Source organism: Papaver somniferum, chromosome 1, assembly GCF_003573695.1.
Source record: "Papaver somniferum cultivar HN1 chromosome 1, ASM357369v1, whole genome shotgun sequence".
Classification (NCBI taxonomy): Eukaryota; Viridiplantae; Streptophyta; class Magnoliopsida; order Ranunculales; family Papaveraceae; genus Papaver; species Papaver somniferum.
In genome coordinates this window covers 247,263,236-247,324,183 of record NC_039358.1, presented here as the reverse complement: position 1 = coordinate 247,324,183, position 60,948 = coordinate 247,263,236, and the positions used below count along the sequence as shown (strand labels likewise).

Sequence of the window (60,948 nt, the reverse complement as noted above, 5' to 3'; positions counted from 1 at the left end):
TTTAAGTCATAATGATGGAATTGGAAGAAATCTTTCGTGCGGAAATTAAGTTAGTCCATATGTTTGAAGTATGGATTATGGATCTAAACCCGACTTTTTAATAGTATCAAGAAGAAAATAAGAAGAAAAAAAACTGAACAAATATAAACTATGAATCTTCGTTGGATCTTATTTTTGTTTGTTAATCCATAATACTGCGATTAATAAACAGGTTCAGTGATAGTTAGTGCAATGGCACAATAAGTAGGCATTGAAAGGAAGAAGAGAAGAACAAGACGGGTTAGGTGAATTTACATTGACTCTGAGGGTAAAATTTATGCGGAAAATGGGTCATTTGTCCAAATATTTTTAAAACACGGTTCTAATGGACGAGTAAAAATTTGTATGGGTGAAATGTATTAAATAAAAAATAGCAAGGATGAAAAAGAATTCATCCTGGCTTAAACTTAAAAAATAGCAAGGATGAAACTGGATGCATCCTATGTAAATTTAAAATAAGAAAAAGTATTTGAAAATGGGCAGGATGAAACTGTTCACATCCTGACTATTTTTACATTTTTGTCCATTTAAACAGTATCAAAATCTAAATGTCTTTTTCACCCAGAAATTATTGATTTTGGTCTTTTTAACCAATTTTGTGAAAATTATGTGCAATTTAGTAAGGGTAACTACGTCGGACTCGTATAAATATATAAAACTCGACCAAATTAATGAGTCGACTACGTTTTATGCTCTCCTCTAGTCTCTTTTTGCTCTCCTTCTAACAAAAAATCTTTCTATATTATCACAAGTCTTCTTATTGAGAAAATTGCTAGTTAGGTTCCTTCTTTAGTTAACAATACTGCAAGCACATCATTTTGTCTAAAAGAAAAAGAGAAAAACAGTGATTTGAATCCGTGAGTTCAGGGTTCAAAAAATGAACCTTGATTAGCATTTTGACTTCTCCATCATGGCAATGAAATTCAAAATGTTGCACACATACATTTAGTTAATAAAATAAGATACAATACTCAAATTAGAACAGTACAACCAAAGGAAGATAAACACACACACATCAAACACCAGTACTGGGTGGTTTGAAAGATAAGCGAAATCTAGAACCCGGACATATAATTTGGTTGCATGAATCCTAATCTTGATCTTGAAATATCAAACTCTAAGAAACCTATCTGAGCAGCACCGATAACAATGGAAGTCAAAGGCTTTAAACCTCCATCAACAAAGGCCACACAATGGACAGCATCATTCACTTTAAACAGATCCCACCAAGCAACATTCCATTGATTCTTAGGAAAGACAAAAGAAAGACTTGGTGGTGATATAGGAAATCCACTCTCTAGCCAAGAAGGCAGAGTGGACGACTTATAACAGGAGGTAAACGGAGAAACAGCAGCAACTACAGTAATATTCTCACTTTTAGCCCATTCAGTGTAAACCTTAATAACCGCGTTGTAGATTGATGTCTCCAGAGTAGTATATGGAGTTTGAATGTCGATTTTTGTTCCTCCAATTCCAGTTACCTTGTTGATAGACAGGAACTTTGTGTCAATCGGTACAGTTTTACCATGTATCTGCATCGACTTTAAATCGACGAAGTAATCTTCGCTAGATTTTGGGTTAATCAAAAGAGGGGTGTATTCTAAAACTCTATTTATATTACTCTCTGAAGAAAAGTCAGGATGAATGTAAGGACCACCCCCAAAGTAAACGTTATTGCTAAACCCTCCTGATAATTCAAGAGCAAATATGCGAGGCAATCGATAATTAATTGCAAACTGTGTAACTAGAGAAAGATAAGATGAACGCCCAAGACCAGCAACTCCTTCAGCACCTTCAAAAAGTCCACTTAAGAAATTACTTGTAGTTGCACACCCAAATGCATACCGGTGAGGTGAAACAACCGGCACCCCGTTGCTGTCAGGGTTAGATTTAACTGTCACTAGATCTATCGCGAGCTCACCATTTCCGACAGACTGAGTAACTGGGTTACTTGGGTAAATGCTGCACGGTTTTCTAGGAATACATGTGGTGTTGCTCACCATCCCGCATGGGCTTGCCGTGCATTTGATCCTCCGAAACGATGATGAACTGCCTTTATGACATTGAAGCCAAGGAAATTTTCCACCGAGATCGAGAACTAGTTTTATGCTGGTTAGAGGTGTTCCTTGGTTGAGTTTTATCCAGTATTGGAGGGTTGATGAGTCTCTCCCTAGATCAAAGACTATACCAGCAGCGTGAGAAGAAGTGGAAGGTAAATGAGAAACAAAGACGAGAAGAACAAGAAATTGAATAATAGACGAATAAAAATAAGAAGAAGCCATGAGATTTAGAAAAAGATTATGAATTGTGGTTCTGATAATGAACAATAACTGGGCATTGGTTTTATTTATAGAAGCGCCGGTGTGAAGTTTGTGGGTGATGCAAACAAGCTGCTACTCACAATGGCGTCACTCACTCAACTTCTATTACGTCTTGCCTCGTATTTGTTAATTAAGACGATAAGTTCTAATTAATAGCTGGAGTAATTAATAGATCTGTTCTTGATTAATACAAGCAAAACTTCTTAATTAGCAACCATCTGAACATCCTGCATACTATCAATTAAAGTCTCTTTCCACTTGAGGTAGCATTTAAAGAAGGAGAACGATGAACGTGAAGTTGGACAGAAAGAATCAAAATTTTGCTAATAGTGTACACCGACTCTACCGCATTACGTTACCAATTTGGCTAGTTATCAACTACTATATAATTTCTCAATTTCAAGAGGGCATTTTCTATGCAAGTGGGTGATTTTGGATTTCTGTGCGCTCGATCGTATATTTTTCTCAAATGGGCATTAATTGTTTTTGGATATGTATGACTTTCTGTTTTTGTTTAGTTTAAACTAAAAAATTTCATATGGGTTTAGATTATCCAGTAATACCCTTATTTAATGTTTGAGTAAAGTATGGATCCGTTCTTGGTGATGCAACGTTGCATACTAATTTAGAGCTGGTCTGGTGATCTTATCTCCTTGCTGCAACTTGACTAGAGTGAGAAGACCCAACAAGGAAGAGCAGAATTGGAAAGACTAAAAAAGAGCAGAATTATATTGTCCTAGTATATGTGATTATAGAAACAGTATAAAGATATGCATGACATGGTTGTCTTAGTGAGAGCCACTGAGAAAGTCTATCCACAAGTAATGGAAAAAGAAAAGATTCTATTCAAGAAAAGGAACGATACTACAACGTTCCAAAATGGACTGCAAAGATACACGGAGAAAAATTTTAAAAAAGAGTGAAACAAAGAAAGAAAAGGTAAGATACACTTGTTAACAAAATGGATGATCGTACGAGGCAGGTTTATTTCATATCCCTTAATCCTTAATATTTGGTGGCTCAATAGGACGCCCATCTGGCGGGCACCAGTAACATACTTCGTAATCAATAATATTTGGTTGCTCGAACCCCAATCTCGACCTTGAAATATCAAACTCTAGGAAACCAATCTGTCGTGCACCAATGACTATGGAAGTCTTCGGCTTTGAACCTCCATCAACAAATCCCACACAGTCCACACCTTTTTTAACTCTTACAAGATCATACAAAGAGATGTTCCACACACTATGGTGAAAGATGAAAGCCACACCTGGTGGCACTGAATTGAATTCTGTGACAAGTGGCATGGTGGATGAGTTATAACAGGCAGTAAATGGCGCAACCGGAGTAACCATAGTAATGTTCGGGGTTGAATCACGCACTTTGGCATTAGCACTGTTATAGCGTTCAACCCATCTAGTGTAAGCTTTGATAAAGGCCTCGTAGATTGATGTCTGCAAAGTAGTATAAGGAATTTGTATGTCGATCTTCGTTCCTCCCATTCCAGTTTTCTTGTTAATGGACAACAACTTTTTGTTTATTGGTACGGTATCTCCGTGTACTTTGATCGATTTAACATCAATGAAATATTCTTCTTTACTTTTCGGATTAATGAGCAATGGTGTATAAGTTAAAACTCTGTCTGCCCAATCTTCATAACCATACAAATAATGAATGTAAGGTCCACCTCCAAAATAAATCTTACCTCTCGTTTGGTTTAATTTGTCATCCTGAATGTTGTCGTGTAAATCCAGAGCAAAAATGCGGGAGAATCGAAATCCAACCGCAAATTGTGTAACGAATGAAAGAGCAGACGAACGCCCAAGACCAGCCACTCCATTAGCACCATTTGCAAGTCCACCTGAGATATTAACAGTAGTTGCACAACCGAAAGCACACCGACGTAACGAAGCAAACGGTGTTCCCAAGGTGACGTTGCTATCTTCGTTAGATAAAACATTCACCAGATCCGACACTAGCTCACCTCTGACGACTGAATTTGTTACTGGATTATTTGTGTAAATGCTGCAATCATTTTTAAAGATACAAGTACTATTGACTGGTTTGCTAGCTGTAGAGCATAGCTGTGAAGTGCATTTGACAGGTCGAATCGATGATGAGTTGTAGGCACCCCTATGACAAAGAATCCAGGGTAATGTTCCACCCAGATCGACAACTAATTTGACTGCAGTTAAAGGAGTTCCTTGGTTGATTCTGATCATATATTGGAGGGTTGATGAATCTCTCTCAAGTTGAAACACTATACCACGAGAAGAAGAGGAAGGTAATTGCGAAATTAAAAAGAATGGAAGAAGAAATCGAATAACAGACAAAGAAAAATAAGAAGCCATGGATGGGATTTGGAGGATCACTATGTATCTAGTTGTGATTATGATAATGAAAACTAAATACTACAGGCACTGGTTTTAAATCAGAGAGTCAACATACAAGTTTGAACGCATTCAATATTCGTGTCTCCTAGTCTTGATCATGGAAATATCAACTTGGTACTTATCTATAAATTTGGTGAATCGGAAATTCAAAGAGTGGACCATGCTCAGCATTGATGCAAACAACACATGTATGTGAGCCTTATCGAAGACCCTCTGGTCCGTCTCTGCTCAGTTTGGTACTATTTTCTACTAGTATATGTCATTGATCAACTGAACAAAGTCTAAGAACATGGGTCATTTTGTATCTCTACGTAATCAAATTCGATTTTTTCCCCAAAGCATCAGAGATACTTAGTGGTTGCATAATAATGGTTTTGTGTCATTTATAAGTTGGTAATAAAATATTTAATCAATAAATGGGATCTGTTCCTGGTCGTGATACAATCTTCAACTTGGTTGAATAATCGGATATTCGAAGAGTGGACCACAATTCATTTATATTTGCTTTTTGCATTATTACTTTTTTAACAATCATATGTTACAAATTCTATCATATGTTACAAATTCGATCCACAGTTATTTGCATCTCAAACAAATTCTCAGACTCTTTTATTTTGGATCTAGAGAGATTTTATATATTAAACGGAAGGAATGACCACATGGGGAGAGTGCTCCAAACAGCAACAGAAAAGTAAGCAAACAGAGAACAAATTGAACAAGAGAGAAACAAATAGAGTCTTTCCTTAACTAAAATTCTCTAAGATTTGGCTGCTGGAACCCCAATCTCGATCTTGAAATATCGAACTCTAGGAAGCCGATCTGACGTGCACCAATAACAATGGAAGTCTTAGGCTTTGAACCTCCATCAACAAATCCCACACAGTCGACACCATCATTAACTGTTACCATATCAAACAAAGAGATGTTCCACACACTCTTAGGAAAGATGAAAGCTACACCAGGTGGATCGTTATTTTGAAACATTCTCACTAGAGGCACGGTGGAAGAGTTAAAACATGTAGTAAAAGGCGCAACCGGAGTAACCCGAGTAATGTTGAGGAAGTCATTCAATTCAGCATTAGCATTGTTAAAGCTTTCAGCCCATTCAATATACGCCTTAGTAAATGCCTTGTAGATCGATGTTTCCATAGTAGTATAAGGAATGCCGATGTCGATCTTCGTTCCTCCGATTCCGGTTTTCTTGTTGATGGATAATAACTTTTTGTTTATTGGTACAGTTATACCGTGTACCTTGATCGATTTCACATCAATGAAATATTCTTCCTTACTTTTTGGGTTGATCAGGAGCGGTGTGTAAGTTAAATCTCTATCCTTCAAATCATCAAAGCCAAATAAATAATGAATGTAAGGTCCACCTCCAAAATAAATCTTACCTCCCGTTTCATCTGACTTTACATCGGTATTTGTATCGTGTAAATCCACAGCAAATATTCGGGAGAACCGAAATGCAACTGCAAGTTGTGGAACTAGAGAAAGAGCTGACGAACGTCCTAGACCAGCCACTCCTTCAGAAGTTTTTGCAAGCCCACTAAAGATACTACCAGTTGTTGCACAACCGAATACACACCGGCGAGGGGAAGAAACTGGTGTTTCCTGGCTGTCAGGATTAGAAGCAACAGTAACAAGATCTGAAATGAGCTCACCTTTGCGATGAGACAGAGTTACTGGGTTACTTATGTAAACGCCGCATGCACTATTAGCAGTACCGTTACACAATTCAAGTGTACTGATTGGTTTGTTAGCTAGAGCGCATTGGGATGATGAGCAACTGATCGGATGGTATGATGACGAGGTGTGCCCTTTATGACAACTTATCCAGGGTAATTTCCCACCAAGATCGACCACTAGTTTTACTACGGACTGTGGAGTTCCTTGCTTGATTTTGACCATATATTGGAGAGTTGATGGATCTCTCTCAAGATCGAAGATTATACCAGCACGTTTAGGAATAGTTGATGGAGGAAGCAGCTGAGCATCCGAGAGAGAAAAAGAGACGAACAGAAGAAGAAGAAATTGAATAGTAGAAGAACCCATTGGATTTAGAAGATGCTGATAAAACCTACTAGGCATGGGTTTTACTTATACAACGTCTGTAAGTCAACTTATGTACCTACTGGCCGCCAATTTATGTACAGCAAATGGGGTGTTATTAATTAGTTTATACAGCAAATGGGGTGTTATTAATTTCGTGTGTCAGAATTTAAAAAAAAATTCGTGTGTCAGAATTTAATGATGCGAAGAAATAAGAAAAGACTGGCACGTTCCCTGTCGATGTAAACTGACACCACTAGTACATCTTTTAAGCCTTATCTTAGTTCAACCACTACTTGTTAGCCTCACGAGCATTGCACTGAACACAACACTCCACCGAATAAATAAGCAACCAAATTGGCAATTTTTCTACAATATAATTCACAATTTCGAAACTCAATAAATTGCAAGCACATGGGTAATTTTGAATCCCTCTGTGTGTAGGGACGAAATATTCCACAAAGCTATTCCACAGTCTCGTCTAGAATAAGACAGCCATTAATACGAAGATGAAGGAAATTAGACGATGGGCAATCATGCGACAATGGAAAATATACGCGTAGGGGAGCCGGGCGACTAGTACGAGGCGACACGTATCCAGATATGTGCAAAGAATCTATCCGAGATGACAACAATATCTTCCCAGAGTCTGGCGAATGAGACAAATAGATATAAGACCAACACAGATATTTTGCATGTAATCATCAATTATCTTCTATTGATGTATCTGCCTATATAAGGATTCAAATAATGAAGGGAGAGACAAGGTTGGGAGAGAAAGAATTCAGTCAAGGAACAAGAGTTAAAACCGTCACAAGAAGAAAGCCATTAGAGTTAGCTTCAAAGTTATCATCTCCGTTGTAATATGTATGAATACTTGTGATATCAATAAGAACATCATATTTTCGATATAAACCTTGTGTGAAGATCATATCTAGTGTCAAGGCGTGATAATACCATTAACATTTAAGTTCATCTTCATGACTTAGATTTAGTGTTCTTACCATTTCATCGGGTGTAGTTGTGGGATTTTCCGCAACTACATTTTGGCGCTAGAAACATGGAGGATTATCCTAACCTGCTAGCTAGTAGCTAGAAACTATCATCTCAGAAAATAGCTGTTTATCCTCACCTACTAATGCTCAATCCGAAATCGTCATCTGTCCAACTTGATCTTCTCACCACCATCATTTTTTCTGTCCTTCATGAGAAACTTGTTGTTTCATCAACGGTAACCATCACCCCCTGAAAGATTCACGATATCAGATCCACTTCACAGATCCTATAGACAATATACAAGAGAGCTAATATATTTCACTTCATTGAACTGTTTGCTAAGCTTGTGCAAGTATTGTTGCGATTCAAACTTTTCCTTAGCTCCCGTTAAACCATTTAATGGTCCTGCAATATTCAAAAAATCCCGGATAAACTTACGCAAGTATGTGCAAGCCCCTAAGAAACTCCTGATTTCAGTTACAATACTAGGTCTAGGCCACTTAGTGATCACTTCAACCTTCCTTAGATCATTCTTCCGTTGTCCACCACCAACAATGAATCCGAGATACACTAACTTCTTTTTCCCAAACTCACACTTCTTTATTTTCAACTTCAGCTGGCCTTCATGTAACACTTTAAACACCTTTTAAACGTGAACGAGATGCTCTTCCCAAGTTCTGCTATATATAAAAATATCATCCAAATAAACAATCACAAAATCCTCTATAAAAGGTCGCAACAAATCATTCATCAAACGCATAAACGTCGCTGGAGCTTTACACAAACCAAAATACATTACCAACCATTCGAACAAGAATTATTTGGTTTTGAAAGCAGTATTCCATGTATCATCTTCTAGAATTCTCATCTGGTGGTATCCGAATTCGAAATCCAACTTTCTAAAGACTCGAGCTTTTTCCAACTGATCCATCATGTAGTCTATCCTAGGTAAAGGGTAACGATTCTTGATCGTGATCTTGTTCAATGCTCTATAATCAATTCACATACGCCAGCCTCCATCTTTCTTTTGGTACCAGCAATACCGCAGATCCACAAGGTGAAGCACTTGGCACTATCATTCCTAATTCTAGAAGTTCATGGACTTATTTCTTGATCTTATTAGATTCCTCTATGTTCGTGCAATAAAGACCTACATTACATAGAGAACTCTCCCCGGTCAACATGATTTCATGCTCCACACTCCTCTTGGTGGTAATCTTGTGACATCTGAAAATAAATTCTTATACTTCAACTTCAACTTCAACCTTCCTAGGTCAGCTTTTTGTTGTGCAGTCAAGGCTTCCAAACAAACTCTACTCAGCTGCTCCTCAAGAGTACGGATCACAAGGAGAATGAAATTTGTGCTAGCATTCACCAACCGCTGATCCTAAGTGGCTATGATCAAGCTTGCTCCCTGAAGAGGAGAGTTTCTAGACCGAATCACAAAACTTTCTCCATCTTTGGTAAAGTTATACTTTTGTTCCCTCCCGTGTAGAGTTGCATCTCTATCCCATAGGTAAGGACTACCTAGTACCACCTGAGAAACATCCAAAGAAACTACGTCGCATGTAACTTCTACAATATATGACCCATCTAAAGCAAATTTGAACGTGTAATCCCCCTTTCTTTTGAAGCCATCCTAAAGGGTATGGTTTTGGGTGTTTGAAGGTCTTTAATCCTAACTTCTGCACCAAAGAATTTGAAAGTAAATTCTTCTGACTTCTCGGGTCAATAACAACATCAACTAATGATGTTTTTACTTGCATCTTCACTGTGAAGAGTCGCTCCCTAAGATCATATTTTTAAGGTCTTTCTTTTTCCCCTATCATAAGAGAGAGCTTTGAATTGGGTTCCGTTAGTCCGTGGACTTATTTTGGAGTTTGAGCCACTAGTGCTGCCTTCTTGGATTCTTTTTTCTGCAAACCTTTGGGTTAGATGATGGTTCTTTACCCAACACTTGTCGATGACATGATCCAACTGCTTGCAATGGGTGTAGGTCAAAACTTCCTTATCATTAGACTTCCCCTCTTCTTTGCTCCTTTCACCTCCTTTCACAGTGGTACCTACAGATTTTCCCTTAGTGTTTCCCTTTGAGTTATATTTCTTAAGCCTTCCTTCAGTATCATTAGCTTTTATACTTTCTTCAGCAATACTATCAACTGAAAACATCTTCAACTCCTTCCGTATATATTCATGGAACCTGGAAATACAGTTCATGTAGATAGCATGATCTTATGAGTCTAAATCCAAAACCATAGCTTGATTATGAAATTCCGAAGTATATTCTTGCACGGTTTGGTTGTATGTCTGCTTCATGTTGTACCACTTGAACCATCTCTCCTCAAGGTAGCCAACCGTGTTAAACTGTTTCCTTACAACTTCCTTGAATCTTTTCTACGACAATACTCCTTTACCTAGGTTTTGTCTTTGATAAGCTTTCCACCAAGCTAGAGCATGCTTTTGTAGCTTCAATGCCGCGAAAGGAATCTTTTCTTTTGAACCATATTCAATGAAAGAAAAATACATCTCTAGAATCATCCAATTTTTCCACATCAAAACTCCAATCTTTAAGTGGAATATCAACACGAAAATCAATTTTCAGATTCTTACCACGAAGTTTAGTTGAAGTAAGACTTTTAAGAATCTCAATTTCCTTCTTTTCGTCCTCATCTTCTTTTTATTCTTCGTCTATTCTTCGTCCTAATCCTCTTCTTCAGAAGATTCAGGTGGAGGTATAACCTATTTCTTCGTCTCCGACTTGGGTGTATGAGAACAAATACATTTAGTCGATTCTGCATGGGTAACTTGAATTGACTTCATGTCTGTCTGCAGCGCATCCACCTTTTTTTTCCTAGTTTGTGGTTCTCTATGCTTAGGGTCATCTTCTGGTTTAGACATCCTTGATCCCGTTGTTCTCCTACCGTCTTCTAAATTTTCGAGTACCTCACCAAGTTTTATGTAGATAGATCTAGTGAAAACCATATACCACAAGGATTTATCCTAGAAACTAACCTTGCTCGTAATACCAAATTGATACGTATGATCTCTATACCTTGGTAGATATTACTATAAAGGAGGAATTAAATATAATAATAGACAAAAACTAGAAAAGAGAACACAAATAAGTAATTCGAAGAAAGATATCTTCTATAGAATATGAACCAGAAAACGATTACAATTCCCTCTTTTTTACGCACACAATCTCTCTAAACAGTGGATCAATCTTAAACTGTTTGCTAAGCTTGTGCAAGTATTGTTCCAAGATTTCTCTAGGTTTTCTGTGCCTAGTATATATCCTTAGCTATTATCCAAATGCCTCTATTTATGCCTTCATTGTACTCAGCCGACCAAGGACTTCTATTAGGAATCTATTTCCTAAGCTAAGAGTATTGCCTGAAACAAAACTCTTTCCTAACTAGGAATTCTGCCTAAACATTGATTTTTTCCTATAATAGGATTCTTCCCTCAACTTAGCTTGAGGTTAGCTAAGTTCCCTAAAGGAGTACGGATACACATGTATCCATAATGGTTAAGCTGAGGCAACCAACAAACTTTGGTGGACATTCTAAAGAAAAAATTGGATGGCCACCATAAGGGATGGTGTGAATAACTCCACAACACTCTATGGTCATACAACACAACGCGACGAAAGGCTACGGGAATGTCCCCCTTTTGTTTAACATATGGTGTAGAAGTAGTATTACCAACAAAATTTATTATACTAAATTTAAACGCGAAGCTTGGAAGAAAAACTTAAACGCATAGATAAACTTGATGACGTTGAAAAAAATAGGGAAATCGCGCTATATCACATGATCAATTATCATCGAAGGTTGTCCAGGGAATATAACAAAAAGGTTAAACGAAGAAATTTCAATGTTGGAGACCTAGTTTTGCGCCAAATCCCACCATACCAGAGGGAGTCTGGAGCAAAACTATCAAAGAATTGGGAGGGGTCTTATATCGTGAAAAGAATCGTGGGGAATGGGGCGTATGATTTCACAGATAAAGATGGAGAGTATACACTCACGCATCCGAGGAACAACACTTACTTCAAAAAATATTATCCATGAAGCAGCAAGACATGCAGTCCAGGTAGGTGAAAGAATGTACTTGGCATCTGTTTCCAATAAATATGAAACAAGTTCTTTCGACAAGCAAGCGAGATAGTCAATGACAAATAAAATATACACATCGAAGATACAAAAATTTCTCGTAAGACCTCAATAGGGGGCAACAAGATACTATTAAAACCTCTACCTAGGGAGGCTGGGAATACAGTTGTGGCGTGTCAACTTAGTTTGCACAAAACTGTGAGAATGGAGGACTGCACAGTGTGTAGGAGGCGACCCTTAATCCCTAACGCGTGTCATTGCTGGTGATCTTGGGAAAATTACTTATATTGGGGCGAAATGCCCATCCATCAGGGGCCACTGAGAACGAATAAGTTATCTGGTATGGGGTGTATAAGCATGCCAGTGGAGATAGGAGAAGGCCTGAAATTTGTGATACACCAGGTCAAAAGAAACCCCACCTAGGGTGTGATCTCGTGGCTAATAAGCCACATAGGCTAAAAGCATGAGATTGCGACAACACTGGTCGTTGCATCACTGGATGGGAGAAGCCCAACTTAAATGGTTAGGGTGACCTCCTTGAAGGGGGAGATTCAGGGGGAATATTGACCAGGAATTCTCACATATTTCCACTTGTAGAAGAATTATGAGAGAAGAGGCAAAATGTAGGGAAAAAATATCGCACAAAGCTATTCTACAACCTCGCCTCCAATAAGACAGCCATTAGTACGAAGATGAAGGAAATTAGAAGAGGGGTAATCATGCGACAATGGAAAATATACGCGAAGGGGGGCCACGCGACCAGTACGAGGCGACACCTATCCATATATGTGTGAATAATCAATGCGAGAAGACAACGACATCTTCCTAGAGTCTAGCGAATGAGACAAATAGGTGTAAGACCAACACAGATATTTTGCATGTGATCATCAGTTGTCTTCAATTGATGTATCTTCCTATATAAGGATTCAAATAATGAAGAGAGAGGCAAGGTTGGGAGAGAATGAATTCAGTCAAGGAACAAGAGTTGAAACCATCATTAGAAGAAAGCCATTAGAGTTAGCTTCAAAGTTATCATCTCCGTTGTAATATATATGAATACTTGTGATATCAATAAGAACAACATAATTTCGATATAAACCTTGTGTAAAGATCATATCTAGTGTCAAGGCGTGATAATACCATTAACTTTTAAGTTCATCTTCATGACTTAGACTTAGTATTCTTACCATTTCATCGGGTGTAGTTGTGGGATTTTCCGCAACTATATTTTGGCGATAGAAACATGGAGGATTATCCTCACCTGCTAGCTAGTAGCTAGAAACTATCATCTCAGAAAATAGCTGTGTATCCTCACCTACTAATACTCAATCCGAAATCGTCATCTGTCCAACTTGATCTTCTCACCACCATCATTTTTTCTGCCCTTCATGAGAAACTTGTTGTTTGATCAACGGTAACCATCACCCCCTGAAAGATTCACGATATCAGATCCACTTCACAGATCCTATAGACAATATACAAGAGAGCTAATACATTTCACTTCATTGAGTAAGTTCTCTTCGCTAACAGTGTTAACCAGATCTCAAAGACAGTAGAACAACATGAGTCGCATTGTGAAATAAAATTTTCATAGCAACACAAAAAAAAAGATGGTCAAAGAATGTGCAAAGGATCTGTCGTCCACATAAATACACAGTGGATCAAAAAGACAGTAAGAAGGAAGGTGGGCGAATGAAAGCTCTTAATAAACGAACAGAAGCTAGTATCACCATTAGGGAATATGAAAGCAAACTCGCGATGAAAGAAAAGAGAAAAAACGTTAATCGCATAATGGGTGGACCTTGCAGTCAAATATGGGCGATTGGTAATAGAAATCCACAATCTGAAAAGAAAGGTGCGAGAATATGAATTGGAGATAAAATATGGGGAAAGCTATAAGCGGCGCCGCAGGACAAAAGAAATTACAGAAGGAAAACAGAGAGAAGCGCGATTGGAAGAACAAATACATAATGATGCGCAAAGGCGAGTAAACACGAGAAGAACCGCGCGAACAGACCTTCGTTAGAATTGGAGAGGAACCAGCACCGAGTGTGGATAAGGAGAAATGATAACAGGCATTAACAATGTAATGCCCTATTATCAACTACAAAAGATATTAAGGCGTTCCACGATAAAGTGCTGAGGAGAGTCTTTAAACGCGATTTCAATGGAGCAAAAATATATCCAAAAGAGAAGGATGAACCCTTGAAAGAATGGTAGAGGCAACCAATAGTATCCTGTGCAGAGGACGGAGTACCACACGAAGAAAACGTGATCGTGACCTTAATAATGAAATCAGACTGTCGAGATAAAGACAGTGTGATACCACCCATGGCGGTAGACATGATTTTGGTAGACAGTGGAAGTTCTGTGGATGTGTTATTCTACCACAAGTTCAAGGCGATGGGATCTAATGACTCAAATCTCGCACCAGCGGAATATGATATCTCCGGCTTGAATGGAATAACGACAAGACCCAAAGGAATGATCACAATAACAATACCGATAAACTCGCTAGAAACAATCGTAACGTTCGGTGTTATGGAAGTAGATACCCCTTACAATGAAATTATAGGAAGACCCTAGATATATGGAGTCATAAGAATCACGTCTACCTTCCACCAGTGCATTCCTTCCCCGTACCATATGGGATTGGAGAAGCTAGAGGAGATACCATGCAGGCGAAGAAATGCAAAGATCTGAATGTGCGACACCAAGACCAAGAAATGCAAAGATCTTAATAACTATATAAAGCTAATCATATACATATAGTTTTTAAAACTAACCTAGTAAATTAAAGCTAACCTAATAAATTAAAACCAACCTGATAGTTTTTGAATCATTAATCAAAATTAAAAAGAAAAATATCGAAAATCTTTTGTTTTTGAAAAAAAAAACTCTTTTTTTCTTCTTCTCTCTTTCCTTAAAGTTTCTTGTTTAATTCGTTTTTGATCGTGAAAATCGACCAGAAATCATCAAAATATGGTTAGAAATTATTTAAAAAAAAAACTAGTTTGTATTCCTCTCCGAAGTGGAGTACTTTTTGGGTTAACCTAGTACTCTCCGAAGTGGATTACTCTCCGAAGTTATTTAAAAAAAACCTAGTACTCATCAGTACTTTTTGGGTTAACCAAAAGTGGAGTGTACTCTAAGATTCTATTTGTATTACTCTCTGAAGAAAAGTCAGGATGAATGTAAGGACCACCCCCAAAGTAAACGTTATTGCTAAACCCTCCTGATAATTCAAGAGCGAATATGCGAGGCACGAAATCCAACAGCAAACTGTGTTACTAGAGAAAGAGCAGATGAACGACCAAGACCAGCCACTCCTTTAGCACCTTTAAAAATTCCAGTTAAGAAATTACTTGTAGTTGCACAACCGAACGCAGACCGGCAAGGCGAAACAACCGGTATCCCATCGCTGTCATCGGGATTAGATTTAACAGCCACAAGATATGACATGAGCTCACCTTTGCCGACAGACTTAGTTACTGGGTTACTTGTGTAAATGGTGCAAGATTTTTTAGGAATGCATGTACTGTTGACTGGTTTGCTTGCCAGAGAGCATAGAGCTGTCGTGCATTTGACGGGTCTGATCGATGATAAATTGTAGCCTTTATGGCAACGAAGCCAAGGTAATTTTTCACCGAGAACTAGAACTAGTTTCACTGCAGTTTGAGGAGTTCATTGGTTGATTTTGATACAATATTGGAGGGTTGACGAATCTCTGCCTAGATCAAACATGATACTAGCAGGTCGAGAAAAAGAGGAAGGTAAATGAGAGACAAAGAAGAGAAGAACAAGAAACTGAACTAAAGAAGAAGAAGAAGCCATGGGATTTAGAAGAAGATAATGAATTGTGGTTATGATAATGAAAAACTAATTAGGCATTGGTTTTATTTATAGAAGTGCCGGTGCATTTTTGATGTAGAGAATAATATTGGAGATCGTAGGTGATGCAACCACCACAATTCAGGATGATGTCACTCAATCAGTTGTCAATTCTAATTTTATTATGGTGCCTCTTGCGGAACAAACTCCAATGGCTAATACCTGTAGTAAGTAATCAATCAAATAACGGATCTGGTTTTGGTTGATGCAAACAACATTACTTAATTAACAAAACAAGTGAAGACTCTGCATCACTAACACAGTCAGGTTGTGGACGTGAAGCTGACAAGGAGAATCAATTTTTGCCATTACTAGTAATTAAAGTGCCCTGAGATTTATCCTATATAAATGCTATCAGCAGTTCAGTACTCTATCTGACAACATTAAGATATCGATTTGGCATATTTCATGTAATTGATTTTCTATCACTGGATTGTGATCTATAATTTTACAACTCTAGTAGACAAGACAATTAATGGTCGAGTAAAGAATGGATCTCTGTTTTCTAATTATTCTCAGAACCACTTGGGGGACATATGCACTGACTAAGTTCCATGCAGGAGCGGAACCAATCCCCACCCTAAGATTTATAACTCTCTTACATTTGTTTACTGATTCTTAGATTTTTTTCCAAATATTTCTAGTGATTTTTCCCGCATCTAGTGATGTTTGCCCCCTCTTAGATGTTTGTGTTGTTTAATAATCATTCAAAAGAGAGGATATTTGTGAGAGGACGTATTATATTGTTGGTCAGATGAGAAAAGAAGATTTATTAGAAGAAAGGAACCATATTGCAAGCAACATGACCACATGAGTGTACCATCCACTAAACAGCAAATTTATCAACTTGCAATTTGAAATAAAAAAAATTTAAGCCTAACAAATTTGAATGTTGATAGCTAAAATTAACTTGTACTTGTATTTATTTAATAACAGGTGAACACAAATTATAAAACGGGGAAAAGATTGTACTAAGAAGAAAACGATATTACAACTAAAAGGACTACAAAGAGTGAATTGAACTGAAAGAAAAAAAAAAGATGGCAAGGATAAAAATGGATGCTTGTTCTAATGGTGGGTTCAAAACTCTAGATCTTTAATATTTGGTTGCTCGAACCCCAATCTGGATCTGGAAATATCAAACTCTAGGAAACCTATCTGACGTGCACCAATGACGATGGAAGTCTTAGGCTTTGAACCTCCATCAACAAATCCCACACAGTCGATACCATCCTTGACTCTTACCAAATCATACAAAGAGATGTTCCATACACTCTTGGGAAACATGAAAGCTACACCTGGTGGCGCAGAATCAAATGATGTTAAAAGAGGTATGGTGGATGAGTTATAACAGGCGGAAAAAGGCGCAACAGGAGTAACCATGGTAATGTTTGTGAAATCAAGCACTTCGGCATTAGCATTATTATAGCGTTCAACCCATCCAGTATAAGCTTTCATATATGCCTTGTAAATTGATGTCTGCAAAGTAGTATAAGGAATTTGAATGTCTATTTTTGTTCCACCGATCCCAGTTTTCTTGTTAATAGACAACAACTTTTTGTCTATTGGTACGGTTTCCCCATGTACCTTGATCGATTTAACATCGATGAAATATTCTTCCTTACATTTTGGATTAATCAAGAGAGGTGTGTAACTTAAAACTCTATCAGCCCAATCCTCATATCCATACAAATAATGAATGTAAGGTCCACCCCCGAAATAAATCTTACCTCTCGTTTGGTTTAATTTGTCGTCATTAATGTTGTCGTGTAAATCAAGAGCAAAAATGCGGGAAAATCGAAATCCAACAGCAAATTGTGTAACAAATGAAAGAGCAGATGAACGCCCAAGACCAGCCACTCCGTTAGCACCTTTCGCAAGCCCACTTGAGATATTAGCAGTAGTTGCACAACCAAAAGCATAACGGCGAAAAGAAGCAACCGGTGTTCCCATGGTAACGTTGCTATCTTCGTTAGATAAAACAGTCACAAGATCCGACATTAGCTCACCTCTGCCGACAGACTGAGTTATTGGGTTACTTGTATAAATGCTGCAAGTATTTTTAGTAATACATGTGCAATTGACTGGTTTGCTAGCTAGAGAGCATAGCGCTGATGTGCATTTGACTGGTCGAATGGACGATGAATTGTAGGCATCCTTATGACAAAAAAGCCAAGGTAATTTTCCACCCAGATCGACCACTTGTTTTACTGCAATTAAAGGAGTTTCTTGGTTGATTTTGATCATATATTGGAGTGTTGATGAATCTCTTTCAAGTTGAAACACTATACCACGAGAAGAAGAGGAAGGTAATTGCGAAAGAAAGAAGAAAAATGCAAGAAACTGAATAACAGACGAAGAAAAATAAGAAGAAGTCATGGGAAGATTTGGAAGATCTCTATCTAACCGTAGTTATGATAATCAAGACTAAATAATATTGGGACTATTTGTTTTAAATCATTTGCTATAAAGAATTAATGGATCAGAGAGTCGACTTAAAAGTCTGAACGCATTCAATTTTTGTGTCTTCTAGACGTGATGAGTATACCAACTTCGTTCTTATCTATAAAGTTGGTGAAGCGGATATTCAAAGATTGGACCATATTTGAGTGTGCATTGATGCAGACAACACATGTTAGCCTTAGGAAAATTGTAGTATCCTTTTTCCAGCAAGGAGATAAGGCCGGTTCTCAGTGTGTAACCGATAGTACACGCTAAATGTTCTATTAAGTACGCTCATTATCTGTTGCAAATTCGATCCGTAGTTCATCTGGATTACGAAAATATTCTCTCGGCTAGCTTTTTATTTTTATTTTCGACCAGAATAATATAAGAATTTATTAAGAGAAATTAAGGAACCATGTTACTAGCAAAATAATCACAAGAGGGAACCAAACAGAAATTGAAATTATTAACTTTTCACAAATTTGATTCCCATAACTAATAATTTTTTTCATTATTCATCACTAAGATTTGGTTCCTGGAACCCCAATCTGGATCTTGAAATATCGAACTCTAGGAAACCTATCTGACGCGCACCGATAACAATGGAAGTCTTAGGCTTTGAACCTCGGTCAACAAATCCCACGCAATCGACACCATCGTTGACGCTTACCATGTCAAGCAAAAAGATGTTCGATACACTCTTGGGAAGACGAAAGCTATACTTGGTGGGTCAGAATTATGTAACTCTGTCACAGGAGGCAATAGCATCATTATAAGCCTGATGTCTCCAAAGTAGTATAAGGAATTCGAATATCGATTTTCGTTCCTCCGACTCCAGTTTTCTTGTTGATGGACAGTAACTCTTTGTTTATTGGTACAGTTTCGCCATGTACCCTAATCTATCTTAAATCAACGAAATATTCTTCCTTACTCTTTGGGTTAATCAGGAGCGGTGTGTAAGTTAAAACTCTACTTGTAAATTCATTTAAGTCGTACAAATAATGACCGTAAGGTCCACCCCCAAAATAAAACTTACCTCCTGTTTCGTCCCATTTTGCGTCCATATTAGTACCGTGTACATCCACAGCAAATATCCGGGGTATCCAAATTCAACTGTCAATTGCGGAACTAGGGAAAGAGCAGATGAGCGTCCAAGAGCAGCCACTCCTTTAGATGTGTTCGCAAGTCCACTTAACATATTACCGTCAGTATTAGGACAACCGAATGCAAACCAGCGACGGGAAGCAAAAACTGGAGTGCACTCCCGGTCAGTCTTAGATATCGTAACGTTCACAAGATCCGTAACGAGCTCAGCTTTGTCGACAGACCGAGTTATTGGGTTACTTAGGTAAACACTACATGCAGTATTGTTATCTGCGCCTTTACACAATTCACATGTACTGACATGTTTCTTGGCTTGTAGGTACAAAATACTGCACACCTATTTTATAGGCGAAGTGATAATCCCCAAGAACGAGCGAAGGTGGATTTATATGGGGTATCTAAAAGTAGTGCAATTACATATATATTCTTAAACATTTTAAATTACTAGAGTTCACTTATCCTCAAAAACCTAAAATCAATAATCAAAATAACCTTTAAACTTAAACATTTAGGACTGCAATTCAATCAAGCAATTAATCAAGCAAAGGAAACACGAGTCGAAGTGAGCGATGTTGGAGTGCGAAATCCATATCTCAATTGCTCTCAGATGTATTTTAGAATATTTTTGTAACAAACACATCCTATTTTTGATTGATTTTATTTTGTTTGATCGATAGAATATGATTTCAAAGATGGAATTAGGGTGTTCAGAAGATCAGTTCGGCTGGTCTTGGAATATCAATTTGAGCCGAACCTAGTATATGATTTAGAGAAAAACTATGTTCGACTAATGCGACTTTGCTAGATTTTGTTCGAATCAGCCGAACCTAGCTTGATGATTCGTTTTAAATTTTCAAAAGATCAGTTCGACTGATCTTGGAATATCAATTTTGAGTCGTACCTAGTGTATGATTTAGAGAAACACTATGTTCGGCTGATGCGACTTTGCGCATTTTGTTCAAATCGGCCGAACCTAAAATTCTTCCGTTATAGAGTGAAGTTCGGCTGATAAGTTATCAGCCGAACCTTGGTTTATTTTCAAAAAACAGAGGTTCTGCTAAAAAGTTATCAGCCGAACCGTTCATCTGGTCAGTAGATCTGGATTTTAAAAATTCAAATTTTTGACAGATTCAACTTATAAAAAGGACATTAAATCTCGTATAGAAGTCTACCTATGATTTGAATCACACATTTTGGTCACTTCTAATTAATAAATCTCAAAACCCAAGTTTTTTTTTCACTTCTTCTTCTTCTTCTTCCTCTCAAAAATCCGAACTCTCTCACATAACTTTTATTTCTCTACAAATTTACCACTAATAATTTAATTTTTAATCAATCCTTAAAATTTCTAATTAATCAAATCTAATCATAATCATTAACACTAATTAATGAGGGTAGTTATGTCATTATCAAAAACCATGAATAAGTGGTGATGTATTTTTTATTTAATGACCATATTTTGGTATTACTTAGCGTGCCTTATCCTAATTGAGTATGCCTCAAAATAGGTTTCTAAAAATTACAATTAGGGGTGAGATTTAGATCGGATCAACACACTAAACCCTAGCCCAACCCGAACATTGGGAGGAATGGTCAACATATATTAAAACTTTGGGCAAGATTTGGGCATAAATTTACCTCTAACCAGAACTATGCTATAATTACAAAAAGCTATTTTTTACAATAGAAAAATGGCAAACTACTACAGATTACATGGAAGATTTGTATTTTATTATTAGTATGATCTAGTTGGAGAAAAAAAATTACAATTAGGGGTGAGATTTGGCTTGGATCAACCCACTTAGCCCAAGCCCAACCCAAAAGTTGGGCGGGATGAGCAACATATTTTAAAATTTTGGGCAAGACTTTAACCGGAAGAACTATGATATAATTATATAGAACTACTTTTATAATAAAAAAAGGCAAACTATTGTTAAAAGAAGAAAAAAAGAGTTTACAAGAAACTAGTTGGAAGCATAGCAATAAGTTGTGCTCCAATACCGTTTTGAATAGCTAAACCTAATCTATTAAAAAAGATTGCGAACCTTAATAGTAGCATCATGCCTAGCGATGTAATTTTTTAATGAGCTTATTGCCGGAACAGGACCCAAAAAAGGGTGAAATTCTCGCATTTAGTGTTCCTGATCGAAAATTCCATAAGGTACATTTTGGACTTTTAGCAACTATTTTTTAACTTTTTTGTACTATTTTGGTCAAATGAAGACCCATTGAGTCCCGTAAACGTACCCCAAATATACTATTGATCGTTGACTATTCTAGTTGATTAACCCAAGCACTCGGGTGCACTCCTATTGGACGCTCTCAAAATGTGCTATCTATTTATAATTAGTTCCTTTCTTTCCTATCTCCCAGCTATTTATTTTGTTTAACCGTTGACTAAATAGTGTCGAGTGTTGTTAGGACATGAACATAAATCCAGTTGACTGGTCAAAATTTAGAACGCACTGCTAGTGAACTCCAAAAAATACTCCCAATGCATTTATCATGCAGTTGTGTGCCAAGACAAGGGCGTCAATTTTTTTGAGTCATATCTTTTCCTTTTGGTGATTTTTGCTGTTTTTGGAATTCAGCAATACGTTGACCATATACGCGGAATTGAGCGATTTTTTAAGTCTTATTCCGGCAAAAATCTCTTTTTGATATCAACAAAAATTCAATAGTTTTAATACCAATCTCACCCAAGTTAGTAAAGGCCAAAGTACCAAAATTATAACCATTGGCTCTAATAACCAAGATATTTTATAATTGACATTATTATTTATTTAGTAATTCAATATGAAAAAAAATTATATTATTGTAAATAATATTCATTTGTTTGGAAATTTGATAAAACAATACACAAAGGATTGTGCAGTGAGAATAAAGAGCTTCATGTGAGATTGTAGTTATGATTTCATGGTTTTCAAGAATTTCGATCTAAAAAATCAACCAATAAAGCTACAGAAGATTGTAGAAGATAGATTCCATTTACCTGCAATAAATCAAGCACTCATTTTTTGTGATAGAGCTTCTAAAGGCAATCCATGTGTAGCTGGATATGTCTTTGTATGCAGAGGTGATCAGGGAGAGTTTATATATGCTGAAGCAAGAGGAATTGGCATTGCAACAAACTTCATTGTTGAAGTTATGGCTATAATTGGAGAAGCTTTGCGGAATAACAAAATCAATATATGCATCGACTCTGATTCTAAAACAGCAGTAAGTACATACATTTCTGATAGATTACCTTGGTTTGTTCAGGTAAAATGGAGTAGAATAAAGGAATTATTAAAGAATATTCAATTTGCTTATAGTTTGAGGGAAGTAAATTTTTCTACAGATACAATGACAAAAAAGGGAGCAGGTATGGAGAGAGAGGAAAAATTTAGTTAAAGTACAAGATAAGTTTTCTCTCTGCTTTGGAATCTCCGGAACAAGTTTATTACAGATTGTGAAAACTACAGACAAACCCATTTTCTCAACTTCCACCACTGTCAAACCCACGGGCAGAAAAGTTTAGGGGCGCACTCGTTTTCCCGTCAAAAATTCGTAACAGACCCATAATTTCTGAAATTCTGATTTTCAGTTTTTAAAAGGCCAAACTACCTTTTCTTCGAGAAACGAACGGAGAGAAGCGAGAAGAAAATAATGGTGAACTCCGATTCTTCATTTTTAACATTTGGATTTTTTCCTTTGTCAAATATTTCTCTAGACCACGAAAATACCTTTCTCTTTGTTAAATCTTTTCCCAAATCCTTTTCTGAATAATCTTCTCAATAAAACTAGGGTTTCTATTTCAAAATCTGCGGTATAAATCTGAGGATTTTGGGTTTCTATTGTCTTTGATAATTCGAGAAGTAAAAAAAATTAAAATTGAAGTTGAAAAGGGTAAGAAGTGTGTTGCAGTATTCCTATATCAAATGAATCACTATGTACATCAAATGAGGAGCGGAACCACATCAGTTTTGTTTAGATGCATAAGACATTCTGCATTTTTTTTTCTTTTAGGTGCATAATGTCTTATGCATTAATTATTTTGACTTCATAAGGTCTTATGCATTATTCTTTTTAGATGCATAATATCTTACGCGTTACTTTTTTCACTTTTCTGGTTATGCATCAGTTTTGTTTAGATGCATAAGACATTATGCATTATTTTGTTTTAGTTGCATAATGTCTTATGCATTACTTTTTTTTTTAACTTTTCTGGTTATGCATCAGTTTTTTTAGATGCATAAGACATTATGCGTTATTTTGTTTAGATGCATAACGTCTTATGCATTACTTTTTTCACTTTTCTGATTTATGGATTTTTATGCACGTGCATAATGTCTTATGCATCATTTTGTTTAGATGCATAAGACATTATGCATTATTTTGTTTTAGCTGCATAATGTCTTATGCATTAATTATTTTGGCTTCATAAGGTCTTTTGCATTACTTTTTTCACTTTTCTGGTTATGCATCAGTTTTGTTTAGATGCATAAGACATTATGCGTTATTTTGTTTTAGCCACATAATGTCTTATGCATTACTTTTTTTTTAACTTTACTGGTTATGCATCAGTTTTTTTAGATGCATAAGACATTATGCATTATTTTGTTTAGATGCATAATGTCTTATGCATTACTTTGTTCACTTTTTTGATTTATGGATTTTTATGCACGTGTATAATGTCTTATGCATCATTTTGTTTAGATGCATAAGACATTATCATTATTTTGTTTTAGCTGCATAATGTCTTATGCATTAATTATTTTGACTTCATAAGGTCTTATGCATTATTTTGTTTAGATGCATAATATCTTATGCATTACTTTTTTCACTTTTCTGGTTATGCATCAGTTTTGTTTAGATGCATAAGACATTATGCAATATTTTGTTTTGTTGAAATGAATTGATTTCTAGGGTTTGTAAATTGTAAGTAGTTTCTAGGATTTTTTAGAGTATGAAATTGATTTTCTAGGGTTTAATCATCTACTTAAATGATCGTTACAAAGTTTTTGGAGGAGGAGAAAAGAAACTGCTGAAGAAGAGAAGAAACGAAACTGCTTGAAACCGCTGAGGGTAATAGAGTAACTATGCAGTTTCTAAATTATTTTAAAAAACTTTGGGTGCGACAGTATTCAAAATTAATTATGGGCCTGACGGTAAGAAAATAATTTTTTTTGGGCCTGCGCGTAATTTTCCCTTACAGATTTTGTTAAAACTCACATATGGCTTATTGGGTTTCATTAGTCCTGGGCTTTAGTAGTGGTTTGGTGGGATTCTGTTTTAATTTCCTTGAGATAGGAATGTTTTTCTTTTTCTTTGTAATCTTTGAGTATTTGTAATTTTTTCCATAATGAGTAATAAAAATGGCAATTGATTGAGCAAAAAAGGAGATAAAAATGGAGCAATGAATCTTATTATTATTAAAATTTGTTATTATCACACTAATAGACTTGTGTTTTGTGAACTTAGGTTAACCCAAAAGACCCAGGAAACCTATAATTTGGGCAGACTTGATCAACATTTCCATGGATTTTAGGGGTTTGATGAACGATCTGGGCAAAGAATTTATAGTTTATGTCTGTCTCGGCCAAATCTTTTAACCCGGCCAACCAACCCAAAATTTAGCAATTCTAATTACAATTTACACTGTTACACACACATCAATATATATTTTATGGAGCAAGCTAAAGTTATAAATATCTCTAGGGTGTCTCCGGTAGCACCTTTTGGTGCTTGTTTTGATTCAACGAATATCACAGGTGCTTACATGGGAGCTGTTGTTCCAATCATCAGTCTCGTCTTGCATAAAAAATGTAGTCTGGAAGATATTCAGACCAAATTCTATTGTGAGGGTTAGTGACGAAGTATCATCTTTGGATTTGTCAATGGAGGTAATGATGCAAGCATGCAGGTTATGGGCGGGTATCAGGTGGAAGACAGTCAATTGGAGTTCAGTTTTGTTAAAATGAGGCTGGGGTTTACTACAACACTTGGTAGACATAGAATAAAAAGTTGTTTTAACATCACTTTCCAATAATAAGATGCTTTTTTTTGATCTAAGTGGTTTTTTGTCTGGTCTTATCGCTTGTTTCTAATTTTCTTGGAATTCGTTATTTCCTTCTATTAGACTTGACAAACAACTTGTTACAACATCAATGTCCAATATTATTGACGTAGTTCTTAATTTGTTATTAGAGTGAGTTGTTAGTTCATGTGCTTGGTTCAGCGTAATGATGTGAAATCCACTTCCTCCCTATTAGTACGCAAGGTTTCAGAGATGCAACTAGCACAGCTAAAAAAATTTCCCCTAAACTATTATAGAGAAATCAAAATTACAAAAGGAATAATAAGATGCCCCAACCGGTAACCGGGTCTATTCTACCACTAGACCGCTGGTGCTCAATATTGAACTTTTTCAGTATTTATTTTCCTAATTGCTGGCTGATATTTCTGAAACTTTTCCTACTTGCTCTGGCTGATATTTTTGAAAACTAAAAAACAGAGGGCCTTTGAAACGGTTATTTGATGTTGCAAATAAACCAAATAAACCGTACCTAACTGGTATTAGTGAAGCTGTTTTCATCGTCCCCTTTTCTTCCGTCACTGATGCTATTTGCTCGTCTTTTCTGTTAGTGACAGTCCTAATAAAAAAAAAATAAAAAAAAATCATACTTTGGGATCTTAATTTTTCTTATCGACCAAACGGTCTGTGTTTGTAAATGGGCTATCGAAGAGTGAACCATGATTTTGTATGTATTGATGCAAATTGCAAACAATACAAATTTTATTAGTTATAAGAGTGAACAGAAGAATATCAAGCAAAGGGAAAAAATATAAAGAAAAGAAGACTTTATTAAAAGGAAGAAATCACCACAAGAGTGAACCAAACAGCACAGAACAAATCAAACAATCGAGGGAAGAAAACATAAACATCAAAATTGGTGCTCATTCTCTAAGATTTGGCTGAACAAACCCCAATCTGGACCATGAAATATCAAACTCTAGGAAACCTATCTGACGTGCGCCAATAACTATGGAAGTCTTAGGCTTCGAACCTCCATCAACAAATCCCACACAATCGACACCATCATTAACTCTTACTAGATCAAACAAAGATATGTTCCACACACTCTTAGGAAAGATGAAAGCTACACGTGGTGGCTTATTATTTAGAAACATTGTTACAGGGGGCACGGCGGATGAGTTGAAACAAGTAGTAAATGGCGCAACAGGACTAACCATGGTAATGCTGGGGAAATCATGTACCTCAGCATTAGCATTCTTAAAGCGCTCAGCCCATCGAGTATAAGCCTTCGTAAAGGCCTTGTATATTGATGTCTCCACAGTAGTATAAGGAATAAGAATGTCGATCTTCGTTCCTCCTACTCCAGTTATCTTGTTGATAGACAACAAGTTTTTGTTAATTGGTACAGTTTCTCCGTGCACTTCGATTGATTTTACATCGACGAAGTATTCTTCCTTACTTTTCGGGTTAATCAACAGCGGGGTGTAAGTTAAAACTCTATCAGCCAAATCATCAAAGCCAAACAAGTAATGATTGTTAGGTCCACCCCAAAAATAATTTTACCTTCTTTTTCGTGTAATTTTCCGTCCGTATTAGAATCGGAAATTGGGTCAAATGTCCAAACATTCTTAAAACATGGTTTAAATGGACGAGTAAAAATAAATATGGGTGAAATGGACGCCAAATTTTTTTTGGGCAGGATGATACTGTTTATATCATGTCTATTTTTAAAATTTTGGCAGGATGATATTGTTTACGAATGCACAGTTACAGGCGTGCGGAAGAGCGGTGGACTCTCAAGTGACTTCTCGATCAGGATAGGCCTACATCAGGATCAGCACTGATCCCATATATCTTTACCCTAGTATTAGATCAGCTGACGAGAAGCATTCAGGGAGAGATCCCATGGTGTATGCTCTTTGCAGACGATGTGGCGCTCATAGGAGAATCGAAGAAAGTGGTCGAGGAGAAACTAGAACTATGGAGAAAAACTCTCAAATCCAAGGGACTCAAACTTAGTAGGACGAAAACGGAGTACTTGCGATGCGAATTGAACGAGCCCGAGGAAAACACGGGAGAGTTGCTGCTTGATGGACAACCAATACAAAGGACAGATTCCTTTCGCTACTTGGGATCGATAATACAAAGTAACGGAGAACTCGATGGAGACATCATACACCGGATCCAGACGGGCTGGGGGAAATGGCGCATGGCATCTGGCGTCCTTTGTGACCGTAAAGTTCCACTAAAGCTGAAAGGTAAGTTCTACAGGGTAGCAATTAGACCTGCGATGTTATATGGAGCGGAATGCTGGGCAACAAATAGTCGGGACGTTTTGAAGTTACATAGAGCAAAAATGAGAATGTTGAGATGGGCATGCGGGCATACGAGGCATGAGAAGATTAGGAATGAATATGTGCGCAAGAAACTTGTCGTAGCCCCTATTGAGGAGATGCTCACTTAACATAGACTGCGCTGGTTTGGACACCTCCAACGGAGACCGGCTGATGCAACGGTCCATTCAGAGTGCATCAGACGACCTGAAGGTAGGATGAAGCGGAGGGGATGGCCAAAAGTGACATGGAACGAGTCGGTCAAGCATGATCTGAACAAACGAAACCTATCACCAGAGCAGACATTGGACAGAAAGACATGGAAAACGGTGATCCACGTGGAGGAGGTATGCTTTAGGTACGTAGACTAACCACCCCCTTTACTTTCGGTATGTTCTAAACTTATTTTGGCACCTAAACGAGAGAACACATAAAGACGACCCTGTAGTCGGGGAAAGGGAATTTACCCTGTATCCCTACAGTAGGCAGGAGTGAAGGGGAATCTCCCCGTAGCCCTGCAAACCGGGTCGGATGTGAGTTTTGGTCCGCGTTTAGGGTCGAGAATTCGTAATTCCTTAAACACGGTAATCAACTCTACATCGGGCCAAAAAACAAGAAAAACGGCGCGGTAAGCGTCAAGGATTTTGTCCACCATAGCGTGGGTTGTGCAAGGCTTGGGCAAGCCGGAGTAAAAACTATGTCCTATTTTGGGAGTTAACATTGTCTCCTACCCGACCTAGTACTTGTTACTGGAAAACGGTTTCGGTTCTCGATACTGTTTACATCCTGTCTATTTTTAAAATTTTGTCCATTTAAACAATATCAAATCTTACATGTTTTTTTCACCCAGGAATTATTGGTTTTGGTCTTTTTAACCAATTTTGTGTATTAGAATCGTATGAACCCAGAGCAAATATGCGATAGAATCGAAATGCAACTGCAAATTGTGGGACTAGGGAGAGTGCAGATGAACGTCCAAGACCGGCCACTCCTTTGGCACCTTTAGCAAGTCCACTTAAGATATTACCTGTAGTTGCACAACCAAATGCCAACCGACGAGTTGAAGCATCCACTGTCACCTGGCTGTCTGGATTAGATGTAACAGTTACAAGATCTGAGATGAGCTCACCTTTGCGAATAAACCGAGTTACTGGGTTTCTTATGTAAATAATTCATGAATTATTATGAGTCTTTGCAGCGCCAGTGCACAATACGCATCTACTACCAGGTCCGTTCACTTGAGAGCATTGTGGTGATGTGCAACTGACTGGTCGGTGCAATGAAGAGTTGTATCCTTTATGACAGCTAAGCCAGGGTAAATGTCCACCAAGATCAACTACTATGTTTTTTTGAACTAGAGGAGTTCCCTGGTTGATTATGATCATATATTGGAGGGTTGATGGATCTCTCTCAAGATCGAAGATTATACGCATCAGCTGAGCGTTGGACAAAGAAAAATAGACTAATAGAAGAAGAACAAAATCAATATGAGAAGAAAAAGAAGAAGCCATGAGATTTGGAAGCTGATGATAAAAACTAACTACGCATGTTTATAGCTGTTAGCTTGTTGTAAAAGGCGCCCCTTGGACGTCTCGCGCGCCTAAGAGAAAAAGCGTCCAAAACGCCAAATTATGCTTACTTCTGTTTTTTTTTTCCTAATTTTCGGGGGTTCGCTTTGGGCGCTCTAGGCGTTGGGCGTTGGGCTTGGCGCCTCGCCCAGCTCCTAGTACAGCATAGGCTGTTAGTCAACTTATAATCCTGTACAAGCAATAGCTTTATAATAACAAACGCCACTAGGCCATATGAACGCTGTATTATTCAGAATACAAAGAAAACAAAGCATAGTGGATAACGGAATCCTGTAAACTTTTTCTTAAATGGGATCTGTGTTGGTCGAGGAGCAATCAACTTGGTTTATATTTATAAAATGGTAAGTGGGAAATTCAAAGAGCGGACTATCGGAGCACTTGCACGTACATTGCGCTACTCGTATGCAATACACTACTGCGTACCAACTTGCGCTATTTTTCAACAATATGATTCCCAATTTCAAGGGAATAAATTGCAAGCACATGGGTAGTTTTGCATCTCTCGATGTGTAATCTTTCGGAGAAATGATTTAGATGTAGCGCATCTATGGGACATGATTACCGGTTACAATACTGCAAACGAGATGATAGAAGATGGCGAGCTGTTTTTCCAGAAAGCACCAGTCCATGGTATGCTTATATACTGTTAAGCATACAACGGCAAGCCATCCAAAAAACTACCTAACTGCGCAAGACTAGCAAGTCATATAACCGCAAATCAGTCCTCTACAAGACTAGTAGACTGCACAATTATGCAGACATGTAACTCGTTATTTTATTTAGCTATTATCTGGTTTTGAATAGCTTATCTTTGTAACAACTTTGAGTATAAATAATATCTCTATCTCCACTACCAAACTGTGGAAGATATTCTACCAAATATTGTGTTCAAACTTGGTATCAGCCAACAATCCAAACACACTTCCGCTTCAAAACCAAAACCCAAATAAACAACAACACCAGAAACAATATCAATGAAAACAAATACAAACAGTCTCAGAAACATTCAGATTCATCAACTTGTTACCTTAAGCTCAACGAAACAAATCACTCACTATGGAAAACACAGTTTAAACCTATTCTCAAAGGATATGGGCTAACTGGATTCATTGATGGATCTCAGGTAAAACATCCTAGAACTCTTCCAGATTCAGAAGATATAAACCCTCTTTTCACAGACTATGAAGCACAAAACTCTTTACTTGTGGGATGGCTCAATTCCACATTGACACCAGAAGTGCTTTGTCATGTCAGAGGCTTGGATACAGCAAAGCAAGTTTGGGATAAACTTGAAAGTCACTTTGCACCAAAGACAAGATCTCACCTGATGAGCCTAATGAAACAACTACAAAACTTGAACAAAGGTAACAAGACTTTAAAAGTTTTTTTGAGTGAAGCTAAAACTTTTTTTGATCAGCTTGCAACATCTGAGTATACTGTATCAATTGACGAAATGAAGCAATCCATCTGCAATGGATTAAATCAAACATATGATCCAATTGTAACTGCCTTGAGCACCATTGAAGACATGGACATGGATACATTCTACTCTCATCTCCTCACACTCATTACTAATGTTGTTGTCTCACACACAGCATCTTCAATCGGAAATGGTCCAAGAAATTTTCCTCATCAAAACCCTGGACCTAATTAGATGAACATCAATCATTTTCAGCGTCGTAATCAGCCTGCTCAGAAAATTTATGAACAGCCTTGTCAGATCTTCAAGAAAAAGAATCATCAAGCAAAAGAGTGTTAGTTTAGGTATGACAAACAAACTAATAACCATCAAAAGCCACATGCAGCTTACTTAGCTCTCCCTGGAGGTGAACAAGAAAATCAGTGGGCGACTGATACAGGAGCTAATCATTACCTCTCAACAGATATGAGGAATCTAATTATTCCACATGAATGCGATAGCACTGAGAGAGTGCATGTTGGTAATGGAAATGCACCCGCCAATGTTGGTAATGCAACTTTCACTTATAACTCAAGATTATTTAACTTGAACCATATTCTTCATGTACCACAGATAGAAACCAACTTGTTATCTGTCACCCAATTCTGCAAAGACAATCAGGTTTTCGTTGAGTTTCACACATCTCATTCTTTTGTGAAGGAAAAGCGCACGGGAGAAACACGGTTTCAAGCGATGAATAGGAATGGTCTTTACATTTTTGAGGGAATTTACAAGCTAGACAAACCATTAAATCCTCAGACATATGTTGCATCTTTCACCCCCCTTTGGAATCGTCGTATGGGTCATCCAATGATGGTCTCTAGAATTTGTCATAATTTTTCTCTACCAATTTCCAATAATCAAGTAGATTTTTGTCATGCATGTCATATCAGCAAAAGAAAGAAATTACCTTTCTATCTTAGCAGTACGATATATGATACACCTTTGAGTTTAATTGTCTTTGATATTTGGGTATCTCCAAATTTTTCTAGAACTGGTTTCCGTTACTATATGTTAATCATGATTGTTTATTCTCATTACACATGGGTTTTTCCTTTTGTCCAAAGATCAGACGCTTTACAAACTTTTAAGCAAATAGAGAATCTCACAGATTACAAGAAAAAAATCTTTCAGTCTGACAATGCTTTAGAATACAAAAAGTTCACTTTATATCTCAACGATTCTGGTATACAACACAGATTTTCCTGTCCCCATACATCTCCACAAAATGGTCTTGCAGAAAGACGGATTCGACATCTCACAGAATCTGGCTTGGCACTATTGTTTCATACACATATGCCCACCTCTTTTTGTATGGATACATTTACAACAGCATGTTATTTAATTAACAGGCTACCAAAGTCTACTTCAGAACAGAAAACACCACTACAGCTTCTTTTCAACAAAGATCCAGATTACTCCTTTCTAAAAGTGTTTGGGTGTCTAGCATATCCTTTCCTAAGATCTTACAATTCCAACAAACTTTAACCCAGATCATTACCATGTGTTTTTATATGGTATAGTAGTGCTCATAAAGGCTACCTGTGTTTACATAGAGAAACAAATAGGGTTTACATTTCGCGTCATGTAAGATTTGAGAAAAAGACATTCCTATTTAAGACAACCGAACGAGAATCTACGGTTCGAAGGAACTGGTGTCTCCTGGCTGTCAGGGTTAGATTTAACAGTCACAATATCTGAAATGAGCTCACCTTTGCCGATGGACTGAGTTACAGGGTTTCTTATATAAATGCTACATGCTTTTTTATAAAGCTTAGGACATGTATTGACTGGTTTTTCTGCTTTAGAGCATTGAGGCGACCCGCAATTGACTGGTCGGTCTGTTGATGAGTTGTATCCCTTACGACAACTGAACCATGGTAATTTTCCGCCTAGATCGACAACTAGTTTTACTTCACGTCTAGGAGTTCCTTGGTTGATTTTGACCATATATATTGGAGCGTTGATGGATCTCTCTCAAGATCAAAAATTATACCGGCACTTTTAGGTGTTGTCTGAGCATTCGAGAAAGAGATAAAGACGAACAGAAGAAGAAAATGAACAACAGAAGAAGATAAAGAAGTAGCCATGGGATTTGAAAAGAAGATGAGATGATGATAAAAACTAATTAGACATGGGTTTTATTTATAAGGTCTGTAAATTTGTCATAACTTAAATTTCTGTACTTTCATTTTCTTGTTAAATGCACACAGATACATTACAACAAGCAATCTATTTATTTTTATATGCATGGTGGACAAATCTATTAATGGTCACGCATGACGTGGCAAGCCTCTGACCCTCGGATATAGCGCTCTCGACAAGTTTCCCGGCATATTTATCGGAGATTTAAGTTATCCGAATGCACGTAGTAACGCAAGTGGCATCCACCGTAGCACGACACTTTAGTTTTATTTAGCTTATATTGACTTGTACTTGACGCTTGCATTTGGTTGAGTAATTAATCCAACAGTGTTAACATGATAATCTATTTACGAAAATTGGGTTAAATGTCCAGATATTCTTAAAATATGGTTCAAATAGACGAGTAAAAATTAATATGGGTAAAATGGACACCATTGTTTTTTGGCCTTTATATCCTGTCTATTTTTAAAATTTTGTCCATTTAAATAATATCAAATCTTACATATCTTTTTCACCCAGAAATTATCGGTTTTTGTCTTTTTAACCAATTTTATGATCTATTTATTGGCTTATACTTACGATTTATGCTTCCATGATCTCGAATTGACAACAAAATTAAGGACAGCATCTTAATGTTTCTTCTATATGAAAGTCCATACTGGACGAACAATATAATATATATCGATTGTAATAATTATGAGTTGATCAATCCACATCCACAATTTGCAAACTGTCATCGAAGAAAATCACTCCTTCGCCTTCGAGGTTTCCCGTATCAAATCCTTTAACTAGCAAGCAAAAGGAATTGGAGTTTGAATACAGGCTAGAAGCGTCACCTCTTATGTCAACGTTTCAAAAGGGATATTAAAATGAACGGAACTGAGATATGAATGCATTTGGATGAACAAGATGGGAAGTGTTGGTCAATGAGATGTTCAAAGAGTGGATAGTTGATTTAGACGCACGGACATTGCGCTACACACAACGTACGTACACTCTACCCCATAAGGGATGTGAATGAATGTATTATAGAATGAAGTTGATGCATTTCTTAGTAAGTAATTGGGTAAATGACGCAGGTAATGAGGTATTAACTGAGGCGCGTAAATTGGTGGTTGAAAACTATTTCCAAACCTTTCGTCATTTGCATTTCTTAGTAAGTGGTTGCAGTCGTTGTTTGCATAGTTTGAATGATTGTTTGCCTAGTTTGAAAGATGTTTGGTGAATCTAGGTAAATGCAGAAAATTAGTTTACAGGGGAACTGAATTTTGACTAGGTCAGCAAAGACCGGCCTACTGATGCTTTTTTTTTCTTGTTGCAAAGAATTCGCAACGGCATTCGTTTGTGCAAAACTTAGTACCAGAACAAGGATATCTGGTTTAGAACAAATCTGTGTTGAACAAAAAACTCGCAATTGCCAAAACTGTTGCGAATATAAATTTTTATAACAGCAAAATTTCGTTGCATAAAAACCGTTGCGACTAAAATAATGCCATTGCGAAAAACTGCAACAGGGTTTTCGCAATGGCTGGCTTCTGTTGCAATACTGTTTTGCAACGAAAAAACCTTTCCAGAAACAAAAGTTTGGTGTAGTGTCCTTTGACCGTCCAGAACTTTTGGAAGAGCTTCCACTAATCAAGGGTAAAGCCCTACATTTCTGATAACTATGGCCCAAAAATATTGTGTTGGTAAATGAAGTATCAAAGGCTGAACCATGATTTTTTTGATGCAAACAATACTAATCAATACAGATTTTATTACATGTGAGTAAACGGAGCACCAAATACGGGAAGAAATGGTAGAGACTAACTATTCACAGACTCTTTAAGATTTGGCACAAAGTTAGTTAAAAAGACCAAAATCAACAATTCCTGAGTGAAATGGACAGTTAGATTTTGATACTGTTTAAATGGACAAAAATGTAAAAATAGGCAGAATGTAACCAGTTTCATCGTGCCCATTTTCAAATATTTTTTCTTTTTTTTAATTTACACAGGATGTATCCAGTTTCATCCTTGCTATTTTTTAAATTTAAGCTAGGTTTCATCTTACTATTTTTTTTTGGCCATATCACCCAAACTATTTTTTACTCGTCCATTTGAACCGTGATTTAAAAATATTTGGACAAATGACCCATTTTCCGTAAGATTTGGTTCCTCGAACCCCAGTCTCGATCTTGAAATATCAAACTCTAGGAATCCTATCTGACGGGCGCCTATAACAATAGAAGTCATAGGATTTAAACCACCATCAACAAAGCCCACGCAGGCGACACCCTCCTTGGCTATGACTAGATCGAAAAACGAGATGTTCCATACACTCGTGGGAAAGACGAAAGATACACTTGGTGCCACATTATTGACAACTGATGGCCCGCGGAGAATAATGGTGGATGAGTCATAGCAGGTGGTAAACGGAGCAACTGCGGCAACCATAGTAATGTTGGGGAAATCCATAAGTTCGGCATTAGCAATGTTCAAGCGATCGACCCATTCAGTATGAGCCTTAATGAAGGCGTTGTAGATTGATGTCTCCAAAGTAGTGTATGGAATTCGAATGTCGATCTTAGTTCCTCCAATTCCGGTTGTCTTGTTGATGGACAATAATTTGTTGTTTATTGGTAAAGTTTCACCGTGCACCTTGATCGATTTAACATCGACGAAATATTCTTCCTCGCTTTTTGGGTTAATCAAGAGTGGGGTGTACGTTAAAACTCTATCGGCCAAATCCGAAATGCCCCAGAAATAATGAATGTAAGGTCCGCCTCCAAAATAAATCTTACCAGTTGTTTCAAGTACTTTTTCATCCCTAACACTATCGTGTAAATCCACAGCAAATATGTTTGGGTATTGAAAACCAACAGCAAACTGTGAAGCTAGAGAAAGAGCCGATGAACGCCCAAGACCAGCCACTCCTTTAGAAGCTTTATCAAGTCCACTTAAGATATTACTTGTAGCTGCACAACCGAAAGCGACGTTGCGACTCGAAGGAACTGGTGTTTGTTGGTTGTCAGGGTCAGATTTGACGGTCACAATATCTGAAATGAGTTCACCTTTGCCAACGGACCGAGTTACTGGGTTTCTTAAAGAAATGCTACATATTTTAGGATCAGCACATGTACTGACTGGTTTCTCTGCTTGAGAGCATTGGGATGACGTGCAACTGACTTTCCGTAGCGATGATGAATAGTATCCCCCATGACAAGCAAACCAGGGTAACTTTCCGCCAAAATCAACAACTAGCTTTACTTCCCGTTGAGGGGTTCCTTGGTTGATTTTAACCAAATATTGGAGGGTTGATGAATCTCTCTCGAGATCGAAGACTATTCCAGGATGTGTAGGTAACTGAGCATTGGAGAAAGAAACAGAAACGATCAGAACAAGAAGAAAACGAATAATAGACGAAGCCATCAGTTTTTAACGAAGATGATGATACAAACTTATTAGACATCGGTTTCATTTATAGAGGGCCTGCCCCCTAAGTTGGTCAACTTAAACTTATATACTTTAAATCTATTCTAGGATATGCATGGATGACATATTGGACGCGCTGTAGAAAATATTGACTTCAATAAATATGAATTGTACCACCACGTCCACAATTTGCGACTGTCATCTAAGACAACTACTTTAGCAACCAAAAAAGAATTGGACAACCAACACAAAATAGATAGGATAGAAGCGTCATCTCCTATGTCAAAGTGTATAATTCATTTTAAATTATAATTCTCCATTTTAAGGGAGAAAAGTGTCACCTCATGCTGGTTATTACTTATTCGATTTTTTCCCAACAGAGACCATACCGTCAGTGATATAATTCACATACAGCACTGGGATCAGTGGATGCGTGAATGTTGCAAAGAGATCAAAATGAAATTCTAAATCTAAAAAAAATAATTTAAATCTAAAAACTAGTGCTTATGTGAATTATATCACTGACGGTATGCGTGAATGTTGCAAAGAGATCAAAATGAAATTCTAAATCTAAAAAAAATAAACACTGCACCAGCTGGAAATCGAACCCGGGTCTGTACCGTGGCAGGGTATTATTCTACCACTAGCCATTGGTGCTCAACGAGCCAACATCGCAATATTTATTTTGATCTTTGAAAAGACAAAACCCAAGTAGTAATTTCCAAAATGATTAGTCCCACATCATAAGAGGAAATACAACAGTAGCGTAATAGTACTGGCTTGGGGAAGTTGATCAAGCAGTCCACGTGCACCAGGTCTTTTCTTTCACTATTGCCGGCTGGAACTTCTGCCTGATCGTTTTCATTGTTCATTTATTGAAGTCGTCTTCGTGGTATTTGTTGAACCGTTTTTTTATTTTTTTGGGCATTACCCCAAAATGGAGGGGACTATTATTTATTTTCTTTTTTGGTGGATATTTGGAAATAAAATAAAACACTTTTTATTCATATATTTATTTTAGTACCAAAATTACATTTTCTAATTAAATCAATGAAATGATTAGTGAGTTAATTAATGATTAGAAAGATTAAATTAATAAACTGGTTTTATTCAAAAGAAGAATTATTGAGAGGGAGAAGAAGAAGATGAAGATGATAATGAAAATGAGGGTTTCGGAAGAAAAAAAGTTAGATCTTTTTCTTTAAGCAACAAAAGTATGATGTTTCGGGTACTCACGGATACTTCAAATTTAGTTAATGGTGCTTGAATTGGCCAAAACATTCCTAAAAATGAACAATTTACAAATTGATTTCTGTTTGGTTAAAAAAATTCGGCTACGACATCTGAAAAACAGGTAGCCGAACTCATCTGCAAGTGTAGTTCGACTAATGTTTCTGAAAACACAGGTAGCCGAAATCAGCCTTAATGGAGTTTTTTCTTTTAGAGAAAAGTTCGTCTAGGAAAAAAAATTGCGACGTAACCGAACTCAATATACAGGTTTGCCTGAGGAAAGTTCGATTAAAAAAATTTGCGACGTAGCCGAAATCAATATACAAGTTTTCAGAATTCAGAAGCCAAAAAATTTCGCATCCATTCTTTTCCTCCTAATAACATGACTTTAAAAATTATTCAAAATTATCGTGCCTAGTCTTCTGGGATTTTGCTTAAACAAGTAACCATTAATTATGGGTTTAGATATATAAAGTAATGGCAACTGAGAACATATGTGTTGACATAGTGTTGGCTGTGAAAGCGGTTTACAGCAAGAAAAAAAAGGATCGTAATTGTGCAAAACCGTGTTGTTTTCGTTCTCGAAGAAAGATATGAATGTCTTTGGAAAACGGAATGAGTTTTTACACTACATCTAGAACAGAATTCACCAACACACGTCCTGCCAAGTGCTTCACGGTTTTATCTTAGTGGGCATCGAGTCCTCACTTCGAACCCTAATTAGCAATTCGGGATACGATAAACGTTCGGAACGGGATACATACGAGTATTATACAAATTTATAAAATTCAAATTCGATCAAAAATCATTCGTGATACAGCGGTAATACGGAACAACATACATACGTGTAAAGATATGAATTCGGCGTACAAAATTCGGAATATATTATCATGTTAAAAAGTCATTTTTAGTATAATCCCTCCTTAGATACAATAATTTAATAGTTGACATGGATTATATATATGGTATATGAATTACAATAAACAAATAACATGCATGTTGGTGGTAATGGAATTAGATAATGTATGTAAAATTTTAAAAGTCAAAAATATAATAAAAAATAATAATTGAGTGATGATGTGGCAAAGTATTATACGGGCCGTATAATTTGGTAATTCGTAAATACGTGTATAATTCGTTCTGATCTGAAAATTCGTGAATCTAAATTGGGGTTCCAGTTATAGGATAATACGTACGGATTCTGTCGATACAGATTCTGTATAATTCACGAATTTAGTAACTAGGTTTCGAACCTCTATAACTTTTATTCCCCAAGGACAAATGGATTTTTGTGTTCTTCTCCCAAGTTTTAATGGCAAGACTCGTACACTAGATACAGTTTTCATCGTATAATACTCGTACACTTATGTTCGTCGTATAATACTCTTTCTATATAAAAATCAAAAAAGAGACAGGCAAAGATGGTGACCCTTGGGCACAATGAAGGGTTGATGTCCTATGGAAGGCTTATCATAAAAGAGTTATATATTGCGTTTAGTCCTTTTCCCTATGAACCCACAAATGAGTTATATATTCAATAATCATTGTACAATATTTCCTTCAAAGAACAGAAGATTGCATACATCTTCTTCCGGGATTTTGATTAAATATATAACTGTTATGAAATAAATATATAGTGGATTTACACCACACTTACATCACCATCTTTACATCTCCTTTACCACCATTAGTCTTCTTGTAACCTCCATCTTTAGTACATGTTAATGGCTAATAATGGTTGCATGCCATTATCTCTAATACTTAATGCCATTAACCACCCACTTTATTGTATGAGCTATAAATAGAGGTCCTTACACAATTGTATGATACACATCTAATGAGAATTCTTCTTCTTCTTTTTTCTCTACTTTTTATCTCTCTTTTAGTTTATAACACGTTATCAGCATGCTCTACACCGAGCTTCGGAATTTCTAAGAAGAAAATCAGCAAAGGAAAATTGGTGTTATAAGAAATTTTCTCTCCAACAATTTATATTAGTAATTGTTTTATAAATTTTTAAATACGCTTGCACGGTTATGCTAATTATTTGTTTGCTTTCTTTTTGTATGTACTCTACTTGGATGTACTTATACTATTTCTTTTTGGATAAGTTCATCTTGGTTTGAGGTAAGTATATTGTAAAATTGTATTTTTTTATATCATACGTATTGTATTGTATTGTATTATTTATTTATTTTCGTTCACTTTGTAATCTTACAATTGATATAAAGGCCAATGAATATTGGTTTTCTCTCCGTTAAATTTATGAGAGATGTAAAAAATAAAAATTGGCATTTTAAATCATTTTGAGCCAATCTGGTATGATTTTCTTCGCTGATTCAAAAAGAACGGCAAGATCATAGGTTTGCAACAAACCTCAACCATTAAATATGGTTTTATTCAATAATCATCCATTGGTTTCCATTTTTTATGAGAAACTATTAATCAACCAAAAAGTGGATTTTATGTAGAAACGATAATGATTTCTTTAATTTTTTTAAAGAAACATTTTAATCCAATATAAAATTGGTTTTCTCTACTGATCCCAGTATGAGATATCATTTCTATGGTAGATGAACAAGTTCAGATACCAATAAAATGAGGAATTGTTGTATTCTTGAGGGATATTTAGCAACTTTTGATTTTTCCTCGTGGTAATAATCTCCATTATTGAAACCACTTCACTTGTAGATGAAATATGGCTGGACATAAAAGATCAAAGGGTGCGCACCCGGCTAGTCAGCTTATATTATTAGTCTTTTTAGAGACTATATTGATCTTGGTATAATTTTCTTTTGATAAAGAATATGTCCATAATTTCCTTCTAAATCATTATTTCGTTGGACCTTAAGGTTACGAAATTTTTGGAGATTTTATTTGCATATGTTATATGTTTTTGGTTGTAATCATAAAAATCCATGGTAGATGATAAATATGTATGTCTATTAAGACTACATTTTTTAGATGTCGAACGACATATTTCATAAGGAGTATATGTCCTCGATTTAATCGGACAATACTCTGCGAACTTGTTTTCGTATATGAGATGATCATATTTCCGCCATAATCAGGGGGAGACTATACATTGCCAGACGTTTCTATCCCATTATGATCAAATTGAAAAATGATGCTATTAAATAGGCGCGAAAATATGTCTTATAGCTTTTTGTATAAGCTTTTGCCTCTTGAAGAGGAATATCCAGTCACATCTAACCGATAGGTAATGCTCTACAAGAGAATACAGGCAGTGCTCGAAATGAGTCTATCAAATTACGATCCACATTCTCTTAGTTCATATTTCCTTATTGGAAGACGGGGAGATTATAATTCCCACGGGCTGGTACCAGTAATTATTTGAATTTTCAATATATACATTAATTTGAGAATTATGTGGGATCACAGTAAGTTAATATGATTGTCGATTATTCACAGTAGCTACTGAAATAAGAAATGATGGTTGTTTGTCAACCCTTCTGCAGAGAAATATCGACATATGTGATTGGTATGCACAAAATTCAAATTATGTTGGATTGAAATCTCTTGAATAGCGCGATTTATGGATCCAAGATTTAACACCGTAAACGTGCAAGCCTGAATTATTAAAATTACAGGTTGGTGTAGTCGTGATGCGTTATTAAGAGAAATTAATCGTATTAAAAAGGATTTGAGGGTTTTATTTTTACTCAAACTATACGATTGATTCAATAATATTCTTTTGTCCCTGAACAATGCATTTGGAGTGGTAGTCTTTGAATGACTCATATTGCATTCAGAGAATATGTTCTAATTCCTAATCCTTGTATGATTCAAATTATATCCAGGCAGCCACCTGACTCGATTATATCTGGTTTAACAATCCTTTGTGTTTTTAGAAATTTGGTACGAAACCAAAAATCCGATTAGTTGATGCTGTCAACTTTAACATTAAAATCCACCCTTTAGCAGCATAAGTTCTATTTTCATTTTTATTTTCATCAATCTGCAGTTAGAATTATGCTAGCTTAAACTCGTCTTTAAAATAGACTGGAGTTATTATTTTGATGCTTTTCTTTTGTAAACCTCATATAGTTGAGTAAGCATCCATATTTACGTCAAAATTTGTACTCTTTTCCCTTCGTTTCAGGTTTTATCCCATGTGGTTTTCCTGACAAGGTTTTAACGAGGCAACATCTCATTGACGTTTAATTTTCTTTCAAAATGTTGATATTTATGCTTTTTTTTCCTTCGCCCAAATTTTTTTCCCACCGGGTTTTACTGGAAAGGTTTTAGTAAAGCAATTTAATTCACCATGATGGTCATCCAAGGGGCAGTTGTATCAATTTTGGTTGTTTAGTGGATGCCCACATTTGATTAAACCAAATCAATATAATCATCTCCTAAGCATTTGGATTTCCTTCTCCCAAATACGATTTTTGTTCACGTATGATAAGGTATTCATATCTTGTCACTTTGTTGAAGAAACTACATCAACTATTTATACAAATCGTCTCTAAGAAATTAGCAATCCATGAAGCAAGTCATGAATGCGTTTGGTTAAGGTCAGTAATACATCACATTCAAGAATCATGTGGACTTCGTTCAATTAAAGACTTACCAACAGTATTATACGAAGACAACACTGCTTGCATTGCACAACTAAAGGAAGGTTTCATTAAAGGTGATAGAACGAAGCATATTTCTCCGAAATTTTCCCTCACACATGATCTACAGAAGAATGGTGAGATTGATATTAAACAAGTATGTTCAAGTAACAATCTAGAAGACCTCTTCACCAAAGCATTACCTACTTCAACATTCAAGAAATTGGTTCACAAGATTGGAATGTGTCGTCTTAAAGATTTGTAAGCAAGATTTTCCGAAGTATCCATCAGGGGGAGCGTCTTTTCAATAGGTATTTTATTGGACTTATAGCGTTGTACTCTTTTTCCTTCGTCAAGGTTTTTTCCCACTGGGTTTCCCTTGTCAAGGTTTTAACGAGACAACATATGCTTGTCCACATCACTTTTTGTACTCTTTTCCTTCGCATAGATTTTTTCCACCGGGTTTTTCTAGCGAGGTTTTAACGAGGCAATGTCTACTAGTGTGGTGTCATCCAAGGGGGAGTGTTATGAAATAAATATATGGTGGATTTACACCACACTTACATCACCATCTTTACATCTCCTTCACCACCATTAGTCTTCCTGTAACCTCCATCTTTAGTACATGTTAATGGCTAGTAATGGTTTCATGCCATTATATCTAATACTTAATACCATTAACCACCCACTCTATTGTACGAGCTATAAATAGAGGTCCTTACACAATTGTAATACACACATCTAATGAAAATTCTTCTTCTTCTTTTCTCTCTACTTTCTATCTCTCTTTTAGTTTATAACAATAACTTTAATATATTGATATTAAGCGTATTCAAAATTTGGTATACCTGTCTTATTTAATTTTCAAAGTTAATGCCTTACCTAAAAAGGTCGCGTATATAAAATTGGTGCTATCTCTCAAGACTGGTGCGTAAATAGAGTGCGGGTGCAAATTCAGCAATACGTTGACAATATATGCGAAATTGAGCATTTTTCTAAGTCCTTTTTGACCTCATGCCTTGTTTTAAGGATTTTTTACGCGTGATATTAAAGTAAAGAATTTTTATGATTTTGGAAATAAAATTCCGACCAATAAATTTTATGAGATTTTCTAGCTGCATCTTTTTTATCGGAAGTCTTGAATTGTTTTCACCGGAATAAATTTCAAAGTTTGGTATATATTTGAAATTTTAGGGAACAATTTTTCCTGGAATATCTTTCGGGAATCGTGTGGTAGTGAAAGGCTATACGAATCTAAAAGTTGAAACGAGTTGTTAAAATCAACCTCTTCTTCTAACCACAAAAAGATAAAAATACTAACAGGGGGTTAATCGTGGGAGAGTTCGAAAGATTTTAATGTATTTAGGTTTTCTCCTGTTAGTCCTGAGGGAGTTTGAGGGAGTCTCTCCAAATCTCCGTTAGTTGTGGGGGAGTTTAGAGGAGTCTCCTAAACTCTCTAGAAAACACCTGTTAGTCGCTGGGGAGTTTAAAAAAAGCTCTTGAACTCCCTGTTAGTCATAAAACCCTACAATACTAGGGAGTTGGTTGATTTGGGGAGTTCGAAGGAGTTTTTAGTGTATTTTGGTCTCACAACAAATCTCTCAAAAGATTAGAGATTTGGGAAGGAGTTTGGTGCGTAGAAAACCATAGGAGAAAGAAGAGGAAACGGTTTTTTCCAGGTATGTTTTTTTTCTTCTTTGATCTCCATGATTGTTTATAATAGTTTGACTTGTGTACTATTTTGATTGTTTTTCATATCTTTGATCTCCATGATTGTTTATTTTGATTGTGTGTATAGTTTTTTTTTGTGGGTACTCTCTCTCTGTCAAAACCCTAATTTGTGGTTCAAAAGATCTTGGTAAGAAATTGCATGATTTGATTATAATGATATCTTTAAATTCAACCGTTGGAATATGATGAAATTTGAGTATGTCGTAGTTTACCTTGTTATAGAAGTACAGTAAAATTGTTACGCGGATCAGGTCACGTTTGCTACTGCAAAGCTTGCACAATATATGACTATGGTCTGCTGAGTTTAAATCCCGAATAGGGGACTGATTCCTATTTATCTCATTCTCCGCTTATCGGAAAAAGCTGAAATTTTAGTATGATGTTTGTATATATGAAGGTTACCTACTGTAGAAATTTCATGAAGTTATGATCACTTTAGGTACACCAAAGTGTGAGAAATCCGGAACTGAATTCTGTATGCACTAGAGCTGGCAAACCAGCCAAAACCCGCGGATAAATCCGAACCGGCCCGTGAAAACCCGTACACGGCTTGGCTGGTTGTATTAACAAGCCGGGTTAGGGTTGGAGAAACGCCGGCTTGTGTGAGAACGGATAAACCCGACCCGTCCCGTAAATCCGCGGATATAACCCGTATACCCGTAGTCCATTTATGCCGCGTGTCCCTATCAGTTTCTATACGTGTCTGAATCTGAGCCTGAGCATAAATAAAACATAAGAGAAAAAGAGAAGAGAAAGAGCCCTAGCAGTAGCAGCGTTATCTTCTCTGAATCTCTGCTTGATTTCTTTCTTCTTCTCTGAATCTACACTCTACAGGTATCTTCTTCATCTCTTTATCTTTTGGTCTTCATCTTTATTATGTAAACTGAATCAACTGATCATTAGAAGAACAATTTTAGAGATTCTGAATCTCTGATTTTTTTAATTTCATCATTTTAATTTTTCGAACGATTTTGCTTTCAATGTTTATATGTATGAATTGAAGATCATTCAACAGAAACATGTTTAAATTACATGGATACTACATGTTTGTCTTCATAGATCTGATGATTTTGGTTTTGACCTTTAGCTTCAACCTGAAATTACTGTCAACTCCTCTATTTTGTTTAATTTCTTAGGATGTTATTGGCCCAATACCCCCAAACTCAGAAAGCAATATGATTCATGCATACGATTCAGATCTCAGTCTCTCTGCTGAGTTGACGAATCGCGACCTTGTTGTCGCCATGGAAACAAAATTATGCTTCAACATATTAATCTGAGATGGAGATTTCGATGTCTGATCAGTTGGTTAACTTTCTCTGGTAAGATTGATACCTTCTCTCGTTTCTAAGATCTAAGAACCTTATTTTATGCGCGTCGTACCTTTTTTCTTAGGTATTTCTTTTACTTTGAACATGACATTTTGCTACCATGTTGGGTATTTCTTTTCACTTCGAATTCTCATTCATTATTATGATAGATTATCTCATGTTTAACAAATTGGGTGAAATGAATCACTGTCCCTCTTCAAATTCTCAGCTCACTGTAATGATTTTTTAGTTTTGTTGGAAGATTTATTGCAAGAATTATGCAATTCACTTGTTTGAAGTGTACAATTGTTCCCCTTGGTTGTTATAATTACTCGATTCCTTTGTGGTTTTAGAGATGCTTAAGGTTCTAGAGCTGTCTAATCTGTTGTGGCAATTTTGCAGTGCCCACGACGATTGTCTTGGACTCTTAGCTCGTATGATTGCCATGGGATGAAGGTGTGATTGCACCTTGGGTAGGTGGTGTTTAAACTCCTGTTATCAGGTTGGCAGACAAATTCATCTTCACTTATGCTGATTAGTGCTTATTCTTTATATACTCATTGCTCATGTCACTCATAGGATCATATTTTCTTTTGCATGTGTAACCACACTCTTCATGCCATTAGGATTTAGAACACTAATTTAAGAATTAGAACAAATTAGATAGAGCCAGTGGGGTGTAGCTTTCAAGGTGGCCTTCTAGGGACCAAGCAAGGAGAAAACAACTGTTTTTTGCAGCCACACTAGTAATGGTAAAATTACCATGCAATTTGCTCTCTTCTGTCTTAGTATGTGCATGACTCACTTCTTCCACAAGGTTGGACAGTATTAGGTAAGTGCTCGTCGATGTGGTCTTTATTAGTCATGTCATGTAAAAGTTGATACTTCAAAAACTAGCTCGTCCATCTTTTTCTCTCAGTATCACTTTAGTATAGCAGAGGCTTAGGAGTAGGAAACTAGCTTGGTGAATTTAAACTGTTACTCATATTTGCCCGGTAGCAGAATGAGCGATATGATCGCGGACTGATATTGGTAGTGTCATGTTTTAAGAACAAGAAAAAGATTAAAAGTACGGGGAAGTAGAAAAAGAAGTTCCAGTAGATATCGAGTCATGATGCATATGTAGAAGCTTTCCAGATAACGTTAAAGTTGAAGTTAATCAAATAACCTCAATCTGCAAGAAGCCCACATGGGTGGAATAAACAAGCCCAGGTGCTGCGACTAACATTCAGGAAAGCAGAAGAAGTCCAACAAGTGCAACACCATTTTCTTTTAACATATATAGACTCAAGCATAAGTTCTGTAGAGTGTGCTACCATATTCACATATTTTGATGCTGTTCAGACATTTACAATAGGAATATTTAGGATGATTCTCGTTTTCATTTTATTTTCTTCATATTGTCTAGTAAGTAATGTACTGATTTTTGTGTCTTTGACCTATTCTTTGTGGCTCCATCCAGATTCCAGGATGTCAAGTGTACAAGAACAAACTCATTATAACGATGTTATGAGTAGTGACGGTGAGGATGATGATGTTGAGATGGTAGATCCTTTGGATGGCTCTACAACTGTTGATTGTGCACCTGCACCGCGTAATTCAGTAATACTTCATTTAGTTGAATGTGTAAATTTCATATATAACTTTGATTGTTTTTATCCATGTAGGAAAAGAAGATATGGATGAAGACAATGGGATTATTGGAGAAGATGTATTAGGATTTGAACTTGGTGCAGTGGAGGATAGGACAGATGAGAATGGGGAAGTAAGTTCTTATGCGTCTAATTAGTATGCGTACTTCTTCAATATAAAGCGGGGTAATTATGCAAATTCCATGTTTTTTACTTGAATATTTTCTTTTGTTTGACTTATTTTTGCTTGAAATTACAGATTCATATTGAATAGTTGGAGCTACTCAAAGATAGACATGGAAAATGAGAATTTTTTTGGACAGACAGTTATCGCAGTGTCTCCAAATTTTGTATAAAAAAGATGTTGGAGATGTTTTTTTGGACAGTTATCACTTTTTTTTTGATTAACCACAATATACATTTTGTGCAGGAAGTGGTTATTAATATCTTTATTGTTGCACTTGGTGATACAAAGTACAAAGTTACAAACAATGGTATTACTACGGTTTCGAAGGTTTTTTTTCTTTTTTGAAGATATCATGAACTGACTGATGAGTACTAAACTACAATGATTAGCATACTGTATTTAGCATACTGTGTATCTGTGTTCTGTGACTCTGTGTTCCTCTCATGATGCAAAACTAGTGTCAAATTATTATTAAGTTTTGCAATTTTCTTGATTCTTTCATTAAGTTTTTTAATTTCGGTGCGACACCGAGTCACTGACTGTTGAATAATCTGTATTCTGTAATCTGTTGATTGAAATTGAATTGAATGGAAATGTCAAATGAATTAGATGAATGTTAGGTTGCATGAGCAGGAGTTTTTGATGGCCTGAATGTGGTCGGAATCGGAAATGATCCAGAAATCAGAGGAAACTAAGCAGAAACCAGCTAACCCGTGAACCCGCAGGTTTAACCCGTTACGGGTGCGGGTTGATGAAATGACCACCCGTGAAGAATATCAACCCGCGGGTTTTGACCCGTGTTAACCCGAACCCGTGTAACCCGTAACAAGCCAGCCCCGGCCCGCCCGTTTGCCAGCTCTAGTATGCACGTATTGAAAGTAGTCGGGTTCTGGGTAATGTATCTTTTTAATGAACCGTTGGAATGCTATGATTTTTGAGTGTGTTGTGGAATATTGAGTTGTAAGTGTACCGTAAAAATTTCAAGAGGATCAGGTAAGTATTAGTACTGCAAAGATTGGACGATCTGAAACTGTGTTTCGGTGAAACAGAATTCCTTTATAGCTATCTTCATAATTTGTTATGTCATCATGCATTAATTTGGGATGATGCTAACAAGATGATTACTGGGTCCGACGAGATGTGGAACAATTACTTTGAGGTATGTGTGTGTTACTTACTGAAAACTAAATTTGATATTTTTTTCTTATATTTTGTGCAGAGTTCTAATTCATGCTTTATCCTTTATTTATTTTTTGTATGTTAACAGAGCCATCCAAACCAAACTAACTTAAGGGAAGATAATGGTAAAGACTATGGTGACTTTCTTATTGTTTTTGGGAATAAATGTGCTTCTGGAAAAGTTACAGTTGATCTTACCCATGAGGGTACAAGTGCTAGAACCCGTGATAAGGAAGATGAACAAGATGATTACTTCGATGTTGATTACACTCAACGAGAGCAATATGATAATGCTTTTAACGTATCATACGTGGGATATGGCTTAAAGGAAAGTTATGAACAAGATAAAGATGAAACTCAAGATATGAACACAAAGAAAATTCCTGTCAGAAAAACGGCACCAAAGAAAAGACCAAGGTGTGACATTGGTGACTCTTCTACATCAACTAATCCTACTGGGCAGTCTGATTATCTAGAGAAATTGATTGCCAACAGTTCATCGATTGCTTCTTTTATTGATTCAATGCATGCTCTTATTGCGAAAGAGAAACAAGACCGCAAAATTGAAAAAGAAATGCGCAGAATTGATAAGGATAAGAAAGATAACCAAGTATGGGATCTTGTTTATGGCATAAATGAAATTTATTTGGAAGATAAGCTGAAAGTAATTGAAATGCTGGACAACAATCACAAGAAGAACTTATTCATACGTTTTACTCCTGAAGAGAGAAACTTGTGGATTGGTTCAAAGTTAAAAGCATAAACCTGTCATCTTTGCAAGTTTCTATTAGGTTTAATGGGCTTTTAGAGTTACAACATTTGATCGTTTTTCTTTTCTCCTAGTTGAGAACTTATTGTTATGGATTGATTGCTACTAATTTTTATGGGTTGACATCTTTATGGTTATTATGTGAAGTCTCGTTTCTTGATCTTTAAGTCTCAACCTCCATTTCCGTATCAGGTGCAAGCAGAGATAATGACAGCTTGTGCAGGCCTGCACAACTTCTTACGAAAAGAATGCCGTTCAGATGAGTTTCCGGTCGAGGAAGAGGAAGAGGAAGATAGCCATCCATCAACGCTTGTAAATGACGATGAAATTTTGACACAACAAACTCAAGAACAACAACGTCAAGAAGCTAATGCATGGAGAAAGAGTATAGCGGATGATATGTGGGAAAATGTTCGTGAACAAAGGGAGTTAGAATTGTATGGAGACCGTTAAATTGAAGGGGAAAAAAATTATCTCGTTGAACAAAATAACATACTATTGATACAGAGATATGATCATTTTCATTTATTTTTTTCTTTTGATTAAAGATCAATGTTATTTGCAAATAAGGGTTTATTGTTTCTTAAAAGAGAATGAGTTAGGAGTGAACTCTCTCAAACTCCCCCAAACTCTCCCAAACTCCCTCTAATAAACTCTCTCAAACTCCCTACACTCCCCCAAACTCCCTGAACTCAAAAACACAAAACTCTCTCAAACTCCCTACATTCTCTCAAAATCCCTGAGATTTAAAATACACTCAACTCCCCCGAAATCACTCGAGGACTAACCCCCTGTAAAGATGTTTTTGAAGATTTGGACATGTAATGAGATGCAGGTGTTAGATCAAAGAGGAACAACAGAGAGATGTATACATAGAAACGGTTAAGAGAGCATCGAAGAAAATCATGAATGATTTTATGGAGTTTTACTGAAGAAAACAGAATTGAGTTGTGCAAATATGACAACTTAAAGAGGGGGAACTGGTTGAAACTGCCTTCCTAGTTGCTTAGTTCGGTACGAGCAAGTGAACGATCCATTACATGTTTTTCAGCCAATACCTTTGAGAGTAGGGCTAGGAATTAAAAGCCCTATCATTTAGCCCACAGCTCATAGAGTTAGGGTTTACCTTAATTTTATCTAATCCAACGGACGTTGTTAAATCAACCATTTCCTTATAAACATAAGCGATCACTGCCGACTTAACATTCGAAAGTAACTAGAACAAAATCATGGTTTTTTGCATCGAAGATTTTTTTTTTCTGAAGAATACTCCATTCTCTCCATCGTCACGACATATAGGTAATATGATTTAATTTTGATTTTTTTTTGATTTCACTCGTCGATTTTCTGAAGAATAAAGGGTTTTGAAAAACCATATCTTAAATCTCTTCATCTTAATCTTGATAAAATCCAAAGATCGTATCATCTTTTTTTTCGACTGTATAAGCCGGATCTGTATGTCAGAATTTTGTATTGATAAGTTGTGTTTTGGAGGAAGTTTATGTAAACCTTTTTTTAGTTGTTTAATAATTTTCTTCTGTGTTTTTTCGTCATCTTCGTTCAGTTCTTCTTCTTCATCTTCGATCTGCTAATTTGATCTCTGATCTACTTTTTTAAACTCAAGGAAGCAGAAATTACAGAACAAGATTCTCTATTACTGGTAATATTTTGCGATTTATCTTCGTTTCGTTGAATTAATTTCTCAGGAAGGAAGTTTTTCTAGCTGAAATCGTTGTTAAAACATGATTATATATTCCATTTTGTCACTCTTAAGTAATATTTTAGATCAAGATTCAAGATCTAGAATCGGCTGAAGTGATTACATCATAAAATAGTTGTTATGTCGACTGCTAATAGCAACATTTTTATTTAGGTAATAGATCAATTATTTTCTTTGTTTTGATCACTGTATAATGGAAGAGCTAAATTTACTTGATATTCAATTCTGTTTGAAAACTGAACCTGTGATTCAGGAGGTAAGTTTAGTGGTTTACGGTGTTAGTGTTTCTGTGGAACCTGTCCATGTAGTTTCTTTTTTACTGATCCATAAGCAAATAGGAATGTAATGTTTAGGTAAATCACTCTGTGTTGGAAACAAAGCACTATAATCAAATCACACAAAGAAACCGCTGAGTCGCGTACTAGGTCGCTATCTTTAAGGTGTTTCGCGACTTTGCCTCTTGATTGTGTTAGCAGTCAGTTTTTTGTCGAAACCTTATGGGATAAAACAGCTTATCTCTTTCGATTTCTCTGCACTGAGAAATCGAATCAATAGTAACTCTTTCAACAACACTTGCTCAGAGAACTTGACGAAATAAAAATAACGTTCTATGTTTTCTCTTCCAGAAACCAGTTTTTTTTTATAATCAAAAAGAATCAATGGAATTAATGGAAAATTAATTTTCGATTAAATGCCAATTAAATTTCTTTGTAACAGCAAAAAAAACGGCCGTATTAAAATTTCAACATTAATTGTAATTAATCATGATATAATTATCTTAATACATTTTGAAAATTTAAGTTAAAAACAGCAAAAAAAATTGTTTCTGGATCAGCAGACCTCCCAAGACCCCGCTCCCGGACTAATGTAATATAATATATAGTATAAATAGTATATACCCTAGTGAAATTGTGTGGGGTGGGAATTGAACCCATGCCTATAGTGTGGGAGCTCAAAACAATGCCACCATACTATCTCTCTAACTTTGGCATATTATTACAAAACTATGTTTTTAAATATATACCCCAACACTCTGTCCCTTCCAAAGATCAGGATGCTGTTTAGAGGGTATCAAATGGTTTCATACTCTTGTGAAAAGACTTAGATGCTAGGCCAAGCGCTGCTGTATTATTATTGTAGCAAGCATTTGCAGCTTTAGCACCATTAGTAGTAAATTTGTCTTGCTTGGAGTTTATTGTCTTCTATGCATGTTTGCTTACTTCTAGATGTCTGATTTAGAACTCATTCAGTTGACACAATATTTAGCTAGGCTTTTACTTTCATTTAAACGGAAAAGCAGGAATCCTTTTGTTTCCCTCTCAGCATCTTTATTGTTGCTTTTATGTTTGGAAACAATTATATTAGCTATTCGTTCTCGACACTTTTAATGTCCTAGTATTTGGTTAAAGTCGTATGTCTGTATCATGCTAATTCATTGAACTAGTTGAAATTAGAGCTCATTGCTTATGCCCATATCAATGCCTATTATAGTTGAACACATGAACCACTTATTACATCTGTTTGAGAATAGTACATGTACTGGCTTGTATTCTCACCATGGGAATCAAGAGCATACTTTGACTATCCTGAGTAATGCTTTCTAGCGTGAGGTCTATAATATCAATATAATTAGTTTGGAAGTAAACTTTTTAGATTGTTTCCATTTTGTTCGCAAGTCTTTATTATTGACAATATGGGTTTTTTGATATTTTGTGCAGTTAATTTCTAAGAATTCAATATGGGTAAAGAGAAGGTTCACATCAACATTGTCGTCATTGGACATGTCGATTCTGGAAAATCGACCATCACTGGTCACTTGATCTACAAGCTTGGAGGTACTGACAAGCGTGTTATTGAAATATTCGACAAGGAGGCTGCTGAGATGACCAATAGGTCATTCAAGTATGCCTGGGTTCTTGACAAGCTTAAGGCTGAACGTGAACGTGGTATTAGCATTGATATTTCCTTGTGGAAGTTTGAGACCACCAAGTACTACTGCACAGTTATTGATGCTCCAGGACATGGTGACTTTATCAAAAATATGATTACTGGTACTTCTCAGGCTGATTGTGCCGTCCTCATTATCGATTCCACCACTGGAGGTTTTGATGCTGGTATCTCAAAGTTTGGTCAGACTCGTGATCACGCTCTTCTTGCTTTCACCCTTGGTGTCAAGCAGATGATATGTTGTTGTAACAAGGTATACCTTTCTCCCTGTTCTTTTCCTGTCTATGAAATTTAAACTTTCTAATGTTGTTGTAATATAATCCTATGTCCTTCCTTTTTCTAACTATTATATATTCTTTCGTGTTTGTGTTTGTAGATGGATGCCACCACCCCAAAGTATTCAAAGCCTAGGTACGATGAAATTGTGAAGGAGGTCTCATCTTACTTGAAGAAGGTTGGATACAACCCAGAGAAAATTCCCTTTCTTCCTATCTCTGGATTCGAGGGAGACAACATGATTGAAAGGTCCACCAACCTTGACTGGTATGACGTATGAGGGACCAACTCTCCTTGAGGCTCTTGACATCTTATCTGAGCCAAAGAGACCCTCAGACAAGCCCCTTCGTCTTCCCCTTCAGAATGTTTACAAGATTGGAGGTATTGGAACTGTGCCAGTAGGACGTGTTCTAACTGGAGTCCTCAAGCCTGGTATGAGTGTTACTTTTGGACCCACCGTAAGTCTGTGGAGATGCACCACGAGGCTCTTCTAGAAGCTCTTCCAGGAGACAATGTTGGGTTCAATGTCAAGAATGTTGCAGTGAAGGATTTAAAGCGTGGTTTCGTAGGATGACCCTGCCAGGGAAGCTGCCAACTTCACCTCGCATGTCATCATCATGAACCATCCTGGTCAGATTGGTAATGGTTATGCTCCAGTTCTCGACTATCACACATCTCATATTGTTGTTAAGTTTGCTGAGATCCAAACCAAGATCGATAGGCGATCTGGAAAGGAGCTTGAGAAGGAGCCCAAGTTCTTGAAGAACGGCGATTCTGCTATTATTAAGATGATTCCTACCAAGCCCATGGTTGTGGAGACCTTTGCTCAGTACCCACCTCTTGGACGTTTTGCTGTTAGGGACTTGAGGCAGACAGTTGCTGTTGGTGTCATCAAGGGAGTTGAGAAGAAGGACCCAACAGGTGCCAATGGTCATTTGAATGTTCAGGTGGAGCCTGCTGTGGTGCAGGCTGGGCTGCAGGTTGTAGGCCAGGGAGCCGTAGGCCAGGGCGTTGTAGGTAGGTCAAATTCAAATTTGATATTTTCTTTTAACATTAGTATCTACTTAATTGGAATCTTAAATTCTTATCGTAGGATGTTTTTTTGTCTTTACGTACTTGTTGTTGATGATTCTTTTATTTTGATGTGGTCATCTAGCATTCTTGTTTGTTTTTACGTTGTTGCAATAATAATGTCTCGGCAATTGTGAAGCCTGTATCGGGTTGTATCATGTCAGTTACATACAAAATTTAGTTTCAATAAGTGTCTGTGATGCTAACTGCTTTTTTTTTGCAATATGGTTCTGCAGACATGGCTGAACACGGGCGAGCCAGGCAGGATGTTGTAGGCCAGGGAGTTGTAGGTAGGTCAAATTCGTATTTGATATTTTCTTATTAGATTAGTATCTGCTTAGTTGGAATCTTAAATTCTAGGGTTATCGTAGGATGTTTCTTTGTCTTTATGTACTTGTTGTTGCTTGAATTTGTTGACTTCAATTTGCAATATTGTTATCTGTTGCTGTTTGCATCTATGGATCTTTTGCAAGTTGTTCAGCCCCAAATCAATATCGATCCTGCCCCACTCAGAGTCAGGCACGATCAATGTTGATTTGGGGCTGAACAACTGGACACAAGGATATCGGCAGGACATCTAATTACATTCAGAGGAGTAAATGGGGGTTGAATTTGATTTGTCGCTGGATCGGTCCAGTGGATACCGCATCCGAGAGTTCATCTTCCTCACCCGATATGTGATTTGATCAAAAAAGTTGTGATATGTGACCTTCCGGAAACTGCATTCATTAGTTGAGTTTGATAAAATGATGAAAGATTTGAAAAACGTTTTTCTACTTTAGAAGGAATATGATAAAGAAATTGATGGATTCAGATCGATTTTATGACTATTTTTGAAGAATTTTAAACTGTGAACTTGTTTGTTTTATCGTAATATATATCTTAATTTCATTAAATTGTAATTTCAAGGAAACCAATTTTGATTTTTTTTTTGTACATTCTTTGTGACAGACAAAGACTACATATTGCCAGGCCTCTTTAACAGTCGGCCAATAAATTCAATGAAAATATAACGTGAAAGTGCCCATTTCTACAATGAAGCTTTTTATTTGAGTTAACTCGAACCGATTTACACTTGAAATTCAATGTATAATGTTACACCGAAGAAGGCGACGATGATTCTGGGTTATTAATTATTCTGTTGCCGCCGAATCAGTGCCGATTCAATATAGTCAGAGAATTTGAATCGCCTAATACATTTGTTGATCATCTTCTTGTCTCATTCTTGTTTAACCCAAGAATAAAAATCACAAACCCATTTCTACAAATAAAAAATCAACACACCCATACAGATTTTTTTGTATTCAAGGTAAAGTTCGGTTAGCAATAAATATTCAAAAATCGTTCTAACCGACGTGTTTTAGGTTTCAGTTAGTTGGGTTAGAAAATTAGGGTTTTTTAAACAACTTCTAACCGAACAACTCACTGTAACTACCATTTCAAACATAATTCAATGATTTCTAGTCGAATTTTTCAATCAAAAACGAACTAAAAGTAATGGATTTGTGGAAAAATATCCGCGGATTTTTCAATCGACAATTAAACGATGACGACGATGTTGAAATGAAGAAAAAGAGAAGAAGAAAAATTTTCTCCCCAAAACTGTTTTTTTGCGGCTAGGTTAATCAGAAAACTTTTTGATGTTTTTTGTAAATAATTTAGATCAGGTTAGAGGTGGTTATTAATTTAGTATTAATCTTAATTAGGGTAACAATCAAATTAGTAATCTCCACCTTTTAGGAAATCCCTTATAATTGTGGGGAAGGGGGCCTAATAAAAACATGGTCCCCTCAAGAAAATCATGATCCATAAAAAATTGTTCTACATTTTGCCTACAACTCCTCCTTCCGACGAGTTCCCCCACAATAAATCTTGTGTGCATGTTATTTCTACAAAGCTTGATTTGACACTTATTTGATATGCTAGCTTCATTATTTATGACCGTTGTCACAGTTCCAGCATAATGTACAGTTTAACAATGCTCAGGCATCCAACTAGATGCACTGTAACGACGCGATATTGGCTCTTGGCCAATATAACCAGCGCAACACACCTTCCCCTTGCAATATTTTCCTTTGACCAATGTTCCTTCCTTGATTCACCTATACGGTGCCATAGTAGTTCTTGGTCAATACACCTGGCACGATGCACTCTCATGGTGCGATGTTGGCCCGAAACCAATATACGCAATGCATCATTGTGATGCATTGCGTGTATGCAATAATGGCTCTTGTCCAATTTACTACACTCGTATTGCACTAGAGTAGTGCTACACATTTCATGGACACTAACCCATTAAGCGCGCAACACGAGCTTGAGATGTACCTTCATCGCATACAGTAATTGTTGAAAATTTTGATTAGAAATATGATTTAGTAATTCCACTCACTTCAACATACAGTGTCTTATCTCAAGGGATGTGACTCTCGATGAAAGAATGTGACTCGTAGCGAAAAGATATCTCCAAGAGTCTCCTTGAGCCTATATAACCCCCGTACATTCTCCATTTCATGTATGTGCTTTTTGAGTCATAAATTAGCTCTGCAGATTTTATAATTTGCATTTTTTATTGAAGACTAAAAGAGAGTTTATGCTACATCTATTCGCGTTCGATGTCTGGCGATCCTCGAATACTGCTAAGAGCACCAAAAGTATTTTCGAATGTTGGAGACATATGCCATACACTGTAATAGCATTAAGTACATGGTATTAAATCTCTCAAGAAAAGAGATTATTAGCCTCAATACACCAAATAAATTTTGTTTAATGTATTTTTGGATTGATCATTTTTTCCTATTCTTCTTCTTTTCTTATTTTGGTTCTGGTAACCAAGTGTATTACAAGAGATGTAATACATAAGAAAACCATTGTTACGAAGAATTGTAACGAACCAAGGGAAATAATATGCTAGTCGTATCATTGAGAAATTTGTAACGAGATACATTTATATAACAATAACGCATTCTAAAACATAGAGCATGCTTGTGCTAAAAGCACATGGTGTTACACACATCTTCCTCTTGAATCATCTGCAAGGGCAATTACCGATTCAAACACTGGATCCAATTTAGCATGATTTATATGGGCTGATACCAACATTATTAGGGACTGATACTATTTAGTCGATCCAACGGTCAGGATTGTTTAAATTTTTTTTTATCCTATTTTAAATAGCATCAGCCCTTAATAATCTAGTATCAGCCCGTATAAATCATGCAATTTAGAGAGAATAATATTCCAGGGCCTTCGATTCCATTTAGCATGTATGGAGACATTGAACGTGTAGTTTCAATTTTCAGTTTTTGGGTTAAAACCCATGGATTTAAATTTTTAAGTCTAGAAGACGAGTAAAATATAAACGATTTTTTGGGGACTACTCCCTTTTTTGTGGGGACTACTTTGGGTGGTTGATAGACGTATTTATGTGTCTAATATATCCCAATTGTATATAGTGTTAGTACCCATTTTTGTATTTATTATGGTGTTTTATTTATTTGTAGGTGTTTTCGGAAAAATAAGGTTTTGCGGCGAAACCGGCTAAAAATATGGCATTTGGACCTCCGTTGATAGCGCACCGGAAGTACAAAATCCCAGAAGAATTGCTAAAGGCACCTATCGATTGGATAAGGGCACCCCATGACTATTTACACCCTAAAAATGATGTTTCCACCCCAGTTGCTTAAGGGACTCCACTGTTGGTTAAGGGGACATCCTTCTTCACGTTCAAATCATCTATTTTGGCGGGAAACCTCATTATTCACTTGCAAACTTTGGAATCAGTTTATGAACGTAATTTTAAGGGATTCAAGCACCAAGTTTCATTGGGTTGGACATTTTAGAGGATAACAAGGGATAGTAGGTGGCTTGGTTTCAAAGAAAACACACGAGTTTGGTTGCAACTCGATAAAACAGGGGTCAAGGAAAGTATATTGGAGTTGGTTACTATATTTGGAAACTTCGAGTTATTTGGAGAAGATATCTTCTTCTAGGATTCGACTCTATCAAGTTAGGGTAGAATATGGAATAAATAAGACTCGTGCAGAGTGTTTGGAAATATTTCGAAGATTTGAAAAAAAAAGAATCCCGTGACTTCGGTGGAAAAAAATAATGGTAAACCAAATATTATACGCAAGATTTGACGATCTGTGGAGTATATATATGTTGCTGAGAGTCCAAGAGAAGGTTATCAAGAGTTTGGCGCTGCCGACGCGGACTTGTATATAGTTTTTTTTTTATTTTTTTAGGTTTATTTTTATTATTTTTGTTCTTCTTTACGTTTTTAGGTTTTTGTTTTTTTCTTTCAGATTTTGGAAGTTGGAGCGAAAGAAAATTTTGCCAAAAGTTTTGGTGGATACTTAAAGACTGGAGTAAAAGGCAAAGAGAAAGGGGTGAATGAAGAAGATTTTTTATTTTGATAAAAAAAAATAGAGAAAAAAAAAGAGATATTTGTATTTATTTTTTTTAGACTTTACTTTTCTTTTGCACTTTATTTTTTTTATGGACTTTGGACTTTAAATTTTGGGACATTATTTTTTATACCCTACGAAAGGGTACCCTTAAATATAAACTGTGTGCAGGGAAGGACGACGATTACAATATTGTCTCGGCCCCTCGGGTTCGTACATGACATAGGAGTCGTCGCCCGAGTCGACTTCAACGGTTCATCCCCGTCTGGTATGGGAGGTAAGTCCATCGAAACACCCGCGAATCTCCTGTAAGCGGGTTTACTGTATTCCTTAAGGTGATAATTGTTTGAGGATTGAACTGGTTGTATTAAATTCCTAGTAAAGGGAAAGAAATTATCCATATAAGATAATGGTTCGGATTTCATCACCGCTCCCTTCTTGTCTGCCTTAGGAAAACCAAACCGAACGCGAACCTAAGCTTTAAAATTTGGAATAGAACGAGACCGATAGGGTAACGAGCTTAATAGGAAACTCGTTCGAAAAATATTGGTTGCTATTTAAGCACTCTTCAAAATTCATGAAGGTTATTGTAAGTTGAAACGTGCCGCCTTGAATGCCGGTGAGGCCTTGGGTATCAAAGCTCCATTGAGCTTCCCTCGCCTCTGTTTCACTTACATTAACTCGGATTGATTCCATAGTGGCGTGCTCAAATTGCAACGAATTCCCTTTCGAAATATAGAAGATGGTCTAGAAACAATCTAAGTGGAGCCATCATGCTTTTTGTTCGCTAGATTTTATAGGTTTGATTTGGTTGAGTCGGCCTTGTTTGTGATTGTATAGAATTCCTCTATAGTTTATATTTCATCGGTGATGAATCCTTTTGAGGAGACGCCACCTGGGATGACGTTACGAGAATATATGTGTAGAAATTCTCGTTATCAAGAGACGTCTTCGGAAATGACTCTTGGTGAATATATGCGTGGGCAACGATATATGGATATTCTAACTTTTATTGAGGAATCACCTCTAACGATATATGAGAAGTATTATAAACATAGACCATGTAGTTGGAAATAAATCTTGAAAATTCGTGAATTGCAAAAATTATATAATGATGATGAGGAGGATAATGTTGATGAAGAAATTGGAACATGTAAGCATAGTAATCAGGAAGTTGTTACTCCGATAGAGCTTTATAATGATAATGATATTTCTAGTTCAAATCCAAATAATTTTAATAATTATTTACCTATTAAAAAGGACGAGGATTTGACTAGAAATACCCCCGTTTTAGACGATGATTACAAAGCCGATGATGGTTTCGAGGAACCATTTTATCCTGAGAGTACTGTTTTCGAGTCAAACGATTTAGAAACAGTAGTTCTAGATGAACTCATAGAGATGAGTGAGGATGCACCGCCAGATTATAACTTAGAAGAATCAATTGCCCATTTTCAGGAATCTGATGATCTAGAAATTAGGGAGATTGTGACTAGTCTATCTAGAGACACCGAAAACTCTAATTTTGGGGGTGATTATCGTTCTTCGTGTGCTTTAACTCTTAAAAAGGTCCCTCACTTGGGACTTGACATCAATGCCTCGACAATTCTAAAAGATTATCTTCATAAACGTTTTCCTGAATATAATGGTGTCCATAAGTAAGTTCAGTCGTTAGAAACCCATCCTCTGGTTGATGTGGTTTACCCAGGCTATGATACCAAGATCGATTTTGTTTTCCCACCAAAAACTTTTGTACCGATTGTGGGAACATATGAGTTTAAAATGTGTCAATTATTAAGTTTTGCGACTAAACCTAATTATTTTAGGAGATTAGGGTCGACACATCTGTTTAAGGAAGACTATCACTCTCTGGCTTGTTGCAGACTCCTTTTGTCAGCTCTTTTTGGTTTTAAAGACCCACAGCTATTCCGGTTACTGTTATACGGTTCGAGTTGACTAAACCTTTCCTAAGTCTGGATGAAGACTTTAAACTTAGCACTTCTTGGGAGGTAACCCAATCTCATGCAACACGGTAATATCCTTCCTTAACTCTTTTGCTTCAAATAGTAAATGTTTCTCCTTGTTCATGCTTTTAATTTCATCTTTAGAACATTGAGGACAATGTTAGATTTAAGTTTGGGGGTATGGGAGAAACTTTTTAGTTGCAATAAATAAACTCCAGAGCCTAGAAATTTACACTTATTGAGGATAGCACTAACCAATCTAAGTGTATGGAAGCATTTTTGCTTTAGGAGTTGAGGAACCAATCTGGCTAGATGGAAATATCTATAGAGTCTATTCATAAAAGCACAGAGCTCAGGTGTTAGAACTAACATGATAGTTTCGCCATATCTCGTCGAGTCCTTTTCACTTTCTATTTTTACTTTTCTTTTTCAAGTGATTAGGTGGGGCTCACGATTCAAGTTGTTACCACTGCTAGGGTGAAATACAGTGATTGAGATTTCAAAAAAAAAAGAGTTAGACCAGACCATTAGAACAAACGGAATAAAATTCAATAAAGTCGACCACTGGAACCCTTGTATATGCCAGTTGTGTTGACCTAGAGTTAGGATTATTTACCACTGGTTCCCTTGTAT

General features: G+C 36.5%; 6 protein-coding genes, 1 long non-coding RNA gene and 1 pseudogene across 7 annotated transcripts; 3 read left to right on the top strand and 5 right to left on the bottom strand.

The window, feature by feature from the left end:
- Positions 1 to 1,094: 1,094 nt before the first annotated feature.
- On the bottom strand, positions 1,095 to 2,042 carry LOC113276258 (basic 7S globulin-like). Its single transcript, XM_026525840.1, has one exon. It carries the CDS (start codon positions 2,040 to 2,042, stop codon positions 1,095 to 1,097), a length of 948 nt encoding a protein of 315 aa, XP_026381625.1.
- Positions 2,043 to 3,358: 1,316 nt separating this feature from the next.
- Positions 3,359 to 4,711, bottom strand: LOC113276249 (basic 7S globulin-like). Its single transcript, XM_026525832.1, has one exon. The coding sequence runs from the start codon at positions 4,709 to 4,711 to the stop codon at positions 3,359 to 3,361; it is 1,353 nt and encodes a 450-aa protein (XP_026381617.1).
- Positions 4,712 to 5,500: 789 nt separating this feature from the next.
- LOC113276243 (basic 7S globulin-like) lies at positions 5,501 to 6,808 on the bottom strand. The gene has a single exon (XM_026525824.1). The coding sequence runs from the start codon at positions 6,806 to 6,808 to the stop codon at positions 5,501 to 5,503; it is 1,308 nt and encodes a 435-aa protein (XP_026381609.1).
- A 10,079-nt stretch (positions 6,809 to 16,887) lies between these two features.
- On the bottom strand, positions 16,888 to 19,450 carry LOC113276233 (basic 7S globulin-like). Its single transcript, XM_026525813.1, has 2 exons — positions 19,289 to 19,450; positions 16,888 to 18,150 (listed from the first exon to the last, which is right to left on the bottom strand). The coding sequence occupies exons 1-2, from the start codon at positions 19,448 to 19,450 to the stop codon at positions 16,888 to 16,890; spliced, it is 1,425 nt and encodes a 474-aa protein (XP_026381598.1).
- A 6,933-nt stretch (positions 19,451 to 26,383) lies between these two features.
- LOC113276224 lies at positions 26,384 to 27,839 on the top strand. The gene is made up of 3 exons (XM_026525803.1): positions 26,384 to 26,653; positions 27,118 to 27,175; positions 27,301 to 27,839. Exons 1-3 carry the CDS (start codon positions 26,384 to 26,386, stop codon positions 27,837 to 27,839), a joined length of 867 nt encoding a protein of 288 aa, XP_026381588.1.
- A 3,119-nt stretch (positions 27,840 to 30,958) lies between these two features.
- LOC113276219 (basic 7S globulin-like) lies at positions 30,959 to 36,311 on the bottom strand. Its single transcript, XM_026525800.1, has 2 exons — positions 35,065 to 36,311; positions 30,959 to 31,019 (listed from the first exon to the last, which is right to left on the bottom strand). Exons 1-2 carry the CDS (start codon positions 36,309 to 36,311, stop codon positions 30,959 to 30,961), a joined length of 1,308 nt encoding a protein of 435 aa, XP_026381585.1.
- A 10,340-nt stretch (positions 36,312 to 46,651) lies between these two features.
- Positions 46,652 to 47,114, top strand: LOC113340214. The gene is made up of 3 exons (XR_003355398.1): positions 46,652 to 46,710; positions 46,833 to 46,930; positions 47,056 to 47,114. It is a non-coding gene; the product is annotated as an uncharacterized LOC113340214 (long non-coding RNA).
- A 2,899-nt stretch (positions 47,115 to 50,013) lies between these two features.
- On the top strand, positions 50,014 to 54,981 carry LOC113324171 (annotated as a pseudogene).
- Positions 54,982 to 60,948: the final 5,967 nt, after the last annotated feature.

Excerpts from the sequence above, each read along its gene's own strand:
- LOC113276233 (XM_026525813.1), bottom strand. The coding sequence starts at position 19,450 with ATGTTAAGTGGACTTGCGAACACATCTAAAGGAGTGGCTGCTCTTGGA. Across the intron at positions 18,151-19,288 it reads AAAATGGGACGAAACAGGAG|TTTCTTGCATTTTTCTTCTT; the intron begins GTAAGTTTTATT and ends TCTGTTATTCAG.
- LOC113276224 (XM_026525803.1), top strand. The coding sequence starts at position 26,384 with ATGGAAGTCTTAGGCTTCGAACCTCCATCAACAAATCCCACACAATCG. Across the intron at positions 26,654-27,117 it reads TAAAGCGCTCAGCCCATCGA|GATGATATTGTTTACGAATG; the intron begins GTATAAGCCTTC and ends AAATTTTGGCAG. Across the intron at positions 27,176-27,300 it reads GAAGAGCGGTGGACTCTCAA|ACGATGTGGCGCTCATAGGA; the intron begins GTGACTTCTCGA and ends TGCTCTTTGCAG.
- LOC113276249 (XM_026525832.1), bottom strand. The coding sequence starts at position 4,711 with ATGGCTTCTTATTTTTCTTTGTCTGTTATTCGATTTCTTCTTCCATTC.
- LOC113276258 (XM_026525840.1), bottom strand. The coding sequence starts at position 2,042 with ATGGTGAGCAACACCACATGTATTCCTAGAAAACCGTGCAGCATTTAC.
- LOC113276219 (XM_026525800.1), bottom strand. The coding sequence starts at position 36,311 with ATGGCTTCGTCTATTATTCGTTTTCTTCTTGTTCTGATCGTTTCTGTT. Across the intron at positions 31,020-35,064 it reads ATTTCAAGATCGAGACTGGG|ATCTGACAAGGCTGTTCATA; the intron begins GTTCGAGGAACC and ends TTTTTCTTGAAG.
- LOC113276243 (XM_026525824.1), bottom strand. The coding sequence starts at position 6,808 with ATGGGTTCTTCTACTATTCAATTTCTTCTTCTTCTGTTCGTCTCTTTT.